Source organism: Camellia sinensis, chromosome 2 (genome assembly GCF_055761805.1).
Source record: "Camellia sinensis isolate YWXY chromosome 2, ASM5576180v1, whole genome shotgun sequence".
Classification (NCBI taxonomy): Eukaryota; Viridiplantae; Streptophyta; class Magnoliopsida; order Ericales; family Theaceae; genus Camellia; species Camellia sinensis.
Window position 1 is genome coordinate 39360326 of NC_138962.1, and position 58352 is coordinate 39418677.

At 36.8% G+C, this 58352-nt stretch overlaps 1 protein-coding gene and 2 pseudogenes across 1 annotated transcript; all 3 read right to left on the reverse strand.

The window, feature by feature from the left end:
• Positions 1–8108: 8108 nt before the first annotated feature.
• LOC145819527 (basic form of pathogenesis-related protein 1-like) lies at positions 8109–8568 on the reverse strand (annotated as a pseudogene).
• Positions 8569–14778: 6210 nt separating this feature from the next.
• LOC114301909 (pathogenesis-related leaf protein 6-like) lies at positions 14779–15231 on the reverse strand. The gene has a single exon (XM_028246868.2). It carries the CDS (start codon positions 15229–15231, stop codon positions 14779–14781), a length of 453 nt encoding a protein of 150 aa, XP_028102669.2.
• Positions 15232–27216: 11985 nt separating this feature from the next.
• On the reverse strand, positions 27217–43698 carry LOC145813142 (pathogenesis-related leaf protein 6-like; annotated as a pseudogene).
• Positions 43699–58352: the final 14654 nt, after the last annotated feature.

The window sequence follows — 58352 nt, forward strand, 5'->3', positions numbered from 1 at the left end:
TTAAAAGTTCATGGATCACAATGACACAAGAAAATATAGGGACCGCCAATATAATTTGAACAAATACTAAACATATGTTAAAACACAAAACATAGAGAAATATACTTACAAATAGGACTGCAAATGAATCGAGTTGAGCCGAGCTTTGCTGAGTTCGAGCTCAGCTTGTTTACTTATCGAGCTCGTTTATTGAGCTCGAGCTTGACTTGATAAGAAATTGGGCTCGAGCTTAGCTTGGTTCGATAATTATTTTTAAATATTATTTAAATAAAAATATTTAAATAAAAAATATTATTTATATATTATTTAATATATAAATGATGTATTTATTTTATAATTTAAATAAAGATAAACGAGCCGACCTCGTGCAAACTCGAGCTCAGCTCGTTTACTAAACAAACCTAATATTCGAGCTCAAGCTCGACTCGTCTACTAAATGAGCCAAACCAAGCCGAGCTTGTTCATAAACAATTCGATTTACTTACAGTCCTACTTACGAACACACTGTGTATAGTAAATTTGGTCATTTTGTTCAACCTCTATATCAAGCTCTAATATCAATGATTTTTTCTCTTCATTTCTTACGGCGTGATATTCAACTTTTTCATATGGGTATGAGTCTAAAATTGGTTTTAATCTTAGTCTTTCATTACATTTTTTATTGACTATTCTGTGACTCATTCTAATAAGTAGTCATTAGTGTCAATTCATGTGTAAACGGGCTAAAAAATTCATGTGTCAATGGGCGGGCATTTTCTCTACTGCTTTGGTATTTAATCCAAAATGTGTAAACAGGCTTTCATCCATTGCAAAATATAACTATTTTTGTATTTTCTCTACTTTAATTTTTTTTTGGCATTTTTCATAAAATAACCTGTTAATGGGCAGTCATCAATCGCACCGGCCTGGGTGCACCACCTATTATGAAGATATGTATTATCTCATGTTGAGCTTAGCCCAGTATCAGAATACTTTTATCATCCCAAGTTTGATTTTAATGTTATATTTGATTGGGAGATTTAAGAAATGATATCGAAAATAAAAGAGAAAAAGTATGTGAAATGTGAATAAAATAAACCTATATTTCATCTATTTTTATACATTTTTTCTATTTCCTTTTCCAAATTGCATCTCAGATCCTCTAATTAAACACAACTTAAGAAAACTTCAAAACTCTAAGTATCCTCACTTGATATATCTGGATGGACCATGAGATAATATTGGCCACTTCAATTTGGACATTTTTACACACATGTTTGCGTTTGTCTTTTTTTTTTTTTTTTTTTTTTGGGGGGTGGAAATTACATTTTGTTCCTTTAAGATTTCACCAATTTCTCGCTTTGATTCTTTAAGTTTGATTTTTTCTACTTTGGCCCTTCATGTTTATAATTTTTCTCACTTTGGCTCTTCATGTTTGCAATCTTTTTCACTTTACTCCTAGACTAATTTTCATTCAAAAAACTAACAGAATCTGTCACATTACCAACATATCAGCTCCATGTGTGATGTAAAAATTTTATTAAAGATGCAAAAAATGAAAAATATAAAAAAAAAATAGAATTTTTTTTTTTAGTCTTTAGTGAACCTTTTTTTCAAATTTAATTATAAATATTATTACATTATAGATGCATCTAGATTAGATGCACCTAAAAAAATATAAACAAATTTAACTAAAAAAAAAGTGCACTAAAGCCAGGAAAAAAACTTTTCATTTCAGAATTGACAATATAGGTATTTGAGTCAGTATATTTTCCTTTTTTTTTGTCTTTAATAAACTTTTTCCTTTTTTTAGTTAAATTTGTTTTTTTATTTTTTTAGGTGCATCTAATGTAGATGCATCTATAATGTAATAATGTTTATGAATAAATTTGAAGAAAAAGTTCACTAAAGACTGAAAAGAAATTCCAATTTCACTTTGTTTGGTTTTAGTTTTCAGAATTCACTCTTCAGAAAATTCTACTTTTTTATTTTCCGTATTTTTTTATTTTCACTGAATTTTTTTTTTAAATTAAGTAATTTTTTTTTTAATTTTTAGACACACCTAACATAAATACACTTAAAAAGTAAAATATTTGTGAATTTGTTTTTTAAAATCACTAAATACCAAAAATACAAAAATTCAATACATTTTTTTTTTGTATTTTTTCTTATTTATTAATTTTTTAAAAATATTTTTTCACAAATATTTTACTTTTTAGATACATTTAAGTAACGTGCATCTAAAAAGTAAAAAAAATGCTTGAAATTTTAAAAATATTCACTAAAAAAAAAAACCAAAAAACTCAATTTTTAAAAAACTAAATTTAGAAAACTAAAACCAAACACACTGAATTTGTTGTTTTCTACTTTTCATTTTCTGCATCTTTAGTGAATTTTTTTCATTACACATAGTAATGTGTTGGTGAGGTGACATATTCTGTTAGTTTTTTGGATGGAAGTTAGTTTAGAAGTAAAGTGAGAAAGATTGCAAACATGATGGGTCAAGGTGGGAAGGATTGCAAACATGTAGGGCCAAAGTGAAAAAAAAAAAATCAAATTTAAGGAGTCAAAGTGGAAATGATTGCAAATATGAAGGGCCAAAGTAGAAAAAATCAAATTTAAAAGGCCAAAGTGGGAAATAGGTAAAACTTTAAGGCGGCACAGTGTAATTTATCCTCTTTTTTTCCTTCCAAAATCTTCTAATTTATTGTGTAACTAAATAATAATAAACCAAACCAAACTTTAAATTCCATCATTGTATTACTAAATAATATAAAATTAAAATTAAAATTAAAATTAAAATTTTATAAATACACTGGTTGAGCCAGCTTAGACTTCCCAATTCAAGGTCAGCTCGAAAAATAAAAGGGTTAAATAATTCAGCTCAGCTCAATCAAATATAAAAACATATTTTTTTTCTTCAAAATATTAAAAATTAAAAAATGATATACAAGTCTATTTTCTAAACTTATTTTCTAGATCCAATGATATGTAAGTGATATGATTGATTGATAATTAAAAAAGATATAAGAAAATATTATTTTTAATATCCTAATTAATTTTCACACCACTGAATTTAAAAATTGGATAAACTACAAACACACCACCTGAGATTTACTTAAATTACAAATTACTCCTTATGGTTCTAGAAATTACATTATACCCCTTAAGGTTTCTAATTTCATAACAAATAAGTCCTTTTATTAATAAATCGTTAAGTTAATTAATAGTTTTTAATAATGTTAAAATTTTATTTCAATTAATAATTCAGATAATTTTATTATTGTATAGTTGAACAATTAGAAATTTCATTTTTTTCAACTAATTCTGTTAAATAAAAAATTCTGATAGGATGGTATTTATAATTTTTCAAACCACAGAAAATAATTCATATTTTAAACAAATTATAAGAGATGTATTTATAATTTATTCTTAAAAATTAGATTTAATTTTTAATCTGGAATAACAGTGCTCTTAAAAATATTGAGACTTGATTGAACGGATGATGTGGAATTGGGCTTTAGCTATGCAGCCAAACCTCTTTGATTTTTCTCCAATCTCAAGTCCAAGCCCAGCCCATCTTTGAAAATCAATCTAACAAAAAATAGAGATAATTTTTGCTAATGGGTAAGAAACTGATTTTATAAATATGAGAAGGATTACATTCAACTCCATAAATTGTAAAATTGAAGATAAAAATAAAAATAAAAATAATTTATGCTAGGAGTTTGAAGAGAAACATAACTCAGAAAGGCCCGACAATTGTTAGCCCTACTTACATGATAATCAATTAGTATATAAGCTAAGGCCAATTAACAAATCAATAAAGAAGAAAGAAATAAAGAACAAACTAAGAAAAGATTGAGTTTTGATTCCAAATTAAAACACACTAACATAGTAGTTTATATTGATAGTAGAGATTTATTAAACATATATCACAAGAAGGTCTATGATCTATCAGTACTAGAGGAACATAGAAACATAATTACAAAATATTACAAGTTGCAATTGCAGTTGCACTGTCCATGATACATATTATATATCACTCCATTTTATTTATATCTGTAATATTTACAGTTCTTTATATATAAGTATATGTGTTTTTTGACCATAATTACTTTTGCTTAGGTTTAAATTTTGAGAATTTCTTTAGTAATGACGCCGATGAATCATACACTACAACAAAAACATACTTTAGTGGCATTACACTAGTGGCATATTTTTATAAAATGCCACAAAAAATGATATTTAGTGGCACGTTTTTGAAAAATGCCACAAAACGACAAACATAAAAGGCTCTAGTGACATTTGAATGAACAAGTGTCACAAAACTACAACAAAAACATATTTTAGTGGCACTACACTAGTGGCATATTTTTAGAAAATGCCACAAAAATGATTTTAGTGGCACGTTTTTGAAAAATGCCACAAAACGATAAACATAAAAGGCTCTAGTGACATTTCAATGAACAAGTGTCACAAAACTATAACAAAAACACACTTTAGTGACACTATACTAGTGACATGTTCTTAGAAAATGCCACAAAAATAATATTTGGTGACACATTTAGATAAATGCCACAAAGCCAGAAACATATAAGGCTCTAGTGGCATTTCAATAAAGAAATGTCACATCAATTTTTTGGTATTTTATAAAATAATGACACAAAAAATTATGTTCGTGACATTTACCAACAGATGCCACTAAACTTTAGTAGCAATGGCATTTTTTAAAAAATGTCAGGACACTAGGTAGGTGCAAATTACTTTTTATGGCACTTAGGTGAAAAGTTTCATAAACAAATATTTTATAGCATTTTGAGAAATGCCATTAAGTCAAAAACTTTCCAAGCTTATAATGGCATTTTTGAAAAAACAAAAAATGCCAATATATTTTTAAAATTTTTACAATGCAGTAAATGATTAAAAATAAATAAATTAAACTCAATATACACTACAGGAAAAAGCATATTCGGCGACTAAATTTCCTGACCAAAAAAAATTTGGTCGCTGAAAGTATAGTTTTCAGCAACCAAAACAGCATTAGTAGTCAAAAGTAAAGCTTTTTGGCGACTAAACAATTTTAATAACCAAAAGTGTACAATTGGCGACCAAAACTAAGTTTCGTCGCTGATTATATGGGTTTTAGTGACCAAAAAAAATTTTAGTAGCCCAAGGTAAAGCTTTTTGGCAACTAAAAAAATTTAGTAGCCAAAAGTCAACAATTGGCGACTAAAAATAAGTTTGGTCACTGATTATATGAGTTTTACCGACTAAAAAAATTTTAGTAGCCAAAAGTAAAGATTTTTGGTGACTAAAAAAATTTTAGTAGCCAAAAGTCTATAATTGGCGACTAAAAAATAAGTTTAGTCGCCAAAAGCGGTTATTTTTAGCGCGGGAGAGCTAAAATCCTAAGGCGGGAATTAAATTTTTTGGCGATCAAAATTTTGGTAGCTGAAAGTGCATCTTCGGTGACCAAATCCGATTTTGGTCGGCAAAAGTTAAGTTTTTTAGCAACTAAAAAACAATTAGTAGCCAAAAATATAGAATTGGCGACCAAAAAATATTTTTAGTCGCCAAAAGTGGTCTTTTTTTATTTTACTAGTAAATAGTTTATTTTACATAAATTATGTTCAATAAAATAATTATGTTTATACATATACTTTTATATTAATATAGATGTATGTACTATATAAATAATATATGTTGCATATATAATCATATGGTGCTATAGAGGTGTAGTGGGAAGAGTGTGGTGTATAAGGTTTATGGTGCGGGAGGTTGGCGGTTCGAGTCTCTGCAAGAGCGGATCAAATTGTTCTACAACGAATTATCGTCACGAATGACACTTGATAACGTCACGAATAGTGCCTACCATGACATTAAAGTGTCACTGAAAGGTTTTAGTCTTGATGGTGTAATGACACTTATAAGTGTCACTAACTCTTTTTGTAATGGCGCTTGATAGTGCCACAAATAATAGCTACCATGACATTAAAATGTCATTGAAAGTTTTTAGCCATGATGGTGCAGTGACACTTGCAAGTATATACCGTGGCACTCGTATCTACCGTGGCACCGATAGAAGTGGCACTTGTTCAAAATGCCACAAGACCAAAAAATGTCATTAGAAGAATAGTTTTGTGACACTTTCAAATGTCACTAAACTAAGAAAATGTTGTAGTGATAGTTGTAATTGACAGATTACCAATCATTGTTGCACTGAACCTAGGGTAGCCAAATTGAACTAAGTTATGCCAAGCCACTCGAGTATAATTTATACACTACCAATACGAGTTGGAGTTGTAATCATAGTTAGGGTTCTCACTTACCCAAAGGTTAATCGCATTTGCACCTGAGAAGGAACCCATGCCATTGGCAATGTTCTTCCTGTAGGGCCCACTAGAATGCTCGAGGTTGCAGTCACCTTTATTTATTTTTTTATCAGAATTTTTTATTTTTGTTTTTTTTATTATTGATGAATGCTAAAGAAACATTGCATAACTAAAGTAAGTAATCAAACAAAAAAAATGAAAGGAAAGTGTAAAAGTATCACACTAAACAAATCCATCTCAATTAGGTGGGAATAGAAAGATTAAATAGAATTTAAAGAATCTAATTCAAATAACAAAAATTATCATCAAATAATGAAATGTAAGTTTGATAGATTAACAATCTCAATTCTATATTATAATTCATCCAATCAAATGCGCTCATAACTTCCTATCTATCATTTCTGACAATGATTTCCCAAAAAAAAAGAACAAAGTCAAAAAGGGGAAGGGAAAAAAAAGAAAAAAGGTAAATTGTAAAACTTCTTTATTCAATTAGCAAATGACCAAAAAGTCTTTCGGTAAATTTTTCCACAAAGACTTGAAATTATTGGTTACCTTTCATTTTTGTCAGGGTAATAATAATGTATCATCCTTGTCAAATTTTCAGGCATTAGAACGATTAGGGTTTTTTTTTTTTTTTTGGTTAAAAAAATAGAAATGAATTTTTAATTTTTTTTAATAATTTTATGACTTTTTAATTATCAACTGATTATCAGAAGAAGTCTTAATGGAAAAAAAAAAAAAAAATTAATGTCAAGTAGCCAACAAGGTAATTAAATAATAAAATAAATAAACCTAATAGGTTGAGATCGGAAATGATTTAGTTGATGAGATTTTTTTTATTTTATTATAATATATCTGAGTTTGAGTTTGACCGATCCAATTTCTCTACATCTTATTCTTTCCGCTCTAATGCATCTTCGTGGATCAATTATCATATAGTTAGGCTCATGAAATGAAAGCACAACGTCAGAGGCAAATGATTTACACTTCATGGGTTGGCGTAAATAAAAAGTTAATTTTGTTAGTAATTTTTTTTTTTTTTAAAAATTTTTATGAGATGAAAAAAATTAATGTGTTTAAGAATAAATTATTTTAATTGAATTTGTTATACATAATCTAATTTTTTTTATCTCATTTTCTCACACCAAGACAGAAAGAAATAGGCCCACATCAATGAATACATATGAGACTCATTCACTTTTGTCTTAAGGTAAAACAAAGAGGTAAAAAATAGAATTATATGTAATATTTTTCATTTTAATTGTATTAAAAATCATGAATTACTGAAATGTTCAACAATTTTTTAGTGATTTTTAAACTTTAATAATTTTTTTTTGACTTCTTAATTATTTTAATAATAATTAAAAAAACTAAATTACCAAACGGGGCCTCTTTTATGTCATGCTAGCAGAAGACTTTCTTGGTCATGGGTTGGCCGTAGATAAATATCTGGTTTTGTTTTTTTACTTTTTTTCCCCCTAAAGTCGTCATCGTCAACTATGGAAATTAATGAAAACTTTATACAAAGACTGCTAAAAAATTTCAATAACATGACAAATTGACAATTAGGAAATTATTAGTTCTCTTCAACTGAAGAAAAATCAGACAAAGAGACCAAAGCTTAAAGCCTCACCAAAAAAAAAAAAAGTCATAAATTTAACTCACAAACATATACCTCCCCATCTTAACAATTTGCTTTATTTTTTTGCTAATCATTTGTAAACTTAATGATACTTATATGCAACTAATATATATAATTAGTTGTTTGAACATTAATAAGATCATTGATCTTTAGTAAGTACGCTCTCCAATATAGTTGCCTAGGGGATCATAGTTGTAAGACACAACCATCCATTCTTGCATAGAACCCTAGCGCACCCAAGATGGATGGACTTTCTCCACACCACCTGGGTATAATGTGTGCAATCTTGTCCCCCAACACGTGTTGGACTTGTAGTCATAGTAAAGCTTCTCTCCAACCCAAAGACTCACTGCATTGTTGGTACCTGTAAATGAACTCGTGCCCTTGGCAAGGTTCTCCCTGTAAGGCCCGTTTGAGTGGATGAGATTGCAATCGCCAATTCTCGAATTAGCATAGTTTTGTGCATAGGCAACTACAATACTATTCCATGTCAAAGGTCCAACGCCCACCTAGGCACGAGCCGCATTTTTGTAGTGAGTTTTGGACATGGGAGGGATGAACCAAGGCTATGAGACATACAAAAGCTAATGAAATATTACTCAACACCATCTTGGCCTTTTTTTTTTGTGTCTATGACACAAAGTGTTTCCAATGAGGCTTGTTTCATGTGATATTTGTAGGCAAATTACATCAAAAGGGATTTTTACCGCAAAGTTCTATATATAACTTGTGTAATATTAAGTCTCATATATTTTATAAACCCCAAAATTTTGGTAGAGCTATGCAAAAGATTAAAAATTCAATATTTCCAATGTAACACTAAAAATGGTAACAAAATTTGACAATACTCACTCATTCGGAAATTTCAATCAAAATAACCTAGTGTGAATTTTGGAAAGTGTGAAATTTTAAATGTAAATACTCACATTTAAGACTATGAAAAAAAAAAGCGCGTATCATTTATCCCCACCAAAAAGGAAACGTTTGTAATACATAATTAAAACACTATGACATATAATAAAATATAATTAACATAATAAATATGGACATTTCTTAGGTATGCTTTGTATATGGTATGCAAGGCACTTATATCTTTTCTATTTTGCATTTACACTTTTTATGGATTGAGTCATACCAAATTTTTTGAAAACTTACACACATGGTGACCTGCTAAGCAGGTCACCTTCCAAGTAAATTAATAAAATAATATATTATATGAGTAAAGGTATAAATTGTCACAAAAAAACGTAAATAATTTCACAAGAAGGCGTTAGTTTTTACAAAAGGCGTAAGTAATTTTAGAAAAATGGGTAAGTAATTTTAAGAAGACTTACACCTTTTGTGAAAACTTATGCATTTTGTGAAAATTTACACTTTTTGTGAAATTACTTACACATTTTTCTGACAACTTACGCTTTTTTGTAAGTCTCCATGAAAAAGGAAAGGTATCATTTATCTCCACCAAAAAAGAAACGTTTATAATACATATATAACACCAATGCTAAAAACACAGAAAATTAAATATAGAATGGACACAAACATCTCACAAAAGATGGATCCTATTTGTAAATCCCACATCATGTAGACCCCATCCATTATATAATGGGAAATATAACATCAATAGAGTTTTAGAAAAATAATTACAAATTAATAAGAAACTTTATACATATTAATGACCCCACTGAGGTGTAAGAGCATCTACATTAGCCTCACCAAATGTAGTTTTTGGTATAGCTAGCAAATCATAAAATTCTTGCTCCATTAGTCTTAACAAATTATTTCTAAACTAGTTTTTGGTTGAATTTGCTACAGTACCTCAACAAAATAATTTATTATTTTTTTGAGATAGGTTAATCTATTTTTTATTATATTTTCTCACTCACCGAACGTCCTCCCGGATGTCCCTGCAGAGAAAGAAGTTTTGCTGAATTTTGGCCTGATCAGTCGATCGGACGCTCGATCGCCGCCTCTCAGTGGGTTTACCTCCTCCTGCTGCTACTATGGTGCACTGGAAAAAATATATTTAAATTGAAAAAGATAAAAGAATAAAAAATAATGTTTTAATGAAATAGAATTTTAGAATAGAGTTTGATGGAGTGTGTACAAAAAAAAGAGGTTAGCTAAAATACAAAAATAGATTTTGAGTTATAATTTAGCTCAAAAATTGTTGAAACTGATGCGGATGCTCTAATAACCCTTATATAAATGTACCATATGATATAAATATTATGCAAATTTCAACAACAAAAAAAAGGAAACATTCATGCCTACTATAAACATAATTATATACATATCATTTAAATCAATAGTAAAAAAGCCATTAAATTGTAATAAAATTTTGAAAGAGAATTTTAATTCCTAGCATTCTGTATAAGTGGAATTACACGTGTTAATAGATTTTTCATAAAATAAAATTATACAATAGGACTTTTCACTAATTTCCCTAATTGGCATTTTACTTGTATTAAAATAGGGTTTTTTTTTTTTTTTTTTTTTTTCATTCCCCTAAATCTAGTTTGTATTATAAGAAGAAGAAAAAAAACAACAGGAGGATTTATCTGTGACTAAGAAAAACTTTGTAAAATTTTCAAATGCAGAAGGTTGTCACAACATTATTCGAAAAATTAATCAAAATCAAATTGGTTTGTTTTGGTAGTCCATATGTGCATAGATCAAATTGATTTAATAATATTAGCTATATGATTTTCTCATGTTTATCTTTTAAAATTAAATTAGTCTTATTTCAAAATTATACTGATTGTTATTTTTTTAAACATTTAAATTGTTTTGTTACAATTATTAAATTAATCTAATTGCACTACTAGAAAAGTGGTTTTTTGCGACGGATTATTTTACTGTCGCAAAAAATAATATTTGCAACCGCAAGTTCATAATTTTTTCTTTCACTATTTATTTTGCATTTTTCTTATTCCTATGCCCTAACCCTTTTCACTGTGACTTTCCCGACAATTCACAAATAGGGATCTCTGTCACTTTCGCTTGCTATGGTCACGCTCTCTCTCTCTCTCTCTCTCTCTCTCTCTCTCTCAGATTGTGATGAGAAGCAACAGTCAACAATGCCGGAGCTACTAGGGTTTGATGATCAGAAACCAGTAGAGATCATCCACATTCAGACCTTGAGATGCTAGCCTCGATTTTGCCATCTTCACCGTCGAATCCAACTTCAACCTTTTCTCCACAGCTCACTTTTGAGATTAAACAAGGAAACGGTGTTATGAACTCTCTCGACCTCTCAATCTCGTTCTCTATCTCTCTTTGTCTCTCTCAATCTTGCTTTCTCTCTCTGTTTCTCAATCTCCTGCTCTCTCTTTATGGTTCTTTTGAAATCTATATTTTTCATCATTGTCACTCAGATTGCCCCTTGGATTGTCCAAAATGATCTCTCTAGGGCAACACAAAATCAACATTTTTAGGTATTTCTTTCGATTATCTCTGGCATGTTTTTTTTTCCTCTCTCTATTTATTCTTTGTATTTTGCAACAATTTATGCATATATATTTATTGAAATTGAAATTATTAATTTTCTGTGCATAATGGAGTTTGATCCGTTGGTGATTTAAGTACGATTCTGTGTTTTTTACGTTAATGTGTTACAAATACTACTCATATACTTTAATTTAATTTTGTTCAATTTTAATGAAATAAGAATTTCTTAGCCTACTTGAGATTGTTTTGGTAGATGCTTGGTTCACATTTTTTTTTTTTGGCTGGGAATTTGGAGCAACATTGTTTGGATTTTTTTTTATTTTAATTTAATTTTGTTTACTTGTTTGTTGCTTTTATGTTATACTTCCAATTTTATTATGTCTCTCTTTTCTTTTACATTTTTGTTCTTTTTGTTTATAATAATAAAGTTCAATTGTGTTTCTGTTTGGTGGTGATGAGATAAGTTGAAGCTCTTTTGTTTGGATTGCAATTAATTTTGAAATTCCATAGCAGAGAGGATGTAATTGAGGTTCCAATTGTGTTCATGAATAACATGTCAATATGTCATGAATTTTGCAGGAAACATTTTTGTGTGTTGTTTTTTTCTTAGTATCTACCAGTTTAGTTGGAATTTTTGGGAAAATTATTATTCGCTTGGCAATAAATTGAGCCTTAATGTACTTAACTAAAAAATAAATATATATTGAGCCTTTGGGTATTTTTGAATGAGGCAATCAAATTGATACAATATGCTCTCATTATATTTGAAAATGTTAATTTAATATGGGCGGCTCAAGTTCCATTTGGCATCAGGCACTTTCGTTATATCATGTCATTAGTTTCTACTGAGTTCCCTTTCATTGCTATTTAATTGTTGTGCTAATGCTTGCTTGATTGTGGAGACATTTTAATCTGAGTGAAGTACTTCCTAGGGAAATGTTTTCTTAGAAAATTATTGAATAGTGGGTTCTATTGGTTATGGTTTAGTGGAGTGATCTCAATCTATAGTGGTTTAATGGCTGATAAATGTTTATGAACTTCTTTTGTAATATGGAAAGGTGACTTTTCAAATGTTTGATCTTTATTCAATGGAAATTTGCTATTGCTGCAAGTCTATTGGCAACTATGCTCTCATCTTTGTCTTTCTCCCACTCATTTCCATTATGGTTTGATGATAGAGGTATGTTCTTTTGCTATGTTACTTGGGTTATGTGTGAAATAAATTTTGAACCTACATAAATTTGGTTAATTTATATGATAAATCAATAAATGGTGGTTTGATTCACTGGTAATTGACAGGGTTCTGAATTAGCATTGCAAGATATCCGATCTACTAGTGGATTTTTTAAACATCAAAAAGAAGAATCTCTTCTCTTTTTTTTTTTGGGCGTTAAGTTTTGTTCTATTTCTTATATGATTACTTAAATTTTTATTATGATGCTGTCTAATTCATGCATATATATTTAGTTGTGTGTGTGTGTGTGTGTGTGTGTGTGTAGAGGTTCATGCTAGTATGTTTGTCTTGAATACTGCTGTATTTGCTATGAATATTATTGTACAATTTTGTCTATATGATTCCTTCTCCCTATCAAGGTCAAGATACACCTCTTCCATTGTCATACATGTTTGACTTGGTATATCCTCTCTTAATGATTTTTTTTTTCAGCCACCAGTGCATATGGACTTGCAAAACATAGAGTGGTCGGTGGGAATGGACAATTGCTCCTAGGGTCTCACCATCTCCTAGATATCAACATGCAGCGGCAAGTTTTTCTTTTAAACTCCCAACCAAAAAAAAAAAAAAAAAAAAGAAAAAGACCCCGCTGTTAGTTGACATTGCCCCCCCTCCTGTTCGGTATCTAGAAACCAGTCATTGAGATGTGCTATGCTCCTGTAGGTTTTTGTAAATGCGAGGCTCCATGTGTCTGGTGGTGCACTTGGTGGTGGACGCATGGTGGGGGACTCATCAAGTGTTGCCAGGTATTTTCCTTTATTTTCTTTTTCCCTGTAATCCAGCAAATGTGTTGAAATTGTTGGTGTACAAAATCTACGCTTGAGTCCTTTTTTCAGATTTGTCATGTTCCTGTGTGTAGTTCTAGATACTACGGCAGGAGTCTGGTGTGATACAAAGTCTGTTGTTACTTTCTCCAGACTTATTCATCTACAGATTTTGCTGGGTTCAGGTTTAATATTAAGATTTAATAATAGTAGTATAATATAATATTTGAATTGTTATTCGTTCATGGTTTGGTATATGTTTTTGCAGATTTTGTTGAGGGAATAGATGATACGATCGAGCGGGTGATGTTGGGAACCAAAGATTATGTTGCTCTTTTCTATTTCTTTTTTTGAAGACTTGAATTTTTTTGTACAATGTATTTAATGATGGTTAATGGATAATGTCTAATATAAATTTAATTAATTTGTTAATTTTGTTATTTTTCATTAATAAAAAATTGTTTGGTGCTTGTAATTGATTTTTTTGTTGTAGCAAATCCATATATGATTTTTTTTTAATAAATAATTATTTGCGACAGTAAAACAATGGTCGCTAAAAGTGATTTTAATTTTTTAATTTTTTTTGCGACGGCAAAATAGTTGTCGCAAAAAGTAGTTTAGGCAGTCGCAAATAATTTGCAACCGTTGCTTTGCCGTCGCAAAAAGTATTTGCCACCCCTACATTTGCGGTCACATAGGCCGTTGCAAAAAATCTTTTGCAACTGTATTTTTATTATTTGCGACGGCTTGTGACGGTCGCAAAAAAGTATTTTTTTTAGTAGTGTTGTTTGCCTGCCAAGGGGGAGAATCCATTTTCTATTTACAATATGCTTAAAATGGTTTATTAATGATAAATAAAATTAGGATGATGACAGTATGAATGAAAATGTCCTGAAATTGGAGCACGCGGGGCCTAAACTTCGGCCCCGGCGTAGGTGCAGAGGGGTTCCTTGCAGATGTGCTATAGGTGCTAAGGGGCAATATTTTCTGGCGGATATGTTGGAGTAGTCTATTTGCATATCCATTTTTTGAATAAATAAAAAAAAAGAAAATGTCTTGAAATTTATTTCATTGCAATTATTTTATTTTCATTTTTTTTGTTGCAAATCTCCTTTTTAGCTTCCAATTTTTTTTGTCACCAAAAAAAAAAAGCTTCACAATAATTACAGTAAGGTGTTGAAAGAAAAAGCAAACAATTAAAGAGAACAAAGCACAGAGCTAAAATTGCACTTATTTTAACTCAAAATCATGACATAGGAACGTACCTCCCCATCTTAGTTTTATTTTTGTGCTAATCATTTGTAAGCTTATTTATAAATGTATGCTAGTAATATATATAAATAGCATGCATACAATTATTAAGTATACCAATCTCTAATAAGGACGTTGTCCAATATAGTTGCCTGGGGGATCATAGCTGCAGATCACAAACCACCAACCGTTATTGGTACACTGAACCCTAGCGCACCCAAGGCGGACCGAGTTTCTCCATACCACCTGGGTATAATGCCTGCATTCTTCTCCCCCAACACATGAGTTGGAGTCGTAGTCATAGAAAGGCTTCTCGTCTACCCAAAGGTTCACTCCGTCAGTGCCTGTAAATGAACCACTGCCCTCAGCAAGCATTTCCCCATAAGGCCCACCGGAGTGGACGAGATTGCAATCACCCATCCTCGAATTGGCATACCTTTGTGCATAGGCAGCAACGTTGTTGTCCCATGTCATAGGTCCAACACCCACTTGGGCACGAGCTACATTGTGGGCATTGAGGTAGTCTTGTGGTGAGTCTAAGCTCATGAGACATACCAAAGCTAATGAAAACTCCATCTTTGCTTTTGGTTCCATAATACGAAGATTTCACAAATAATTGATGCGAAATGAGGCTTGATTGAGGGGATATTTATAGGAAAATTCCATGGAAAATTGAACTTTGCCTTCAACTTTGGATAATTTTTGAAAACTTCAGAGGAAATTATAAAAAAATAAAAACAAAAATAAAAATAATTCAGAGTTTAATCCTTGTAACAAAATAAATTATGAGTTTTTAATTTTTTTCAATTAAACCATGAACTATTTATTTGTTTTTAATATGAACTATTTGCCTATTTTCGTTAAGAAAAATTAATGGAAAAAATAATATTTTAGTTATTAAATTGAGTTTAACGACTAAAATATTATTTTTTATCAATTTTAATTAACAAAAAATAGGTAAATGATTTATATTAAAAATAAATCAAAATATTAGATTTTAAATTGACAAATTAAAAAATTCAGGATTTATCATGACTGGATTTAATCTCAATCTTTTATTATTATTTTTTTATTGACTATTCTGCGATTCATTTTAATCTTCTAATATTATTGATCTTTTTGCCTTAATAACACGTTTAATTGGATATGAGAGAATCCAAATATGAGACATCCAAAATATAAATTACGTATAAATATTATTGAACTTTTTACATTTAAAATTGAGGGCTAGTTTGGCATGTACTAAATAAGCTAAAAAGTCAAAAAGTCACTATCTTATTTAAGTCACATCATCTTATTTAAATCACATCACCTCTCTAACTCATCACATCAAACCCAACCCAAACCCAACCCAAACCCACCAATAAGTCAAAAAGTGCACTTTTTTAGGACATCCCAAACTAACCCTGAATATGCAACGCAATGCACGGTAAAACAAACTTTAATTATTCAGGAGAATTACTTTTCAGTTGTACATTTAGAAAAATATTATAAATACATAAAAAATTTATTATTAATATTTATAAAATTTATTATTTATTTATAACTTGCTTTTAAAATTTGGACTGATTTTTTATTTTTTTGAATTATTTCCGCTGTAATACGAAAGGACCGGCATTAACGGTCACAAATTTTGAAGACTGTTTGACCGCTAAAATCAATGGAGGCACATGCTCGCTTGACGGTACTGTTTGGAGACGTGTGATACCCGTCACCAGTTTTATTTTAATGATTAAATTTATTTATTTTGTAATATTTTGTGTATAAATAAATGACAATAATTAACCCCACTAATATAGAATTAACAAAGACAATAAATACATCATGCTAAATATAAAAAATTTCTTTTAATAAGACTAAACGATCCTTTTTATATTTTCTTTCATTTCTCTTAATTTTTTTTTTTTAACTCCCACTCCGTGCCCTTTTTCTATTCTTCTTAAATTATTAGACCTATATATATTAAACTATTTTAAAAATTAGATTAATTAATTTTTTTTATACATCTTTAAAAGGATACCATATTTTTATATGTAACTTTTTTTTACCATATGTAATTTTTATATTATTTATGTACGGTTTTTACCTCTATTTTTTTTTTGTGCTCTTTTTTTTTAATCATAATATTTTGTAATTAATATCATAACATGTAATATTTATCAACCAAATGGTTCATAAAATAAAAATTAATTAACATTTTTTAATTTTTTGTAATAATGGGATTCAAAATATTTCATAACAAATAAGACTAATTAACCCCATTGTTATAAAAGGTAAAAACGTTATAAATAAAACCAAAATACCGTTTTAATCTATTTTTAAAATGCATTTAAACTTTTTTATTGTCTTTTTAATTGAATAAAAGGAATCTGTACATTTTTTAAAAAAGAACCACACAATAAGAAATATTACAACACTTTGTGGGGTTAGTTACATAATTTTGTGGTCAAAGTTACAAACAATCAAAATGCACCACGAAAGTGAAAGTTGCGAATCATAATGGTTACATTATGAATAGTGTGATGAAAATGTTACGAAACATTAGTAATTAAAAATATTATGAACCATTTTTCTGATAATATTACATGTTATGATATTTATTACTAAATATTATGATAAAAAAAAAGCACAAAAAAATATATATATATATAGGTAAAAAATTACATATATAATATAAAAATTATATATGGTAAAAAAAAGTTACATACAAAATTACATATGGCATCCTTTTAAAGATGTATAAAAAAAAAATTAAATTAAATTAATCTAATTTTTGAAATAGTTGATTATGTATAGGTCTCATAATTTAACACACACAAAAAAAAAAAAAAAGAGGGCACGTGTGCAAGTACATAAAAAAAAGGAAAAATTAGTCTAAAGTATCTTTCTCATTTTTAGTAATGTGAGAGATTCATAATATTATTTTATAATATCTAAAGTCCCTCAACCTTACACTCATATATCATAGAGAAATTTGACAGATCAATATTTCCCCTCTGTTAGCATCATCGTTGACACTACTTCTTTTTCCTTATCTCCGATTATTCCTCTTCATAACTTCACGACACTAAAACTGCGTATATTTACATCGGAGGTGCGTAGATCGATGGTTTTCAGAAACGGAGGCGGTGTGTCACCAGTAACAACGACGACGCAAGAAATCTCAGATCTCTTTCTCTCTCTCTATCTCTCTTTTCTTCTAGGCAGCGATCTTAGGTCTTCAAGACACTAAAGCTACATATATGTACGCCAATGGTGCGTAGATCGGAGGTTTTGCGAGACAAAAGGGGTGTGTCAAGAAATCTCAGATATGAGATTGTAGAAGATTGACGGCAATAGAGGGAAATCCGAACAAGAACATAAAGCTTTTTAGGATCTGTTGTCTTAGGCTTACTTGGAAGATAAGGCGCAAGAAATTCTCCGCCGCCAAATTCATAGTGAATCTCTCTCTCTCTCTTTCTCTTTCTCTCTCTCTCTCTCTATGTCTTCTTATATATATATATATATATATAATGTTAGGTTTAGTATGTGATTGGGTGATGTTGAACAGGAAAGACGAAGACTTGTCATGAATCCACTTGGGATTAGGATAATGGACCTTCTGGTTATTTGTTTTGTTTTGCAATCTTTTGGGATAAAAGTCGGATACAGTGGCATTCCAGGGCCATCGGGAGGTAGAAATGTCAATGCTTCTCAAGGAGAGGGCTGTTACAGTTGAAAATAAAAACTTTCTCAGAATTAAAATTTTCTCTAGATTGAAATTTTCTCTGGATTGATGTTGAGGGACCTTAGACATTATGAAAATATTGAGTGTCCTTTATGCTATAAAATCTTAATACTAGGGACCTCAAAAAAAATCTTCTAAAAATAACTAGGATAAATTAAGAGTAAAATGAAAGAAAATATACTGTCGTATTAAAACAAATTATTCACAACAAAATTAATAATTATAAATTGATTTGATAATCGTAGTCATATAATTTTATCTGTACCAAAAAGGAAACTCTTATAATCTATACTATCATTACAAGCCAACAGCTACTTTGGAGTCTTGAAGCGATGCTCTCATAATTTTTTTAATAATTTTCCTAAAACAACCTTAACTTCTTCAATAATTATACTATTTTTAAACTGATATTAATTTATAATTAAGGATAAAATCATAAATTACTAACTCACAAAATATAACTTCCCACGTTAAAGAACTCCCACCTTTCACAAACATTTCACCATCATGGACTTCTTTCTATAAGGTGACTTCCATCTTCTTTGTTTTCATACGCATGTTTCTACCTATCAATCATATATATTATTATATATTCTAAATTATTGATTTGTGGTGGGAGTTCGTACCCAAGGGAATGAGATTATGCAAGGTTTAGGCTGATTGTAGATAAATGTGGAGCGATTTTGATGTGCGACATGGTTCACATCATTTGTGTTTTGATGCAATTGTTTGCTTGAAGTGTGCTTTAAATCTCTTTTTATCATGTATGTATGGATTATTATAGATCATATTGTAGATTGAAAATTCACAATTTTGTTTATTTTTTAATTAGCAAAAAAAGAAACCTTATTGATGATAATCGACATGAATACATATGACCATACATCAATAAAGGAAGAGACAAGAGCAAAAGAAAAAATGTGCACCTACCTAATCCCAACTAGGTTGGCACCAAGTAAGATACACAAACAAAACCAAGCACAGACAAGTTGGTGAGAAACCAACATAGAAAAGAGACAGAAGAAAACAACAACCATCAAAAATAAAAAAAAAAAAAAAACAGCAGCCTCACTTCAAGCCTTCCCTTGTAACACCTCTGTTACTTAACCTCCTTAGCAATCCAAACATCATCCCCCACCAATACAGATCCTTACTTGTTGAAGGTTGTGAACCAAATTATTCACAGAATAGGCCAAAGTAGAGGATGAGTACTTAACCCACAAAGCAATTCTCACCTTAACAGCTTCACAAAGTTCATAAAGAACAGGTTGTCTCCCATTAAATACACATTCATCCCTTAGATTCCAAATGGACCAAAACATAACTAATGGGATGACACTCCATATCTTTCTTTCCATCTTAAACAAACTCTAGACTGAACCTAGTGATACCAATTGTAATCCCCACCAGTTAACAAAATAAGACCAAGTCTACAAAGTAAAGGGGCAATGAAGTAGTATATGGTTTATAGTTTCCTCCTCATCTTTATAGAAAATACAACAAACATCAACATTATCATTTAGGATTGTAATTTTTCTTAAAAAACTAGCAGTCTTTATTCTACCCCTCCAAACCAACCACCCAAAGAATTGAGCTCTAGGTAGTGCAATAGCCTTTCACAACGAATTTGAGACCATGCAAGTGAGACCAAAGCCCAATTCAAACCAGTGGTAAGTGGATGAGACATTAGAGACTCCTAATGGATCTGCATTCCACCTCAAACAATCAACCACATTTTCTCTTAGTGTAACAACCCCGACCCGTGATTAACTGTTAAACCATGATTAATAATGCCTAATAAGTAATTAAGAGGAAATCTTGCGTTAATTGCATGTGTTATATGTTATTTGCATTTATATCTGTCTATCGTAGAAATATCTATTTGTGTTTCTGTTGTGTTCCGTGAATTGATGCCGATATATCTGCTTCTACAGCCCCTTATTGTGTGTCAATTTGTTCAGAGGCCTTGGGTAATCTCAAGATTACTGGCCGGTTACGATGCTAAACCCATAGGGGCTGGTTTGGGTCATAACACTTAGTAATGAGGAACTACTAAGATACATCTTCAGTCTACTCAACTCATCTTCCTTCCAAGCAAAAAGAGACCTTCTAAAATTAAAGACCCAATTCCCAACAGCATCTCTTCTGTTATGAAACAACTTCACAGACCCATCTTTGTTCTCTGATAATAAATAGAGCCTAAGAAATTCCTCTCTTAGGCAAACACCACCTGACCAACTGTCAGACCAAAACTTTGCTCTTCTACCATCACTAATCAAAACAGTTGCATTACTCCTAAAGAAATGAAGAAGTTCAGCCCTGGTAGCAACAACATTGATTATGTCACCCCAGATCTTGGACATTTCATTATTCTTCTCAATTGATGGAAGCTATTCACTACCTTGCTCAATGTACTTTCCACAGATGACCTTATTCCATAAAGATTTTCCTTCAAATCCAAACCTCCACCACCACTTCAATAAGAGACACACATTCATAATTCTGATTCTCTTAATACCCAAACCTTCATTTGGTTTTGCTTTTAGCCACATCCCCCCATTTAACCAGATGCACTTTCCTCCTAAGATCTGAACTACCCCATAAGAAAGCATATTGAATTCTTTCAATCTCTTTAGGTACCTTCTCAGGCATCTTGAAGAGTGAGAGATAAAAAATAGGCAAGCTAGCAAGAATAGACTTAATCAAAGTCAACCTACCTATAAAAGATAGAAATCTTCTCTTCGAAGAGGCAAATCTTTGTTTATATCTATCAATCACTGGCTGCCAAGTACTTCTTTTATTTGGACTGGCACCTAATGGTAAACCCAAGTATTTTAAAGGCAACTTTTGATGGTTGCAATTCAAACTTGCTACAAATTCCATGCCAAGCTCATCAGAAATCCTCACCCTACATACCGCACTTTTATGGTAATTAATCCTAAGGCCTGACATGATTTCAAAGGACTTCAGCATTCTCTTTATATTAATTAACTCCTCAAACTCAGCTTTACAAAATAGGATGGTGTCATCTGCAAATTTTTGGTGTGTGATTTTCAGGCCACAGCCTACAGAGGCTTCTCTGATCAGATCCAAATGCTTAGCCCTATCCAACAAAATGTTAAGCGCTTCAGACCCTGTCTAAGACCCCTCTAAGGGGAAAACTCTGGGGTTGGTGACCCATTTACCAACACTGAAATTCTGGCAGTTATAACACATTCCTTCATCCAACTCACCCACTTGGTCCTAAAACCAAAGTTTGACAGCATAAAAAACAGAAATTCCCAGTCAACTGAGTCATAAGCTTTCTCAAAATCAAGTTTAAGCACAATCCCTCTACCCCTAGCTTTCTTTCAACCATCTACTATCTTATTAGCAACAAGTATTCCATCTAAGATGTTCGTGCCCCTTATGAAAGCTGATTGAGCCTCACTTATAATCCTTGTCATCACCTGTTTCAATCTGTTTGATAATACCTTAGCCAATATCTTATACAAGGAGCCAACTAAGCTGATTGGCCTATAATCATTCAGGCTGGATGGGTTCTCTAACTTTGGATTCAAGTTAATGTATACAACAATTTCATATACAATGTTTATGTACATCATTTGTGTTTTGATGCAATTGTTTGGGTTTGATTTATTTGTTTGTTGTCTTAATAGTGTTCAACTTCTTTGGGGGAAAAAAATGCAGAATAAAAAATAATCAATATTCATAAATAAATAAATAAAAAATTAAAATTTGTTTTAATTTTTTTTATTTACTGTAAGCATATATCAAATCTTTTTATCACTAAGTGTTTTGTGTAATATGGTTCATTATAATTTTTGTTCTCTTCATTAACAGTGTTTGGTTCTTTGGGAAAAATAGTATAAAAAATAATAAATGTTTGTAATTTTTTTTTTTATAAATTTGTTTAAATTTTTTTAAACTGTAAGTGTATATCAAATCTCTTTATCTGTAAGTGTTTTAAAAGTCATTGGTTTCATTTGTTTGTTAAAAAAAAAAAAAAATTAACCATTTAAAAATTTTCTCGATGTGTTTAAAAAATTTAGTGTTCTTAAATTTTACATAATTGTAAGTGTTCTGAGAGTCTTGAATTTTTATTTTTATATTTTCTATGTATTACTTTTAATTATACTTTTCATAGAAAATAAAAAGATCAATTATGTTACCAGGTTCTTTTTTTTTTTTGGGGGGGGGGAGTATAGACTTAAAAATTGTGAAGCATAAAATGTGTTCAATTGTTTAGACTTAGATTAGACTTAAAAAGTTTGGGGTTTTTTTTTTCCATTTCCTTTTTTTAAGCTCACTACAAGAAAACACACCTTTGGCGATAAAATTTTTAGTCGCCAAAAGTCCTTTTTAGTCGCCAAATGTCGAATTTTCACTTTCCGTGACTAAATATTTTAGTCGCCGGTTTTGTCGCGAATACATGGTCGCGAATACCTTTGGCCACTAAAAAACTGTTAGTCGGCAATATACAAGTCTGCAGCGACCAAAGAATTTGTCGCCAATAGTCAATTCCATTTTTGGAAATTATACATTTAGCGACTAAACTTTTAGTCGCCAATAGTGAAATTTTTTTTTTATTTATACATTTGCCGACTAAACTTTTCGTCGCCAATAGCCAATCTTTCGGCGACCACAGACTTTAGTCGCCAAAAGCATTTTTTAGAAAAAAAAAAAACTTGCCTCTGTTGTTCCCAAGTTTCGAACCACCAACCTCACAACATTCTCAACCTTTACCAACACTCTCTCCCCACTATGCCACTACAACATCACATGAATATTAATGCAACATATATTATTTATATACTATATTGACCGGTATTAATACAAAACTATATATATAAAAATAATTATTTTTATTTAATATATTTTATGTAAAAAATAAATTATTTACTAAAAAAATAGGATAGCACTTTTGGCGACTAAATCTGAATTTTAGTCGCAAATTCTATATTTTTTGGCTACTAATTTCTTTTTTGTCGCTAAAAGAATTAAATCCCGCCTAAGGATAGCACTTTTGGCTACTAGACTGAATTTTAGTCGCCAAAACCTCTACTTTGGGCGACTAAACTGCATTTTAGTCGGCAATTCTTGACTTTTAGCTACAAAATTGATTTTTGTCGGTAAAACACGTATAATCGGCGACCAAACTATTTTTTAGTTGCCAAAACCTGTACTTTTGGCTACTAAATGTTGTTAGTCGCCAAAAACCTTCACTTTTGGTTACTAAAATTTTTTTAGTCGCTAAAACCCTTACATTCGGCGACTAAACTGACTTTTAGTCGCTAAAACCCCTACATTTGGCTAGTAAACTGTTTTAGTCGACAAAAGTGTTCACTTTTGGCGACTAATTGAATTTTAGTCGCCAATTCTACTACTTTCAGCGACGAAAAATCCATTTTTAGTCGCGAAATTTGCTTTTTCTTGTAGTGGCTTTTGTTTGTTTGTTTGTTTGATTTTTTTTTTTTGGGTATATAAATTTAGTTTTTAAAAATTTGATTTGTTTGTTCACTTAATTTTGTGTGTATGTTATTAAAATAAAATCCATTGCTCTTAAAAAAATCATATAAAATGAGTGTCTTGAGTTTTTATTTTTGTATTTTTTTTTTGTGTAATACTGTTAGTTATACTTTCTATATAAAAAATTTTACAAAATGAAAAGTTTCATTGTGTTATTGGGTTAAAAAAAAAATTATTATTATTATTCTTGGTTTATACCAACATTTGTGTTTATACGTTTATAATTTATGTTTTTAAAAAATTAGTTTCTTTATTTGTGTAATTTTGTGTGTGTTTTTTAAAAAACAATTCAATATTCATAAAATTTGTTTTATTTTAAAAAAATAATAGTCTTAATTTTAAAAAAAAATGTTTTGGGGGGTTTTTTTTTATTATTTACATTAATGTTTAATTATTATTATTAATTTTTTTTTTTGTGTATATCAAATCTCTGTAAGTGTTCTAAGAACATGGGTTTGTGTTTTGGTATTTTGAGTGTACCATAATTAATTACATTTTTTTTATTTTCTTCATTAAAAAGTAAAAGAAAAAAACTATGTTATTAGATTTGTTGGAGAAAAAATTGACTTTCCTAGTTTATATTTTTTGCAGGTTGCTTTATGATTTTGTATTGTTCAGAATAAACAACTTCTTGGCTCTGATGCTCTATCGACACTTATTTGCTTTGACTATAAATATTCTATATGAGTGTTGGATTTGTAATGCTTAAAACTTGAATAATCGTAAAATAATTCTATTTGGGCTTAAACAAATATTTAATTTCTTTTTCTAAGCTTAAAAAAATCAAATTTGTAATTTCTTTTTTTTTTTTTTTATGTTTACTTAATGAGTGTGTGATGGTCAGAACAAATAATTCTATAGTTGTATTTTAAATTTTGTGGGCGCGTTTAAAAAATTTAGTGTTCTTCAGTGTTCTTAAATTTTACATAATTGTAAATGTTTTGAGAGTCTTGAATTTGTATTTTGGTATTTTTTGGTGTATTACTGTTAATTATACTTTTCATAGAAAATAAAAAGATCTATTAGGTTATATCAGGTTCCTTCAAAAAAAATAAAATAAAATAAAATTATATTGTAAGTTTATATTCAATTTTTTTTTATTATTATATATAAAAAATTGTGAAGCATAAAATGTGTGCAATTGTTTAGACTTAAATTTAAAAAGTTTGAGGTTTTTTTCCCATTTGATTTGGACTACGTTAATCTATGTCAAAATGTAAGTTTTTAATTTTTTGGTTTCGTTTATAAAAAACTTCAATAATATTTACGTTTTGTGTCTTTATATATAATAAGCCAATTAGAAATCCAAAGTTATTATTGTACTCTATTACTCAAAATACGCATTTGTACAATTTTGACTCACTTTAACAACATAAAATTCTAATTAATCAAGGTACATTGTTTGCAAATTATTTTTTACGTGCATCTTATATATTTTTTGCAGGATTTGTAGGATCTTCAATTTTATGTTACCAAATTGAGATTTTATATGAATTTTGTTGTAGAGTTTTTTTTAGTTAAGATTAGTAAATATTATATTTTTTTAAAAAAAAAATTGAACAAATATTAATATACATATATTTTATTTATCAAATACATTAATATCAAATGTTACAATACACATAGTTATACATATGGTTTATATGTACATTATTAGAAAATTTAATATGAATTTTATATTATAACTCCAAACAAGTTTCGCTAGTACATATATAAGACAACAATGTTAAGAACACATAAATACAAACTTTTCACAAAAAGTGAGTCTTATATGTAAGTCCCACATTATGTGGACCCACTCATTATATAAATGTAATATATAATATACCTATTATGCAAATTTCAAAAATAAAAAAAGAAAAGAAACATTTATGCCTACAATAAATATAATGACGGCCTATTTTGACAATACAATTAAAGTTTTTTGATTTTTTGATTTTTTTAAATCACATCACTTCTTTATATTTTTGGTATATTTAAAAAAAAATCAAAAAATTAACTTTTTATTTACTTTCCGAAATAGGCTGATATACATATCATTTAAATCAATAGTAAAAAAGCCATTAAATTGTAATAAATTTTTGAAAGAGAATTTCAATTCCTAGCATTCTAGATAAGTGGAATTACACGTGTTAATATATTTTTCATAAAATTTGTCATAAAATAAAATTATTCAGTAGGACTTCTCACTAATTTCCCTAATTATTGGAAATTTGGCACCTTTACTCGTATTAAAATAGGAATTTTTTTTTTCATGCCCCTAAATCTAATTTGTATTAGAACAAGAAGAAAAATAACAGCAGGAGGATTTGTCTTCGATTCTGAAACTAACGTAATAAAAAAATAAAATAATAAATTATATGAAACTAATAAATTTGCAAACTTTTATCACATTATTTTAGTAATGTTGTTCTAGATTCCCAAGTTCATTATTGCACATCACATCTGTAACTAAGGAAAAAATTATAAAATTTTCCACTGCAGGAGTCTGTAGCAACATTATTTAAAAAGAATAATGCTTGGGACTCCCTTTTGGGGTCACCCCCTCATCCCCTTTGTCACGTGGCAGGTGGTGATTGGAGGAGCAGGAAAAAAAAGAAAAAGAAAAAAAAAGGTAACCAATGAGAGAGAGAGGGGGTCAAAGGGGATGGGGGAAAAGGGGGATGAATCATTACTCATTTAAAAAATTAATGAAAACCAGACCCGTTCATTTTGTTGGTCCATATGCATATATCAAATTGATTTAATAATGTTAACTATATGATTTTATCATGTTTATCTTTTAAAAACTAAATTAGTCTCATTTCAAAATTATATTTATTGGTATTTTTTTTTTTAAAGACTTGAATTATTTCGTTACAATTGTTAAATTAATCTAATTGTTTGCATGCTCAGGGAGAGAATCCATTTTCTATTTACAATATGCTTAAAATGGTTTATTAATGATAAATAAAATTTGGATGATCTGTATGAATGAAAATGTCCTGAAATTTATTTCATCGCAACTATTTTTATTTTTATTTTGTTGCAAATCTCCATTTTAGCTTCCAAATTTTTTTGTCGCAAAAAAATAAAAAAATAAAAAAAAGCTTCACAATAATTATAGGAAGGCGTTCATGCACATACAAAATTAGTACAATGAGTGCTATAACATTTCAATAAAAGGACAGATTTATGAAATTATAAGCTCTCTTTAACAAAAGAAAAATCAAACAATTAAAGAGAACAAAGCATAGAGCCAAAATAACACTTATTTTAACTCAAAACTGTGACATAGGAACATACCTTCCCCATCTTAATTAGTTTTATTTTTGTGCTAATTATTTGTAAGCTTATTTATAAATGTATGCTAGTAATATATATAAAGATCATGCATACAATTATTAAGTACACCAATCTCTAATAAGGACGTTGTCCAATGTAGTTGCTTGGGAGATCATAGTTGCAGATCACAAACTACCAACCGTTGTTGGTACACTGAACCCTAGCTCACCCAAGACGGGTCAAGTTTCTCCATATCACCTAGGTATAATGCAAGCATTGTTTTTCTCCCAACACATGAGTTGGAGTTGTAGTTATAATAAGACTTCTCTCCTACCCAAAGATTCACTCCGTTGGTACCTGTAGCAAGGTTCTCCCCCATGAGGCCCACCAGAGTGGATGAGATTGCAATCACCCTTCCTCAAATTAGCATACCTTTGTGCATAGGCGGCAACGTTGTTGTCCCATGTCATAGGTCCAACACTCACTTGGGCACGAGCTGCATTGTGGGCATTGAGGTAGTCTTGTGGTGAGTTTTGGGCATAGGAGGGATGAACCAAGGCTAAGCTCAAGAGACATACAAAAGCTAATGAAAGCTTATGAAAGCTTTCACAACACCATCTTGGCTTTTGGTCTAGAATACAAAGATTTCACAAGTAATTGATGGGAAATGAGGCTTGTTTGAGGGGATATTTATAGGAAAATTTAACTTTGAATAGTATGTGGAAAAGAGAAACCATTAGCTATAGTCATCCAACTTCCCCCTAGACAGAAACCTTCTATTTTGAGATCGTGTGTGTATATGGTGATTTAAATTTTTATTCAGATTTCATGTAAAATTTCAAAAGTACCTCTATTGATTTTGAATGATATTGACATCAGGAACTAAGTGTAATAGATTTCATAATTTAGAGACCAAAATGAAATAATTAAAAAAATTGAAGATTAAATGCTAGGAACACATGTTGCGGGAAAATTATTCATTGCTCCTGGGGCATGCTGATATGGTATTCGAACTTGATTTTTATTGGTTGAGACATTGAAACCCACCATCTTTTTTGGTCTCTTTTTAGGAGACAACTGGACACCTGTTCTTCAATGAATGGTGTGGAGTAATATTCCAAGACCAACCAATAATCTGGTCTTGCAAATTCGGAGGGTCTAGGACAAAAATTGGGAATGCAGACTCAGCTATATTGCTCGGGGGATAAATGGATGTGCCAATCAAATAGCTAGGGAGGCGATTCAAGGGGATGCTCAGTTGAGAATAGTGGGGATGTCGTCATCAAGTCTGAAACAGCTTCTTGTTCAGGAGACGCATAATTAGAGAGTTTCTTAGTTTGTTCCATAGCTTAGGCCTTCATCTTATCAAAAAAATAACCGTCTCCATAGTGTGGGGTTCACATGATGTGGATACATATAGGACCCGCCCCATATGAGACATATGTGTCACATTCTGTGTTTGGTGTATGTACATCTAAACTCATTGTTTAACAAATTTATATTTTGAAAACCATTAGTATAATTAACCCATTTCTTCTCGATGCTAAACTCTACTTTTGATTTTTAATTTTATTTTAATATTGAGCATATCAAAGGAGATTAAGAAACTCCATAATAAATTTCCAATATGACATATTACTAATTTCAAAAGATTAATTAGTTATATAAATGAGATCACCATTTTGTGTTAGGAAATGGTCATGTATGGGTCATGGTCAATTGCATGAACCATAGGAAGTTAGAGTAGTTTTTTTTTTTTTTTTTAATTTTTAATATTCTAAAAAAAAAACAATTTAGAGAATTGACCTACTTTTCAAACTATTTAGAAAACTAACCTACTTTTTAAAATCGCATTTTGAAAATGAAATTTTAAATTGAAATTGCATCTTCAACATGCAATTTCACCCTGAAATCACATGTTGAAAATGCAATTTATGATGACATGGACTTCACTTTTTGAAATTATATTTTCAACATGCGATTTTAAGATTAATTTCAAAATTACATTTTTTAATTTTTTTTTGGATACATCTGAAAGTACATTTATACTTTCAAAATAATATGAAGTACATTAACCTTATCGTTTTCCATTAACCTACATATATAGTGAAAAAGACTTGTTTAAGAATATCAACCTTATCTGTGTCCAAAGGAATAATAATGTACTTGCTATTCTATTAAATGAGTCAGGATTGGATTTAATCTCAATCTTTGGTTATACCTTTTTGTTGATTATTTTCGTGATTCATTAAAATTACTTTAGACAAAAGTAAATGTCAATAGATAATAGTTATCTCTTCTAAATAGAGGGAGTGATGTACTCAAGTGAGATCATCACTGAGATAAATATGTATTGAAAATGAGAGGGTGATTTATGATCTGGAGTTGGGCCGAGGTAACGGCCGAGCAGGTTGAGAGCCCAACGGTGCATGGGGCCGAGATGATCGACTATCCGCCCAGAGATGGGCTGCCAGAACTTGGGCCACGCAGAACTTGGGCCGAGTGTGTGTCGCCCCAGACCGTATAGAAGCTGCTCGGCAAGGCAGTGCTAAGTTGGACCGAGCTGCTCGATCAGGCGATGGACAAAGCCAGACAAGCTGAGTGACCGGCGCCCGGAAAGGCGTGGTCAGCCGAGGTAACTGTTTGACCGGCAGGAAGGCCAACCACAAGGGGTGCCCGGGCTAGGCTCTGCCGAGATGCCGCCTAGCCCGGTCCTCCTTGGGTTTATCCAATGACGTGCTTGGGTATGAAGCATGGCACGGCAGTGGTAGAGCAGCCCGGCTGCCGAGCTCCTGCTGAGTAGGCAGGCAGTTGAGACTAGGTGATGATCGACAAGGTTTATGCTGACAGATGGGATAGCGGAGCCACGTGTCAGGAGATGACTGGGAGTGGATATGGGGCGCAGAGGGTATATAAGCATGTCTGCGCCCTCCATACGCGACACACGAACACTTTTGTAAGGAATTCTTACACTCAAACACCCTCCCCTTCTCTCTATCTGTCCTAAGGTGTGTGCTAACTTGATCGTCGGAGGGTTTTTCCGGCCACACACCGCCGGGTAGCTCACCATTCTTTGCGCGCAGGTGATCGGACATAAACGGAGCTCGGAAGAAAGGAGTACGAGCTTGCCGGAATATTTGCTCCCCGTACAATTGGCGCCGTCTGTGGGAAGCTTGACAGACAAAACCTTGTCTTTCAGGTTCATCTGATCGCCGTCCATGGCGAACAACGATGAGTTTCCATTGTCTGCCATAGATGGAGCTACCCCGGAGTTCACCCGAAGGAGAGAAGGCCCTCTTGCCATCCATCCAATGGCGGACTTGGGGACGCCCACCGGAGGACAGTCAGGAGACGCGCGGGATAAGCGCGGAAGAGGTCATGGACATTCACGGAGTCCAGACGGTCACCGGCGGAGGAGAGACTCACACGCCAGGTGACTGGAGAGTAAGTTGAGGGACCAAGATCCAGTCATCCGGCGAATGGCGGCGGAGATGGAGGACCTGAAGCGGCATGTCAAAGGGAAAGGTGTAGATGGAGTGGGAGACCACAGTGAGCGCACCCCATCCCGTCGTTCAGGCGGCCAGAGCCAGCGACGTACTCAGTCCATATCTATTACCAGAAGTTACCAGGCTGGTGACTCCGACGTGCATGCAGAAAAGTCTAGCGCGCAAGATAGTACCTACAAACCCTCACGTCCGGCAACGACGTCGAGGTATTCTTACTCCGCTCAGTCAGAGGATTTACGGGCAGTCTTAAAGGAGCGGGCTCGCCAGCGCGAAGCTCAGAGAATACCTGCTTTCCAGCGGCTTTCATACGGGGTTCACGCCAGCGAGGAGGTCGGAATGCCTCCACCCCGCCAAGCAGTGCCACTCTTTGAAGATATGGACTTGGCTAGGCTGAGTGCCACCCCTTTTTCCGTGGATATAGAAACAACACCGCTTCCGGCAGGCTTCCACCAGCCTAAGTTCACACTTTACGACGGAAAAACCGATCCATACATGCATGTGAGCCACTTCCGACAGGTTATGGCCGGACATAGGCGCAATGACGGACTTATGTGCCTAATCTTCCCGTCAAGTTTAGGCAAGCTGGGCTTAAAGTGGTTCGAGAGGTTGCCGGAAGGGAGCATACAACGGTGGCATCAGTTGGCCGAGGCGTTTGTTACACGCTTCAAAACCAACACAAAGACACCAAAGGAAGTCGATCATTTGCTAAGTGTCAAGATGGAACCGAGCGACACACTGAAGGTATACAACTCAAGGTACTGGGAAACCTTCAACGAGATCTTGGACTGCCCGGTCAACCTTGCAATCACGCAATACTAGCGTGGTCTCCCGGTCGGACATAGACTACGGGACTCGCTTACCATGTACCAGCCGACCTCCGTGGGCCAGCTCATGCAGCGCATCAATGAGCACATCCGAGTTGAGGATGATGCGTTAGCTTCTACCGTGAAGGCCACTCCGGCAGCAACAGACAAGAAGACAGCAGGCAAAGTGCACGCAGTTGGGCAAGAGTCCGGCCGCTCAAGTGACCGAGCAGAGGAATCAGACCATGGCTCGAATTGTAAAAACCGGGGTAGAGGACGTCGGAATGACCGGGATGACTACCCCCGAGATGATGTAGCGGACACAAACAGAAGGCTGAAGGCAAGAACTGGCATAACCACGGTCTTCAAGATTCCAATATATCGCATACTTAGTGAAATCTGAGACGAGGAGTATGTCCGGTTTCCTGCTAAGTTAGGCGATGGGCAAAAGGGCTACAATCCGCGGTATCGTTGTACGTTCCACCGGGAGAGAGGCCACCGAACTGAGGACTGTCTGCCTTTGAGGCAACACTTAGAAGAGCTGGTCACAGCCGGGCACCTGGACCTTTACATTGACGGCGGTGTGAAACCGAATCAGGCTCCGGTCGATCCCAGGGGACAGGATGACCGAGATGCACCACCACAGGGAGTTATTAATGTCATCCACGACATCGTGGAACCGGAGCGTGTTTGCGAACTCCGGGGCATGATAAAGAAGGCAGAACATATGAGGGAAGTTTTGTCGGTACAGCCTGCCATAAAAAGGGGGAAGACAGAAGAAAAGGATGTGATTAGTTTCACCTCAAGGGATTTAGAGCGTATCCAGACGCCGCGCAACGATGCCCTAGTAGTCACACTACGCGTCAAAGAATTTGATGTTAGACGGATCTTGATTGATCAGGGAAGCTCGGTCGAGATCATGTATTATGATGCGTTCAAACAGCTCAAACTCCGTGAGACAGACCTGGCTCCGGCTACTTCGCCACTGGTTGGATTCAACTCGTAACCGGAGTGGCCCTTGGGAAAGATTATCCTGCCGGTCAAAGCTGGATCCGTGGTCAAGCAAGTGGAGTTTTGGGTACTACAAGTGCCTTCGACGTACAACCTTATCCTTGGAAGGGGATGGCTTCACGCTATGCAAGCCGTAGTATCGACCTACCACCAGGTGATGAGATTCCCCTCGGTTATGGGGGCAATCGAGGAGATTTGGGGTGATCAGGTCATGTCCAAGCAGTGCTTCGTGGCGGTCAACGGGAGCCGAGCTGCCAAAGGATTTGTTCAAATGATTGAGGGACCGGAGGACCAGGGTGTCTTGGATGATGTGGGCACCAAGGCCGAAGACAAGGCAGTTGAGGAATTGGTTGAGGTGCGAATTGATACAGAACAGCCGGACAAGTTCTTCTTGCTCGGTTCAAGTCTCACGGCCGAAGAGAGGACCGCGATGGTTGAATTTTTGTTGACCAACATCGAAGTCTTCACGTGGTCGCCTTACGACATGCCTGGCCTCGACCCAAGTTTTATCTGCCATCACCTCAATGTTTTCCCTGGAGCAAAGCCAGTCATCCAGCGAACAAGGAGATCGGCACTGCATCACGCCGAGGTAGTTACAGAGGAGGTTAAGAACCTGCTTGAGGCACGAGCGATTCAGGAAGTGCACTACCCTCGGTGGATTTCCAACACAGTAGTGGTGCCCAAGAAGAATGGAAAGTGGCGAGTTTGTGTCGACTATAAGACAGTCAACCGAGCTTGTCCCAAAGACAGCTTCCCTTTGCCGCGCATTGACCAGCTAGTGGACTTAACGGCTGGACACAATAGGCTCAGTTTATTGGATGCCTACCGCGGCTATCATCAGATTGCCATGCACGGGCCTGACCGAGAGATCACCTCTTTCACGACTCCAAGGGGACTCTTCTGCTACCGAGTTATGCCTTTTGGTTTGAAGAACGCCGGGGCAACCTTTCAGAGGATTGTGACCAAAATGTTTGCTCCTTTGCTTGGCCGGACAATGGAGGCTTACATCGATGATATGGTGGTAAAGAGTCGACATTAAGCAAACCATTTGTCCGACTTAGCCGAGATGTTTGCCATTCTAAAGAAGCACAAGCTGCGCTTGAATACGTCAAAGTGTGCCTTTGGCGTGGGATCCGGAAAAATTTTGGGATTCTTAGTCACAAACCGAGGCATCGAAGCAGACCCTACTCAGATCAGAGCCATGCAAGAATTGAAGTAGACCAGCTCGGCTAAGGACATGCAACATCTGGCCGGGATGGCCGCCTCGCTTAATCGGTTTATAAGCCGGTCATCAGATCGCTGCCGCCCTTTCTTTCAAGCATTAAAGTCAAAGTTCTCGTGGGACGCAGAGTGTGACCGAGCTTTGGCCGAGCTCAAGGAATATCTGTCTACTCCGCCACTGCTGGTTACACCAAAGCCGGGAGAGGAACTTTACCTTTACTTTGCCGTCTCCCAGCACGCGGTCAGTGCGGTGCTAGTCCGCGCTGAAGGAATCAAGCACTTCCCAATTTTTTATGTCAGCAAGACCTCGCTGCCAGCTGAGACGAAATATTTGCCGCTGGAAAAGCTTGCGTTGGCATTAATGATGGCTTCGAGGAAGTTGGCACATTATTTTCACGCCCATACCATCATCGTACTGACCGAGTTTCCCCTCAAGGCCTTGTTTGAACGGGCGGACTTTTCAGGCCAAATTCTTAAGTGGGCGGTCTAGTTGGGCCAGTTTGATGTAAAGTTCCAGCCGCGCATTGCTATCAAAGCTTAGACTTTGGCCGACTTCGTTGCCGAGTTCTCATCTGGCACTCATCCGGTGTGCCCGGTCGATATTACCGTGGCAGATGATGAGGTGCACGCAATACCATCCGAGATGCAACGAGTAGGTGGGAGTAGCGACGCGGAGTTTGCGCGCACCAGTGAAACACCCTCAGTTTGCACGGTTTTACCACCCGGTGATGCGATGACGGAGTTAAGTATCACCGACCCATCCACTCTGTCCGGTCCTGCATCACTAAGGGGGGAAGAAATTGAACCACACAGCTCAGGACCTGCGGCCGGCGTAACACCGCAACTTGATGATTCGCCTACGGACTTGAGCATTGCAGATCGACTTGCTGAGTCTGGTGCCGAATCATCAAGGGGGGAAGGAAGGGACCCACACAGCTCAGAACCTGCGGCCGGCTTAACACCGCAACCTGATGATTCGCCCACGGACTTGAGCATTATAGAACAACTTGCTGAGTCTGGTGCCGAATCATCAAGGGGGGAAGGAAGGGACCCACACAGCTCAGAACCTGCGGCCGGCTTAACACCGCAACCTGATGATTCGCCCACGGACTTGAGCATTATAGAACAACTTGTCGAGTCCGGTGCCGAATCACCTAGGGGGACTGAATTGGAACCGGTCAACACAGCACTTGAAACCGCGCAGCCGAGCAGTGGTGATCCCACTGCCCTTCGTAACTCTCAAGACCCATCAGACTGCTGGAAGCTTTTTGTGGGGGAAATGTGGAAGCTTTTTGTTGATGGAGCGTCCAACCGTCATGGTGCCAGCCTAGGTATGGTTCTTATCACCCCGGATGGCCTAACCATTGAACATTCTATCACGCTTGGCTTCCCAGCATCTAACAACGAGGCTGAGTACGAGGTACTTCTCACCGGGCTCAAGAGCGCAATTCAAATGAAGGTTGCCGAGCTCCTGGTGTACAGTGATTCCCAGCTTGTTGTTAACCAAGTCTCTGGGATTTATGAAGCAAAGGAAGACAGGATGGCGAAGTACCAAGCTCTGGTCCGGGAACATATCAAGCAATTTGAGGCAATCAGAGTCCAACAGATTGGCCGGGAAGAAAACAGCCGAGCTGATGAACTGGCCGGCCTCGCTTCCATGGTAGATAGTACATCTCCAAACCCCCTGTTGATTGACTTTCTTCCGCGGCCAAGCATTAAAGACGCCGGGCAGACGGATGTACTCTGCGCCGCGTTAGGTCCTTCCTGGATGGACCCCTTGATCTTGTTCCTCAGAGACCGGACTCTTCCAACCGACAAGAAAGAAGCACACAAAATCCGGGTGAAGTCAGAGCGGTTTTGGCTCTCTCCATCTGGCGCGTTGTATAAGAAGTCCTTCACTGGTCCTTATCTAAAGTGCGTGCACCCGAATAGTGTGGAGGCCTTTTTGTATGAAATTCACGAAGGCATTTGTGGCAGCCACATAGGGGGCAAGTCCTTGGCCTACCGAGCTATTTCGCAGGGATACTGGTGGCCGTGCATACAGGCCGACGCACAAAAGTACGTCCGCAAGTGCGAAAAATGCCAGAAATTCGCCCATCAGATCCATCAGCCTGCTAGGGAACTTCTTCCCCTCACCAGTCCTTGGCCCTTCGCCATGTGGGGGCTAGATATAGTGGGACCACTGCCAACAGCACCGGGCAACCGAAAATTCTTTATTGCGGCCACAGATTACTTCACGAAATGGGTTGAAGCTGAGCCCTTGGCAACCATCAAAGAGAAAGACGTGAAGCGGTTTGTCTGGCAGAACGTGGTCACACGGTTTGGCGTCCCCAAGATTTTGATCTCTGACAACGGCACCCAGTTTGATGGTCGCCTATTCGGAGGATTTTGTGAAGATTTGAAGATAGAATTCTACAACTCCACCCCGGCTTACCCGCAGTCCAATGGTCAAGCCGAGGCATCAAACAAGACTATACTGGATGGGTTGAAGAAACGGCTGGAGAAGGCAAAGGGAAAATGGGCCAAGGAATTACCCAACGTCCTTTGGGCTTACCGAACAACCCCGCGACGATCTACCGGGGAAACTCCATATGCATTGGCTTATGGCATGGAGGCGGTCATACCCCTGGAAGTTGGCATGCCCACCCTAAGAAGCGAGAGTTTCGAGCCCGAACTGAATGCCGAGGCTATTGCCTTGGAGTTGGACCTAGTAGAAGAGCGTCGGGAGAAGGCCCTCATCCATGTGGCCGCCTACCAACAAGAGCTCTCCAAGAAATACAACAAGACTGTGCACCCCAGACCATTCAAAGTTGGTGATTGGGTTTTGAGGAAGGTTATGGGCAACACACTGGTGCCAGGAGAAGGCAAACTAGGGGCAAATTGGGAAGGACCCTACAAAATCACCGGTCTGGCGGGCAAGGGGGCTTACCACTTGGAGGATTTAGAGGGAAGAGCAATACCCCGGCCATGGAATGCGGCCAAATTGAAATTGTATTATTTTTAAGCTTTTGCTTTATTTTCATGTGCAAAGAAATTTTTTGGCTTGCACTACAGCATGTACTTCTTTTTGTCAATTTATAGAAATAATTTTGCTTTAGCACTTGGACTGTTGTTTTAATATTAAGGACCGAGATGATGTACTCCGGTTGAAAGAGTTGGTGTTTTGTCCAACTTCGGATTCCCAACCGAGATGATGTACTCCGGTTGGAAGAGTTGGTGTTTTGTCCAACTTCAGATTCCCCACCGAGATAATGTACTCCGGTTGGAAGAGTTGGTGTTTTGTCCAACTTCGGATTCCCAACCGAGATGACATACTCCGGTTGGAAGAGTTGGTGTTTTGGCCAACTTCGGATTCCCAACCGAGATGACGTACTCCGGTTGGAAGAGTTGGTGTTTTGGCCAACTTGGGATTTCCAACCGAGATGATCTAATCCGGTTGGAAGTGTTGATGATTTGTTCAACTTTGTTATTACCAACCGGTATGGTTATTTCGGTTTATAAATTTGTTGTTTTGTTCTGCTTAAGTACTTCAACCGAGTTATGAATTCCGGTCGACGAGATGTTTTGTTCAAACAATGATTTATACCGAGATGCTTTGCTGAAAATGAAATTGATAGCAACCACGCAAACACTTGGCAAAATTTGGCTTTTTCATTGATAAGAAAATCAATACAAAAGGTGGGGACATAGCTCGGTTACATCAAAAGCGTTGAAAGAAAAAATACAAAAAAGAAAAGAAAACTAAACTAAGGGGGAGAGATTGGTAAACTCGTCCTCGCCAGCATCAAGGCTGATGGTTGGACTTGCGTCTTGGGCACCACCGGGCTCAGCATTGCCGGGCTGCTCTTGCACCTCGGCCTCCTCTGCCTCAGAATCTGTCTCACCGTCTCCCTCTTCAAGTCCTTCCTCGGCCTCAGGTTGCAAAGTGCTGAAGACGTCGTTTGCATAAAGCACGAGGTAGACCGGTAGCGAAGCTGGAGGAGGGTTGGCAAATACGTCGGTGTCAGAGCCCTGGCCGAGGTGTTCACAGGCGGACTTCCAGCCAGCCTTGAAGTAGATGTCTTGTGTTGCAAAGACTTGCTTCTTGTAGCTCTGTTTGGCCTCGTTAAAACCGGCGTTGTTGGCAGCCCGGCAAGCTTTCTTCTTCGACTTTTTCAGGGTGTCCACCTCGGTCTGGAGCTCATCCCGTTTTTTCTCGGCCGCATCCAGCTGACCGAGCAGTCTGTTATTATCGGCGTTGGCCATCTCAAGGGAAGACTTAGCCCGGCCGAGCTCGGCTTAAAGGCTCTCGACCTGGCTGGCTATGTCGTTGGCCTTTTGCCGAAGTCTGTGGATGCGCTCAAAAACCAGGTGCTGTTTTTGAATGGCCTGCAAAAAGCAAAGTTGATTAGAAACGGAACCGGACAAACACTTGTGAAATTTTCAGAGGAACATTTACTTACCCTAGCCATGGACTTCACTGATGATTTGACCAACCGAGTGTCAGGGACGTGGTCGCTGCTGACCACGTCGCTCGGTAGTAGAAGAGCTTTGGACAGATCGAAGGCGAGCAGATGCTCTTTGTCAGCCTTGATCGAAGCCGTTGCTGGGATGTCTTGACCCCGGTGTTTCAACTGTGGACGCCAGGCCGGCACTGGGACGGGGGCGTCAGATGGATGCTCGGTAGTGAGCTCGGCGACTAGCTCGGTGGATGGGTCTACCCGAGCTCTTTTACCGGCACGTCGTGCAGAGGGTTCTCGGCTGGATTGCTTGGTCGCTTGAGAGGCAAGGGCGACCACAGCGCCACTGGATTGACCGGCGGCTGGCGAGCGAACTACAACGCTCGGCAGCTCGGCGGATGTGGCGGTGAGCAGGTTCTTGATTTTGCTGCGCTTGGCCATTTCTTGTTCCTCGGTCAGGCGAATGAGGGGAACGTCTGGCAGAGTAAGATCCGGTGGAGGTGTTGGAGCTCGGAGGAAGTCAGTAACTTTACTCCGACGGGGAGCGGAGTATCTGTATGTGGGACTGTAGTCGAGCAATTGATTGCAATCTCGGTCGCGGTAGCAAAGCGCGGTCCTGATTGCCTCTACGTTGGGGAAATTATAGTTGGCTTGTAAGGCTTGGATGACTGCAAAAGAAACAAGGAAGAGAATGATTAAGGTACAGAATCATCAAGAAAGTGTATTAACCGAGATAATTTGTGCGGCCTACATGTGCTCCCAAAATTTTTGCTAATCATCCAGCCCGGTACCTCGGCTGTCTCGTAATTACCAGACACCCAGAAGAAATCATCGTCATTAAGGTCCTTGTCTGGTGTGCCGGTCACGATTTTTTCTCTGCCCGGCCTAATCTTGAGATAATAGGAGAGACCGTCGCCGGTGTGGCCTAGGGTGTATTGGCGCAGGATCTCGGCTAAACCTAGGCTAATGCCTAACCGGTTGTTTAACTCGTGCACGCCGTTTATTATCCGATAAGTGTTGGTAGACACTTGGGTGGGTGCTAGCCCGGTTCGGTGTAGGAACTCGGTGATGAGCGGGTTCAGAGGGAAGCGGAGTCCTCCTTCGACGACCGACAGCACGGTGAAGGGGCATTGTTCTGTTCTACCCCAAGGCGTGGTCTCTTCTTCTGCGAGCTTCAGGTGAACATCGGCCGGGACGCCGTACTCATCCCTGAACGCAGCTAGCGCGGCAGGAGTATCCACTAGGAAGCGGAATTTCCCCATTTGTGGCCGGCTTAGTATATCCCGGCTGAGGGGTTTGGCACTTTGGTATTTGGTTGTTGCTCGGTCCTGAGAGCCTCAGGAATGACAGTGGTTCCCTTGGACTCTGCAGGAAAAAGGATGGCAAGTGTAAGTGTGAGCGCGGTCACGTAAAAGGAGCTGGACTTTAGCTCGGTCATGAGGAGTGCCAAACCACCTCGGTTATCTATTCTAACTAAGGAGCCCGGTCGCCCAAGCAGACCAGATATTAGCCCGGTTGAGCGACCAAGTCCTTTTGTTATCTCGGTTTTTTCTGGGGTTGAGACAAACGTGTTATTTGCTCGGTTAGGTTGGTTTTTTGGATCAAAGGAAGACCAGAAGCCCGGTTCGCCCCAGTTCTTCAGTGTTCTTCAGGAAGATGAAGAACACCAAGAACAGTGGGAGGTTTGGGACGGTTTCTATGGCCTATGCCCTAAGAGCTACGTTTTTGTACCCTAATGTGTGTAATATGAAAGAAAATAGCAACTCAAGAGGGATCGAAGGTCTTACCTGTGAAGGGCAGGAGCTGTTCTTCCAATCACGAAGAATGGCAGTCGAGGCAATTGAGAGGAAAAGGCTTGAGCTCTGAAGCGTCTGATAGAATAGAAGCAGTAGGAAGAAATGGTGTAAGGGGGGTCTTGTTTATGTAAGCACGAGAGGCCGCCCAAATTCAAATTCTGGAAAAAACGGCGGGTTAGCTGCTCGATGATCAATGGTAGCCCGCCACGTGTCCCCATTTATGGCGACGTCAGGACTGAAGCGACGGGTTGAAGAGTCGAAGAGCCAACCGAGTTACTTCTGAAGAAGAGGACGTCGGCCGAGGCGTATAACCGGGCAAGTTTACAGACAATTATGTTAACTAGCCCGGTCGCCCTTTGGCATCTTGAAGACCGGAGAAGTGTTATCTCGGTCGAAGTGAGTAATCCCAGTCACGCTCTCGCGGACGGAATTAAGGGCCAATTGAGAGGGTGATTTATGATCTGGAGTTGGGCCGAGGTAACGGCCGAGCAGGTTGAGAGCCCAACGGTGCATGGGGCCGAGATGATAGACTATCCGCCCAGAGATGGGCTGCCAGAACTTGGGCCGAGTGTGTGTCGCTCCAGACCGTATAGAAGCTGCTCGGCAAGGCAGTGCTCGGTTGGACCGAGCTGCTTGATCAGGCGATGGACAAAGCCAGACAAGCTGAGTGACCGGCGCCCGGAAAGGCGTGGTCAGCCGAGATAACTGTTTGACCGGCAAGAAGGCCGACCACAAGGGGTGCCCGGGCTAGGCTCTGCCGAGATGCCGCCTAGCCCGGTCCTCCTTGGGTTTATCCAGTGAGGTGCTTGGGTATGAAGCACGGCACGGCAGTGGTAGAGCAGCCCGGCCGCTGAGCTCCTGCTGAGTAGGCAGGCAGTTGAGATTAGGTGATGATCGACAAGATTTATGCTGACAGATCGGATAGCGGAGCCACGTGTCAGGAGATGACTGGGAGTGGATATGGGGCGCAGAGGGTATATAAGCATGTCTGCGCCCCCCATACGCGACACACAAACACTTTTGTAAGGAATTCTTACACTCAAACACCCTCCCCTTCTCTCTATCTGTCCTAAGGTGTGTGCTAATTTGATCATCGGAGGGTTTTTCCGGCCACACACCGCCGGGTAGCTCACCATTCTTTGCGCGCAGGTGATCGGACATAAACGGAGCTCGGAAGAAAGGAGTACGGGCTTGCCGGAATATTTGCTCCCCGTACAGAAAATAATTATGTAAGTAATGTAAATAAATAAGGTTATAAATTTCAAAATATAATTTTGAAATCCGCCTCCTCTTATATAAATAGGCAACCTTACCTTCAATAATTGACAAATAAATTCTTACCCTTAAAAGTTTCATTTGGAAAGTTGACTATTTTAACAGGTTATTTTAATTTTTTACTATTTTACTAGGTTAAAGTATTTATATTTGAGAAGAAGGTTAAATTTTTTTATAGTTGAATGCGATATTTGTGAGAAAAAGTTAAATGATTATGAATTTGATGTGACAATTTATTTTATTGATTACTTTTTACCTATTTTATCCTTCATAAATTTTAGAGAAAAAAAAATCAATTTTTAACTTCCCAAAAGTCTTCTTACTACCTTTAACTAACTTCTCTAACTTTGCCGAACTCCATAAATATCATACATATTAGTCTCTGTAGGAGAGGGTTCAAGAAAGGAGTTGGAAATTTCGAAGATCGAATTCTCTAGAATATGATGAGAGGCTTAGATTCTTCAATAATCTCAACTTAGGAACACAACAACAATGGAGATGATGGAGATAAGAGATTGGGTGAAGAAGAAGGCAAAATAGCTAGAGAGAGAATAATGGCAAGGCTCTCCTAGGGATCTCCCACTTTCACTCTCAAGGTTGATAATGGAGATGGGAAATTAGTTCTTTCCCAAGAGTCATCTCTCCAAAAATTCATCCCTTGTAAAGCTATGGGTGGGTGCTATTTATAGGCACCTCATGATGTAGGATGGAGCCCATGTGCAAGGCACATGGGGGATATTCTCTCTAACCACCTTGTCCGAGGAGGTGACCTCTCCGAGGAGGTAACTTCTCCGAGGATGAGAAAACCCCGAAGAGGAGATCACTCCCTCGGCGAACCCTTCTTCTTAGCCACACCTAACCAATGATCCCCAATCATCCCAAAGGGTCAGGGGTAGTCCCAGAGGACGTCCTGCCGCAAAAATATTGCCGAGTCTCATGGACCCCCCGGGGTCGTGCCACCTCGACCCGGGTATAGGCTAGTTTAACCGAAGAGTGAATTTATCTCCACTCACCGTCCTTGGGATCGGGTCCTTTGTTCGAACTCCATTACGCCCATGGTTCTGGTGCGTAGATCCCGGAAAGCTCCGAGCCCGTAAGTGTTCTGGGACTCATTAACGGAGCGACTTCTAGATTGCGTCTGAATCCGTTCGAAGCCAAGTACTTCGGATCTCTAGATTCGTGGATCCGAATCCTTTCGAGTCCGAGTGCCTCGGATCTCTAGGCTTGCTTAATACCCTTTCGAGTTCGGGCCCGAGTAAGTCTCTAGGTTCGTGGATCCGAACCCTTTCGAGGCTTAGAGCGATTCAATCCGTTTGATGGCGATAAATCTGGGCCCACCGATTCTTGGACTTGCAATAAATTCGGGCCCACTAATCTTGGGTTATTGAGCCTAAATAATTTAGTGGGCTTAAATTAGCTCCTCTTACATTTGCCCCTTGCGTGTATGAGAAATTGTAATTTTCTCGGACATGCATAATTTCACCTTATCAGCCATGCTTCACATTATGTCTTCGAGAATATTTGGCCTTGATAAAATCTATGGATAAAAAACTGAGGACTCACTGTAAATTACGGATAAAATTGACAACTAATAAAAAAATAAATAAATAATATATATTTTTTTTTTTTACAAGACAAGGCCACATATTTTTTATTTATTTTATTTTTTTTTTTTGAGTACAGCAGGATCACTTTTTCTCCAAGCCAAAGATAATAAAAAAAAAACAAAGCACTCACTTTTTTTTTTATTATTAAAAGGTAAGGCTCAAACAATTTTTTTTTTTTTTTTTTTTTTTTGAGTACAGCAGGATCACTTTTTCTCCAAGCCAAAGATAAAAAAAAAAAAACAAAGCACTCACTTTTTATTATTATTATTAAAAGGTAAGGCTCAAACATTTTTTTTTTATATTATTTTTTTTTTTGGATGAGGACAAAAGTCCTAATTTTCTTCTCTTTTGGCAAGATGTATTTTGTCAGGCACATACTCTCTCTCTCTCTCAACCGAGAGACCAAGCTGCTTCTTCTTCATGAAAGTTCTGGTTCTACAATAACAGGGGCCGACCCCAGCTGCTTCCATTTACGACATTTTCTTCTTTTTTTTTTTTTTTTGTGCTTCATCTTCCTTACCTCACTAATTTTTTTTTTTTTTTTTTTTTTTTTGCAGTTTGCACCTTGTGCAGCTCCAAGCCCCCTCGTTATCGGTATTTCGTCTTGGTTTAATAACGCAGCTTCTGAGCTTTGGATACACCAGATCTCGGTCCTGCTTCGCCGGCGACCACTTGTAACTTTACCACCGTCTTCAGCCATGATCTGGCCAATGCCGACCACGCCCGCCCTTTCAACGCGGCGTCGGTCAGCCCAACTACTCCGTCGCTTGCACACCACCTGCTGCCGTAGCTTCATCGTAACACCAACCTTTCTAGTGTTTTCCAATACACCGTCGCTCAAAATATTATCTGCAGATCTACCCATTCCATGCGAGAACCAGATGTGGATCTGTCCTGTGCGCGCCACCAGCCACCTCGCGCAGCCTGTGTGCTTTTCATCTGTCACTTGTAGCCTCGCTACCACTTCCAGTCGCGCCTGGCCAGCGGCGACCACGCCGCCCACTCAACGCGGCGTCGGTTTGCCCCGCTGCTCTCCTTCCACACTAAAATGGTGAATCAACAACAAATAATGACTCGGCCACGGATCCTCGAAGCTGTGTCTTTAACGGTAGTCATTCTAATAGCCGCTCACGTCTTGGCTCTGGCTTATTGGATTTACAGCTTGGCTACTGAGAAGCAGCCTCAGAGAAAAAAAAAAAAAAAAGGAACACCAGATCCAGTTCAATTTATATTAACAGAGAAGGGAATCTTCAATTCAACAGTAGTTTTGATGGTATAAATATATTCTTGGAACCTATATTCTTGGCTTTGCTTTACACTCACTGGTTCCAGCTCCAATCACTGTTGATTTCGACGGTTCCAACGCACACCACACACGTTCGCCCTCTCAACGCAACGTGTGTGGTTGCTGACTCTTCTGTGGTACCAGCGTTGCTTCCGGCTTCAACTTGTCCGACGCCGACCACGCACGTTCGCCCACTCAACGCAACGTGTGTGGTCCTGCCAAGTCTAGCCCAATCTTGTTGATTACAGTTTGTAAAGCCTCTCTGATTTCAGCTTAAATTTCCAGTATCGGCTTCGGACTTCATCTCTCTAACTGCCCAAATTTGTAAGTATGAAATTCGGCCCCCTCTTCCGAATGTAAATATATTTAAATATATATAAATATATTTTTGTGGCAAATGAAGGATTGGTGTTGCTACTGAAAATTTTGTTAGACTTGCTCGTCTTGAAATTTGTAGAGTAAATAAATGTTGTTGCAAAATAAATCCGAGGAAATAAGTCTCTCATATTGTATATATATCTTCTTGTCGGATAATTGATTGTTGCGGCTCCAAGAATAGTAAAACCCGATATTGAGCTTTATATACTTGATGAATGAATTTCCGATATCCAAATTCGGTGAATGTTTCGCTTGGAAGAATAAACTGATGTAACAAAGCATAAGACCATATATTGTTATGTGTTGATCTTGTGGACACTTGAGGAAATAAAATGTTGATGCCAAAATTTTGTGTGACCATTGTAGTTTTACGTCGGCTTGAGAGGAACCAGCCCGGAGAGACAAAAACTTGATTGTTACATTTTCATGAACTTGCTCAGAGTAATAAAATTGTTGTAGCTTAAATAGATAATTATTATTTGTTGATGTTGCCCCATTCTGATAATGCCTGAATCATGATCTGAAATTGATATTGTTTGTCTCATTTGTGGGCTTTGCTATTTCAGGCAAATGAATTCTTGATTGAAATCCACGACCTCGGGGCCCTTGGAACCCGCACTAATGAGAGCAAGGGCTGTTCCTCGGAGGTCCGAACAAAAGCAAGACTGTCCCTCGGGAGTCCGAAGGTAGCACACACCCTACTTTGGCAAGAAAGATTTCTCTGGAAGATAACCGAGTCTACCAAGCTTGCACCAACAGTAGTAAAGATTGTCTCTCAGAAGTTCGAGTGAAAACAAGGCTGTCCCCCAGAAGTCCGAGCAGAAACGAGGCTGTCCCTCGGAAGGCTCTCCCTCAGAAGTCCGAGCAGAAACAAGGCTGTCTCTCGGAAGTCCGAGTGGATGTGCACTTCTACTTCGGCAGCTAATGGAAGCAAAGGCTATCCCTCGGGAGTTCGAGTAAGAGTCCACTCTACTTTGAAAAGAAAGATCCTCAAAGCTTACATTGATGGAAGTAATAGCTGCTCTTCGGAGGTCTGAGTGGGAGTATACTTCTACTACGTCAAGAAAGGTCTCTTCAGGTTGGTAGCCGAGTCTACTATTCCCCTTTCTTCTTCGAGGGGCAGTAAAAAATTGAAAACTGTTTCAAGCAACATAACACAATGAAGATATACAATGTAGAGAAAATAACTTCTAATGGAGATACATAATATAGAGGAAATAAATTTCTTCATAACATAAGAAAGATAGAACTTCTTGGACAATGTAGTAAATACAAACTGTAAATGTCATAGATAGACTTCTTCCACGGAATGTTGAAATTTGCCCCTAGAGTTGCAAGATCATTTGGAAAACTTTCACCAGCTGCTCGGGTTGTGGCCATCATGCACCATCATAGCCATGTCTTTGGATCTTTCTGTATAGACTGATATCCACATCTCCGCAAGACTTTTCATGGATCTGTTGTAGTCGGAAGCTCGCTTCTTGTTGGCCAACACACCGGGCTAGGAATCCAGTACCTCCTCGGAAGTAAAGTTCACCTTGAATAATTGTGAATTGGGCAAGCTTGGCCATAGTCAGTTTTCTAACTTTGCTTCCGAGTTGTTCGAGGACTTCTCCTCTCTAGTCCTCCGGAAGGTCTTTGTCTTCGGGTATTATTAAAGGTTCCGTTCTCTTCTTGATAACAATTGTTGCCTCTTCCTCTGGAATGTCAACTCTTGCCCCTAATGTTGAGAGGGCATCTGAAAACTTGTTGTCGGAGCGAGGCACATGCTCTATTTCGACCTTCTGAAATTTGTCAAGAAGCCTTTGGACTGCTGTTCGATATGTGGCCAAGGCAGGTTCCTTTAAGACGAATTGTCCTGAAACTTGCTTCACTATCAGCTTTGAGTCCCTCCGGATCCGAATCTGATGTGCTAAGAAGTAATGTCTGAGCTTTTGGGCGGTAAATACCCAAGCTAAGCAATGTCTCTCTATCGGAGTATATTGGACTTCTGCTCCTCGAATCTTCTGGCTGATGTAATACACCGGACGTTCTGCTCCATCTACATCTTGGACCAATAATGCCCCTATGGACTTGGGGGTTGAAGTTAAGTACAACATTAGAGGCACCCCGGGCTGCGGGGCTATCATGGTCTGAGGCGAGGTCAAGGCTGCCTTGATTCTCTCGAAGGCCTTTTGGTGCTCCTGGTTCCACTCGAACTTGGCATCTCCTTTTAATAAAGAGCCGAAAGGTGCAGAGATCTCTGCCAGTGCTGGGATAAACCTCCGAATATAAGACACCTTCCCGAGGAACTTCTTTAACTCCTTCTGAGAATGTGGGGGAGGCATTGCTTTGATAGACTTGACCTTGTCTTCATCTGTCTCGATACCATGCCTATGTACAAGAAACCCGAGGAACTTCCCGGCCGTCACCCCGAAAGCACATTTGAGAGGATTCATCCTCAATTTGAATTTCTGGCACCTCTTAAATACCTTCTCAAGGTCTCGGAGATGGTCATCTTCTTTCTTGGGTTTCACCACTAGATCATCAACATAATCTTCCACCTCATGATGGATCATGTCAGGAAAGATCGCAGTCATAGCCCTTTGGTAAGTTGCACCGGCATTCTTGAGTCCAAAAGGCATGACTGTATGGAAGAAGTTTCCGAGAGGTGTTCTAAAAGCAGTCTTTTCTGCGTCCTCTTCAGCCATCTTAATATGATTATATCCACTGAATCCATCCATGAATGAGAACATCTGGTGTCCCGAGGTAGTATCCACGAGGGTGTCGATGTGAGGAAGAGGGAATTCATCCTTCGGGCAAGATTTGTTCAAATCTCGAAAGTTTACACATACTCTGATTTGGCCATTCTTCTTCTTTACTGGCACGATGTTTGCTAACCACGTGGGGTACTGTATTGGCCGGATGAAACCAGCCTGTTGAAGTTTTTCAATCTCCTCCTTAATCTTCTCTTCGAGATCTGGATGATATTTTCGAGCAGCTTGCTTAATTGGCTTGGAGTTTGGGAACACATCAAGATAGTGGGAGACTAGGTCAGGATCTAGTCCGGGTATTTCCTTATATGACCAAGCAAACACATCTGAGTATCGGCTTATCAACTTTAACAACTGTTCCCGCTTCTCTGGGCTAAGGCTCAAACTTACGAATACCGGCCTCGGTGCATCTTGTCCATCACTCAGATCTATTTCAATAAGTTGTTCGGGCTGAGGCTGAGGCCCATCTTACATACATTCTGGAGCCACTTTAGGCTTTATTACTATATCATTGTCAGGAGGCTCTTCTTTTGACTCGGAGTCGGTGACTGAAGAAACCGACTCCCCGCACCTTCATAAATAGTACACCATCTTGCCTCCTTCTCGAACTTTCATCACCTTCCGAGGAATAGGCGGACTTTCTGGTCTAGACATTGCCCGCTTACTCGACTCGGCCATTAGCTCCTTGTTATCTTTGATATCCTCCCAACGAGGAATTTTGACCCCTCGAGGCTTAGAGGTGGTGGGAACTTCTTCGACAGCCAGTTCGGTGAAGTAAATGGCATCAGAATAATGAGCTTCATGGATCTCGAAAGGCCTTTCTGTAGCCTGAATTGTCACCGTCTTCTTTCCCCATTTAGCCTTAACACACTGATGATAACTCGATGGTACAGCCCCATATCTATGCATCCAGGTCCTCCCTAGAATGATGTGATAATTTGCCTCAGAATCGATAATATGGAACTTGGTGGCCGAGCGAATTTCTCCGACGGCTAAATCAACTGTTACGCATCCGATAGTAACTCTCCTTTCTCCACCGAAGCCAGTGATGACTATCGGCTGCTTCACAATGCGTTCTTCAGAGATTCCGGCCTTTTCTAGAGTAGCGCGAGTCATAATGTTGATAGAGGCTCCACTATCTAGAAAGGCCCTTTTAAACTCAACTCCGTTAATAAAAGCAGTCACATAAAGCGGGCGATTGTGAGAAAAAGGATACTTCCGATCAGCCTCGGAGAAAGTAATGGCACTAGATTGCTCTTTTGCCTTCCTCGGGATAGATCCCTCAGTCGACATGCATTCCTCATGGTGTGCCTCGGCTATATTAATGATGGACTTGGTGATTTCTGTTCTTGCCTCCCTGGAAAGTCCAAGCTGGTCAAAGAACTGCTTGAACTTTACACAGTCTTGCAAGGTTTTGGCATAGTGATCCGGATCTTTTTCCACTCTTGGAGGCTCGTAGTTAACCATCTCCTCGGTCTCTTCAAAATAAGATGCCACATAAACATGGTGTTCTCCTCTTCTGTAGTACTCTGCTCCTCCTTCTGGATCAAAGGGATCTTCGCCATGAGTCATAAATGTTCTGCCCTCTGGATCGAGAGCACTTCCATAGTAAACTTGCTCACCGTCTGGCTCGAGGATGTCGTCCAGATAACAATCATCGTCATCGAGATTGGCGATAGCCTCGATCATCGGGCCTTCATAAAGCAATCATAGCAACATTCTTACCCTTGTCTCGGTGTCGAGGATATGGTTGTTCTCGGATGTCTTGAGTCCCTTGCTTTTTGAACCTTAATTCGTCTGCCTCGACTTTATCTCTGAAGATTTTCCTGAGAGTCCAACACTTCTCTGTCGGATGTTTCAATGTACGATGGTAGACACAGAATTCAGGGCTCTCACGGTCCTTTTTTGATGGCATTTCTTCAACATAAGGCAATTTTAGCTCTCCGTCAGCCACTCATTCCTTAACTAGAGCTTTCACTTCCTCGATTCCACATGGATAAGAAACATTCCCCTTTTCACCATTATATTGCTTTCTCTTCTGGCCTCTATGACCTCCTCCTTGTAAATTTCGGATATCTAGGGCAGAGGCAGCAGCAACAATAGGTCCACGAGACGATTTGAAACTAGTCTTGTAACTGGCCTTAAATCCGGACTCCTGAGCTTGAGGAATGCTAATGTTCCGAGCTGCTTCCATTAATGCCGAGAAGGTGGGTAGCTTGTGATTAACTAGAAACATTTTGTACCTGCTCAATGCCCCTTCTAGACAGATTTGAACCAGATAACTCTCCTCGACTGCTTCATGACAATCTACAGCCTTGTCCTGAAACCTTTTGACGTAGTCAAGGATGTTTTCACTTTCTTGTTGCTTCTCTTTACACAATGTAAGTGTGGTCACCTTCTCCGCCACTTGAAAGAACTTGGAGTGGAATTTGTTAACCATTTCCTCCCAACTTCGGACAGAGTTTGGGGCCAAATTAACATACCAACTATATGCTCGGTCGGTGAGGGACTTAGAGAATTCTCTCAGTCGGAGGACGTGGTTTGAACCATGAATACCAAGAGTCTCGATGAATCGCACAACATGTTCTCGGGCATTTCCTTGTTTGCCGTCGAACTTGATGAACTTCGGCACTGTATACCCCTCAGGGTATGGATAGCTCAGCATCTCAATGGGGTAAGGCGGCTTGATGTCTGGTTCAGGCAAAGAGGGTAAGGTCCTCTTGCCCCGTTTGAGATCGAACATGGCCTGCACATCGGCGAGAGTGAGAAACTGCTGAGGGAGAGAGTTTGATGGTGGTATTCCCGGGACTTGGCTTGTGGACCCGAAGACTGAACTAGGGGCGACTTGGCCATTCTGGTGCTGCGAATTCATCATTGGTGAGGACATTTGACGATACTGGCCGTCAGCGCCTATAGACAAGCCAGTTGGTGATGGAATATTGAATTGAGGCCCGTAGAGTCCACCGCACGGCGCCGCTATACCGGGTTGTGCTTGCAGATTTGTTGTCGGCACCAAAGGAGGCCCGCTTGGTGCTTGGGTAACATTTACTGGTGGCGTAACAAGATTAGGTACGGGCAGAGCTCCCTTTTGCGCCATTATGCTCCTTATGTTTTCCTGGACACCAACAGTCGCCGGAGCACCATTCATTACACCAGAAACTTCCCTAGTCACCATTGGATCTTGGCTTGGCACGCCATGGAGCCCGGGCATGGGCAAACTGCTGCCGCCTACTGTGGTTTGAGCATGTGTTACTGTGGCCGTGTTGCCATGAGCCATAGGCTGATTGGGGCCTACTTCTCCTTGGATTTGATTTTGCGCTCCGGCGAGAATAACTCCACCACCAGTTTGATTCCCGTTTGGCGCCGGTGCAAAGTTAGAACTCATCACCAACATGGTGTGAGTGAGATTCTGAAGAGTGGTAAGAATCTCTTGCTGAGTATTCTGAAGTCCTTGAATGGCTTCAAGCAAAAGTGGTTGATCTGGAGTCATGGTTCTGTCATCACCACCATTAGAGGATCCTTGTTGGTGAACTTCATCTTCTCCCGCCATCCTTGTTGGAGTTGTGTGGATTCCAGATCTCGTTGAGACCATTAACCAATCCGCCTCCCCAGCGGAGTCGCCAAAATGTAGGAGAGGGTTCAAGAAAGGAGTTGGAAAATTCGAAGATCGAATTCTCTAGAATATGATGAGAGGCTTAGATTCTTCAATAATCTCAACTTAGGAACACAACAACAATGGAGATGATGGAGATAAGAGATTGGGTGAAGAAGAAGGCAAAATAGCTAGAGAGAGAATAATGGCAAGGCTCTCCCAGGGATCTCCCACTTTCACTCTCAAGGTTGATAATGGAGATGGGAAATTAGTTCTTTCCCAAGAGTCATCTCTCCAAAAATTCATCCCTTGTAAAGCTATGGGTGGGTGCTATTTATAGGCACCTCATGATGTAGGATGGAGCCCATGTGCAAGGCACATGGGGGATATTCTCTCTAACCACCTTGTCCGAGGAGGTGACCTCTCCGAGGAGGTAACTTCTCCGAGGATGAGAAAACCCCGAAGAGGAGATCACTCCCTCGGCGAACCCTTCTTCTTAGCCACACCTAACCAATGATCCCCAATCATCCCAAAGGGTCAGGGGTAGTCCCAGAGGACGTCCTGCCGCAAAAATATTGCCGAGTCTCATGGACCCCCCGGGGTCGTGCCACCTCGACCCGGGTATAGGCTAGTTTAACCGAAGAGTGAATTTATCTCCACTCACCGTCCTCGGGATCGGGTCCTTTGTTCGAACTCCATTACGCCCATGGTTCTGGTGCGTAGATCCCGGAAAGCTCCGAGCCCGCAAGTGTTCTGGGACTCATTAACGGAGCGACTTCTAGATTGCGTCTGAATCCGTTCGAAGCCAAGTACTTCGGATCTCTAGATTCGTGGATCCGAATCCTTTCGAGTCCGAGTGCCTCGGATCTCTAGGCTTGCTTAATACCCTTTCGAGTTCGGGCCCGAGTAAGTCTCTAGGTTCGTGGATCCGAACCCTTTCGAGGCTTAGAGCGATTCAATCCGTTTGATGGCGATAAATCTGGGCCCACCGATTCTTGGACTTGCGATAAATTCGGGCCCACTAATCTTGGGCTATTGGGCCTAAATAATTTAGTGGGCTTAAATTAGCTCCTCTTACAGTCTCATATATTAATATTGGCAGAACAGTCCATGATATAAGGATATAGGGGCTTTAACATATACGTTTTTGAGTTAATTACCAAAAAAATTCTGTTTACAAATGTTATAATAGTTTAAGTTTTATTTAAGATTTTTGAATCAATTATGTAGTAAAATTGTGAATATTATCAATTTTTTTCAATTTTTAAAACTAAGAATATTATCAATTTTACATAATAATGTTCCAGATAATTGTTTCACTAACTGATAAAAAAAACGGAGCATGAAATTAAATGTTTTTGCCATTTTACTTCTTGGTCTCATTCAATTATCCAATAAAATTGAGGATATTATCAATTTTTTTTTTTTCAGTTTTAAAACTGAGAACATTATCAGTTTTTTCATTTTTTAATATTTATTTTTTCCAGTTTCGTACATCAATGTTCCATTATTATGCTCCTTTATAGATACAAAATTTTCAGTTTTGCATAAAAAAAAAAATCAGTTTTTCAATTTTTTTTTCAAAAATAAAAAATAAAAATTGTTTTTTTTTGCACATAGTTTTTTTTATTTATTATTTATTCATTTTTTTAATAGTTTTTTCAATATAAAAGTTGATATTTTAAAGTTTTGAAAATCAAAATAAATATCAAATCATCATGTTCCTTTATAGATAATCATAAATGATGAACAATCATTGTTTGAAGGGAAATTCTAACTATTAAAAATTTAATGAGACTTGAAAGTCTAAAAAATCTTAGTTAGAACTTAATGGAATATAAGTTCATAAATTAGAATTTGTGTGTAAATGTCCCTAGGTTTTTTTAGAATAACGGTAAATGAAATAAATAATTACAAAGATTAATAAGTTGAAATTACCAATCAAACATTTAAAATATTAAAGATAAATTATGATGATAGTCCTGTACTTTATTTCTTATGTCATTTTAGTCGACATACTTTCAATTAGTTCGACTTTGATCCTAAATTTATAATTTTGTCTCAATTTGGTCTAATTAATTACAACTCTTAATATTATTATTTTTTTAATAAAAAATACGCACATAAATGCCACATGGCATATTTTTAAGAGTAAAATTATAAATATACCAAATTCAATTAGTTAATATCAACTAATTTAGTGATGAATTTTCTTGAAAAACACTAAAAATATTATTAATTGGACTAAATTGAAACAAAATCTAAAATTAAGGTTTAAAATTGAGTCAATTAAAAGTTCATGGATCACAATGATACAAGAAATAAAATATGGGGACCGCCGATGTAATTTGACCAAATACTAAACATATGTTAAAACACAAAACATAGAGAAGGATACTTACAAATAGGGCTGCAAATGAATTGAGTCGAGCCGAGCTTTGTTGAGCTCAAACTCGAGCTCAGCTAGCTTGTTTACTTATCAAGCTCGTTTATTGAACTCGAGCTTGGCTCGATAAGAAACTGGGCTCGAGCTCGGCTCGATAATTATTTTTAAATATTATTTAATATATAAATGATATATTTATTATATAATTTAAGGAGTTTTCTTAAGTGTGCAAGTGCACACCATGTGCCACTTACACAAAAAGTGTAAGTGTAAGGTGTAAGTATAAGTATAAGGTGTAAGTGTAAGGTGTAAGTGTAAGGTGTAAGGTGTAAGTGGGTTGCATATGGTGTGCAACCTCAAAAAAGGTGTAAGTGTAAGGTTTAATTTTTTACAAAAGGTGTAAGTGTAAGGTGTAAATGTAAGGTATAAGGTGTAAGGTGTAAGTTGCACACCATAACCAAACCCATAATTTAAATAAAGATAAACGAGACGAGGTTAACGAGTCGAGCTCGTGCGAGCTCGAATTCGGCTCGTTTATTAAACGAGTCTAATATTCGAACTCAAGCTCAACTCGTTTATTAAACGAGCCGAGCCTAACCGAGTTTGTTCATGAACAACTCGATTCATTTGCAGTCCTACTTACAAACACACTGTGTATAGTAAATTTAGTCTTCTTGTTCAAACTCTGTACCAAGCTCTAATACCAATGATTTTTTTTTCTTCATTTCTTACGATTTGATATTCAACTTTTTTATATGGTACGAGTCTAGAATTGGTTTTAATCTTTCATTACGTTTTTTTATTGACTATTCTGTGGCTCATTCTAATAAGTGGTCATTAGTGTCCATTCTTGTGTAAACGGGCTAAAAAATTCATGTGTCAAGGGGCGGGCATTTTCTCTACTACTTAATCCAAAATGTGTAAACAGGTTTTCATCCATTGCAAATATAACTATTTATATATTTTTTCTAGTTTAATTTTTTTTGGCATTTTTCATGAAATAACCTGCTAGAAGGGGCAATCATCAATCGAACCGGCCTGGGTGCACCACATATTATGAACATATGTATTATCTCATGTTGAGCTTAGCCCAATATGAATAATTTTATCATCTCAAGTTTGATTTTAATGCTATATTAGATTGGGAGATTTAAGAAATAATTTGGAAAAGAAAAGAGAAAAGGTATGTTAAATGTGAATAAAATATACTTATATTTCACCTATTTTCACACATCTTTTCTGTTTCTTTTTCCGAATTCCTACTCAAATCCTCCAATAAAACACAGCGTAAGAAAACTTCAAAACTCAAAGCATGCTCACTTAACTTGGTATATATGGATGGACAATGAAAAAAAATTGGCCACTTCAATTTGGGCATTTACACACATGTTTGCGTGTGTGTGTGTTTTTTTTTGGGTAAATTACATTTTGTTCCCTTAAAGTTTCACCCATTTCTCACTTTGACTCTTTAAGTTTGATTTTTTCCATTTTGGCCCTTCATGTTTACAATCCTTCCTACTTTGACTTTTCATGTTTGCAATCCTTTCCACTTTACTCTTAGACTAATTTCCATCCAAAAAACTAATAGAATCTGCCACATCACCAACATATCAGCTCCATGTGATGTAAAAAATTCATTAAAGATGCAAAAAATGAAAAATATAAAAAAAAAATTAGAATTTTTTTTGTCTTTAGTGAACCTTTTTTTTTTCAAATTTATTCATAAACATTATTACATTATAGATGCTTCTAGATTAGATGCACCTAAAATAATAAAAACAAATTTAACTAAAAAAAAGTTCACTAAAGCCCGAAAAAAAAAAAAAAAAAGATAGTAAACTTTTCATTTCAGAATTGACAATATAGGTATTTGAGTCAGTATATTTTCTTTTTTTTTCATCTTTACTAAATTTTTTTCTTTTTTTAGTTAAATTTGTTTTTATTTTTTTAGGTGCATCTAATCTAGATGCATCTATAACGTAATAATGTTTATGAATAAATTTGAAAAAAAAGTTCACTAAAGACTAAAAAAAAATTCCAATTTCACTATGTTTGGTTTCAATTTTCAGAATTCACTCTTCAGAAAATTCTACTTTTTTATTTTTTGTATTTTTTTATTTTCACTGAATTTTTAAAAAAAATTAAGTAATTTTTTTTAATTTTTAAACACACCTAACATAAATACACTTAAAAAGTAAAATATTTGTGGAAAAAAATCTTTAAAAAAATCACTAAATACTAAAAATACATAAATTCTATACATTTTTTTTGTATTTTTGCTTATTTATTAATTTTTTAAAATATTTTTTCACAAATATTTTACTATTTAGACACATCTAAGTAATAGGCATCTAAAAAGTAAAAAATAATGCTTAAAATTTTAAAAATATTCACTAAAAAAAAATGAAAACCAAAAAACTCTATTTTCAAAAAAATGAATTTAGAAAACTAAAACCAAACACACTAAATTTTGTTGTTTTCTACTTTTCATTTTTTTGCATCTTTAATGAATTTTTTTCATCACACATAGAGCTGATGTGTTGGTGAAGTGGCATATTCTGTTAGTTTTTTTTTGATGGAAGTGAGTTTAGAAGTAAAAGGGGAAAGATTGCAAACATGATGAGTCAAAGTGAGAAGGATTACAAACATGTAGGGCCAAAGTGAAAAAAATCAAACTTAAGGGGTCAAAGTGGGAAGGATTGTAAATATAAAAGGCCAAAATAGAAAAAAATCAAATTTAAAGGGCCAAAGTGGAAAATAGGTAAAACTTTAGGGAGGCAAAGTATAATTTATTCTCTTTTTTTTTCCTTCCAAAATCTTCTAATTTGTTATGTAACTAAATAATAACAAACCATACTCACCTTAAATCCCATCATTATATAACTAAATAATACAAAATTAAAATTAAAATTTTATAAATAGACGGGTTGAACCAGCTTAGAATTCCCAATTCTAGGCCAGCTCAAAAAATAAAAGGGTTAAAATTCAACTTGCAAATATGAATGATTAAAGTGAGAAAAATCAAACTTAAAAGGGTCAAAGTGAGAAATGGGTAAAAACTTTAAGAAGGCAAAGTGTAATTTTTATTTTTATTTTATTTTATTTTACTTTTATTTATTTATTTTTTTAAACTTTAGAATTGTCTAATTTATTGTGTAACTAAATAATACCAAATCAAACCAAACCTTAAATCTCATCATTATATAACTAAACAATATAAAATTCAAATTATAATTAAAATTAAAATTTTGTAAATAGACTGGTTGAGCCAGCTTAGAATTCCCAATTCAAGGCCAGCTCAAAAAATGAAAGGGTTAAATAATTCAACTCAGCTCAATCAAATATAAATACATATTTTTTTTCTTGAAAATATTAAAAATAAAAAAATGATATAAGTCTACTTTCTAAACCTATTTTCTAGATCCAATGATATGTAAGTGATATGATTGATTGATAATTAGAGAAGATATAAGAAAATATTGTTTTTAATATCCTAATTGATTTTCGCATTGCTGAATTTAAAAATTGGGTAAACTACAAACATACCATCTGAGATTTATTTAAATTACAAATTACTCCTTATAGTTTCAGAAATTACATTATGCCCCCTAAGGTTTCTAATTTCATAACAAATAGGTCATTTTATTAATAAATCATCAAGTTAATTAACGGTTTTTAATAATGTTAAAATTTTATTTCAATTAATAATTCAGATAATTTTATTATTATATAGATGAACAGTTAGAAATTTTATTTTTTCAATTAATTTTGTTAAATAAAAAATTCTGATAAGAAGATATTTATAATTTTTTAAACTACAAGGGATAATTCGTATTTTAAGTAAATTTCAAGAAATGTATTTATAATTTATTCTTAAAAATTAGATTTAATTTTTAATCTTGAATAACGCTCTTAAAAATATGGACTTGATTGAACGGATGATGTGGAATTGGGCTTTAGCTATGCAGCCAACCTCTTTGATAAGTCCAAGCCCATCTTTGAAAATCAATCTAGCAAAAAAATAGAGATAGTTTTTGCTAATTGGTAAGAAACTGATTTTATAAATATGAGAAGGATTACATTCAACTCCATAAATTGTAAAATTGAAGATAAGAATAAAAATAAAAATAATTGATGCTAGAAGTTTGAAGGGAAACATAACTCAGAAAGGCCCGACAATTGCTAGTCATAGCTGCACGATTATCAATTAGTATATAAGCTAAGGCCAATTAACAAATCAATAAGGAAGAAAGAAACAAATAACAAACTAAGAAAAGATTGAGCTTTGATTCCAAATTAAAACACACTAACATAGTAGTTTATATTGATAGTAGAGATTTATTAAACATTGTGTGGGTGATTTTCCGACCACATTGCCCGCTTAGTAACCAGCTGGAGAGCACTGGCAGAATAGATGGCACCTGACTGACCTGCAACAGAAATATAAGAATCCCGCGGTGGTTTCGACCACCCGGGGGCACTCCGACGATCAAGTTAGTATATCTCTCAAAGATAAATCAAGTACTAAACTCACAAGCTTGAGTATCAAAAGCATACCTTAGACCCATAGGGGTGCCTCTCTTTTATAGCTAATACAATCCTAGTCCCAATAGGAGCATGGCCCTAATGGACTTAGGATTACTGCTAATCTGGGACTCCCAGTGGGATTAGGATAAACTCTCTAAGAGTCTCATCTTTACCCAAACTAAAGTCTTCTCTCATTCTAGGACTCTTGTCCCTCATCCAAGTTGAGTTTCATTTTCATTCTAGGACTCTTGTCCCTTATCCACTTATCTCAGATTCCGATATCTTCGGAGATAACCTCGGCCTTGCCGAGATCACCTCGGCGTCACGACCAGGACACGTGGCACCTCGGCTGACACGTCAGCGTCACCTTGCCACGTGTTGGTACTCAGAAAATATATCCCCACAAACATATATCACAAGAAGGTCCATGATCTATCAGTACTAGAGGAACATAGAAACATAATTACAAAACATTACAAGTTGCAGCTGCAACTGCACCATGCATGATACATATTATATATCACTTCATTTTATTTATATCCGTAATATTTACATTTCTTTATATATAAGTATGTGTTTCTTGACCATAGTTGCTATT

Coding starts and splice junctions, on each gene's coding strand:
- LOC114301909 (XM_028246868.2), bottom strand. CDS start 15,231: ATGGAGTTTTCATTAGCTTTGGTATGTCTCATGAGCTTAGACTCACCA.